Genomic DNA, 72,089 nt, shown 5'->3' on the forward strand with positions numbered 1-72,089 from the left:
TTACATTTTCATCTCCCCACTACCCTCTATTTTAAAATTGCTATTCATCTTTCCCTTCATTTTTCATTATTTGTCTCTTCTTATCACTTTCCTCTTACTATAAATTTGTCATTCTTTTCCATTCTTTACATAGTTTTCTCTCACAAAGGTTTTTTTTTTCCTCTCTCTCTCTCTCAATGTTTTGGTGGATTTTTATTTTTGATTGCATCTCCGCTTTAGGTTGATAAATTTTTGTGTTTTTAAGAACTCTAATTTAGGTTGATACGATTTAGTTTTGTGTTTTAAGTTATTATTATTATTATTTTGCTCTTTGATTGTTAAATTTTATCCGATTACATAGCATAATTTGGATAATTTAGTTTTTATTGTTATATCTTTTAATTTTTTTTTAAGTATATACTACCGTATATACTTAAAAAAATAATTTATATATTACTAAAAACTGAAATGTGGCATTTATTACTGCTGAGCTTCTGTTGTGCCACCTCATCGCTATGTCATTCGCCATATAATTATATTTATTATTTATTCCTATTTTTTTTTACAAATATATATATATATATATATATATATATATATATATAAATAGATTATTGACTTTACATATTCATTTTTGTCAGTTTTAACATCTATATATATTTTTTTACATTCACTTATTTTTTAAATATTTACACTTTCTTCAACCTTTCTTCTTCTCTTACATTTTCATCTCCCCAATACCCTTTACTTTAATATTGTTATTCATCTTTCCCTTCATCTTACATTATTTGTCTCTTCTTATTACTTCCATTTTACTATAAATTTGTCATTCTTTTCCATTCTTTGCATAATTTTCTCTTACAAAAAGGTCTCTCTCTCTCTCTCAATGTTTTGCTAGATTTTTTTTTATTGCATCTCCGCTTTAGGTTGATAAATTTTTGTGTTTTTAAGAACTCTAATTTGGGTTGATACGATTTAGTTTTGTATTTTAAGTTATTATTATTATTATTTTGCTCTTTGATAGTTAAATTTTATCCGATTACATTATAAAAAATTAAAGATAGTAGATAAAAATAAAATAGTATTTCATTACATAGCATAATTTGGATAATTTAGTCTTTATTGTTATATCTTTTAATTTTTCTTATTTTTTTCTTCTCTTCTATTTTACTCAATATTGAAATTCAACCAAATCCTCCTTATCATTAAATTATTTATATCTTCTCTCTCCTTTTGTTTTAAAAAATAAAAAATGTAATATTTTACTTAAATTCAAATAAAAGAAAATTTTGCTCATCAAATTGTACTCTTTAAAAAAAAAAAAAAACATTTACACTTTCTCCAACCTTTTCCATTCTCTTTACCTTTTTATCTCCCAAACATTCTACCTTGGTATCACTCTTTCTCTTTCCTTTTATCTTCCTTTATTTTGTTTCTTTTTATTATCATCCTCTTAATATAAATTTGTCATTCACTCTTCCATTTTTTACATAATTTTCTCCCACAAAAAAGTGGTTATTTCACACTCTTTCTCCCTTAATTTTTTGGTGGACTTTTATTTTTATTTTTCTTGTGTCTCTATTTTAGCTTGATAAAGTTTTGTATTCTTTAGAACTCTATTTTGGTTGATGGGATTTAGTTTTGTGTTTTAAGTTTTTATTTTTATTTTTATTTTTTATTTTTATGACTTTGATTGTTAAATATTATCATATTGCATTATAAATAATTAAAAACAGTACATAAGAATGTATTATTATTATATTACATAGAATTATTTGGATAAGTTAGTGTTTATTGTTATGTATTTTATTTTTATTTTTTTTCCTCATATCATTTTATTTAACATTTAAATTCAGCCACATCCCCCATATATATCATTAAATTATTTATATTTCCACTTTTTTTTTTTAATTTTAAAATATAATATTTTTCATTTTAAAATATAATATTTTTCCTAAGTTAAATAAATAAAATTGTCCACATTAAGTGGAATAATGTTAGGGAAACACTCATTCTCACTCCCAATGTATCAAAGGAGGAATGAAATACAAAACAAATCAAGTTAGAAACACTAAATTAAAAAGAAAAACTAATAATGCATATTTAATGTCATAGAATCATCATTAAATTTTGGAAAACGATAGGTTGCCAATGTAGAGAGAGAGGGAGATGGTATAGAAAAAAACCAATACAAAGTAATAAAGAGTAGATAAAGAAAAAAAAACCAAACGTCAATTAGTAATCATTGATTGGAAAACAAAGAGGTTGTAAGGAGAAGTAAAAAATAAAATAGAGATTATCGTGTGGAGAACATTAAAAACTTTACAGTGTAATAACATAAACTGTTAAATTCACTTAAAAAAATTAAATCAACAATTAACAATTAAATACAATCATAATACTAAATTTAAATTTGAAACTAATCAAACTCTAACTATGGAAACCAAATTAATCATAACTAAAAAAGAGAGTAGAAATTACATAAGAAATAAAGTTAGAAAATTTAAAAATCCATTTTTTGACATTTCGTTTAACCTTATTTATAATTTATATATATATATATATATATATATATATATATATATATAATCTTCATACATTATTACTTTCGAAAATCTAACGAACAATGCTACCTCTCATTTATCGTCTTTGTTATGCAAATCATCAGTTAGTAAATATATGATAATAGTAAGAAGGATCACTAAAAATATATATAAAATTTATTAGCCATTATCATTATAGAGTAGTAATCTATAATTTTACGCATCCAAAAAAGTGGAATATATAGAGTTTTCTTAAAGGTATGTGTAAAGATTCATTATATATATATGTGTGTATAAAAACTAATGAAAAACCAATGGTTAATAACTAAAATTATAGTATTAATTGTGAAATGATGAAATCATGCGAAACGTGCGGGTATGCGACTAGTTTTAATAATAATTGTGAAATGATGAAATCATGTTTTGAAAACATAATTTCACAATTATAACTAAAATTGTGTTTTCAAAACACAATTTTAGCTGTCCTGTACAAGTGTTGTATAACTATCTTCACTTTATTTAGGACATGTAACTATATTTTTGTTGAGTTATTTGCTGTGTTATACTTATACCGTCTTCTATTGTACTGCTGACAAAATACTCAGAATGGACTCCTGTATATGGAATATGAAAGTTGTAGTTTCAATAGTGGAGGGATATATGGAGGTTGAAGAAATCTTATCTTTCTGCATGCTTATTTAGCATGCGTGTTGAGCTGGGTGGTCTTCTTTTGATGTTTTTTTGTTTTTTTTTGTTAGGGAAATCAGAAATGGGTTCAAGGTTATCATGACTTATGAAAGCGGGGAGTTGCCAGCTTGTGCAGATTATAAGCTTGGACTACTTGGAGAATGTGCTGGATGGGGGGTGGTCTGCTTGGTACATTTCTGTGATTGCAAGTAACACGCTTCTGTGATTGCAAGTAAGACGCCAATTTTAAAGTAGAGAGATAAGAGTGTTGAAAATGAAAGAATATATTATGTTTTGAGTAATTCTACGTACCATGTATAGAGGGACCTATAGATCTGAGTCTAGAACTAGTAGTACATAAGTATAGAATTACAATAGCACAAAGTGGATAATAGGAAACTAACTTGAGTTTTGGAGGCTATCAATAAAGCACCCTTGTGGATGAGACTTGGTAAAAATGTCAACAAATTGGTGCCGAGATTACATGAAGCGAAGCTATATTATAGCTTGAAGAAGATGACAGGAGATAGAATGGCAGTCAATCTTGATATGTATAGTCCATCCATGAAAATTGTCATTATGGAAATTTGAATCGTGCTACGAATGTTGCAATATATAATTGCAACCAAAATAGCTCAAAAGTGGTGTCAGGTCAGCCAAGGCTCAAGCCTTTGTGCTAGAACTAGCAATTGCAATTTATTTCTTACTGTGCCATGAAATGAGGGAATTACCAAGAAAAAAATGTTAGTTTTCAGACCCCTTAAAACCACAATCAGATTAACCTAGGTAAAGTCAAGTGATTACTTAGTCCAAATTACAAGTCTAGGTTATTACAATCAAACAATCATATCATGCATAGTAGCGGAAAGATAAATAACACAACGATATAATAACCCAGGAAAACCAAACCGGTAAAAAATCTGGGGATGATTTAACCTAGCTATCCTCAAGGTAAAAAACAAATCCACTAGAAAGAATCGAAATTCATATAATAAGACTTACAAGCCTCTACGCTCGACTTCTTATTGCTACCCACCAGTAGAACTTACTGACACGACCACGTGCAAGTTCCGAATCCACGGACTCCTTCTTTCTTTGGCCTTTGCAAAACACAAACACCCCAGTTTGTGACTTTGAGATCCCACTCAAAGGTTTAGCAACACAAACTCTCCTGTTTGTGACTCCAAGACCACTCTTGAAGGTTTAGATTATCAACACCTTTGATGACAAGAGAAGGCAGCAACTTCTACAACATCGGATCTTGAGATTCTTCAAGTAATAACACCAGTAAAAGACATAAAAGAGCTTTTGGGTACAAAACCCTAGATCTACAAAAGAGGCACAAGATGCACTCTAATCTCTCTAAAAAACTCTCAAAACCCCACATAGGGTTAGCTTATAATGTCTTTTAAATACTGGAAAAAACGGCTCACGATTTGGGTTTCAAATGAATAAGTTATGGCCTTTTTACGTTTGCTGATTTTGCTGATATGCGATTTTGGATCAATCGAATCTGTCTTTTGATTGATCGAACCAACCAGGTTGTAACTCATTTGTTTTTATCCCAAACTTGAGCTTTGTAAGGTTGAATTTAGTCAACCATGTGTTGGCTTTATTCCATGACAAATTTGCTTGTAATATAGCACTTAGAAACCTTGTATTTAGGTGGGAATCATGTAAGGGTAGTGTGTGAGAGAATGTGAAGAAATGCTCAAGACAGTGCAGTGAAGCAGAGACTCGCGGCTAGGACTCGCGGGTGGCTCGCGGCTTGCAAGCCGCCAAAAGTTGCTCACGTGCAGAGCATGCAGGGGAGCTGAACAGTCATGCCACCTGGAGCACTACATGACAAAAATCCAGACTGGCCATTAAGTTAGCTTGCGACTTAAACTCGTGACTCAGTCAAGTCGCGAGGTCAAGTCGCCAGCCAGCCCTGTTTTTGGAAAAACTGACTCTTCGTATTCCATTCTCACACCAGTATAAATACCCCTCATTCCCACAAAATATGTGTGGCTATTCAGAAAGAAAAACCCTAAGAGAGGTTTCTTCAAAACACCCATCCAATTAGAGAGAGCTACTCATTCTTAGAGAGAAATCTTTGTAGTCTCTTCTCATTCCCTCTCTCATTGTCATACCTATTGAGAGGAGATTTCTATCCAAACACTATCCACACCCATTTAGAGTGTTGAGTGTCTTTGGAGCTTTGGGAAGCATTGGAAGATGCCAAAGATGGCGGATGCTACGGTCTAGTAGCGGAATCCGGTAAGCTAGAAAAGAAAAAGGTTCGGCGCAACCTCGTTGGAGCAAGAAGCTTGGAGGGCTTAGGTACATCGGGTAGATTAGGCTTGGAGGGTCTATTGCTGTTCATGTATCCCAACTACATTTTCTAGTGGATTATTGACCGCTTGGAGGGCGGCGGAGAGGTTTTACGTCGAGGGTTTCGGTTTCCTCTTCGATAACACATCGTGTGTTGTCCTTGTGTTTGAATCTCTCTTCCCTTTATCTTTGCCTTTTATTTTCTATTATGGATGTGATTTATAATTGGCTTAGATTGATTTCCAATTCTGTTTATAACTTATGTTAAGTTTCCGCACACTAGTTGTTTGACATAAAGCTTGAATTGGTTAAGTTTTAATTTGGGGGTCTAAACGTTCAAAGGTGTTTATACACGTTTTTGAACTTTCAATTGGTATCAGAGCGGGTACACTTGTTTTGGTTTTATTACCTAAGTGTGATCCTTGACCTCTTGTGTGTTTTGCCATGGATAATGCTTTGTATGCTTCTATGGATATTGTTGATTGTAACATGCCATGTGTTTGTGAAAATGCCTCTATGAGTGTTAATCCTCATAATTGTGATGACATGTTACTTGAATCTATGGGTGTTGTTGACAAACTCTTGAAGAAAGGAGCTAAGAAGTTTCAAAAGAATTTGAGCAAGTTAGTTTGTGAAAAGGATGATTTGATTGCTAAACTCAATGAATCCAACAAATTGGTTGAGAAATATAAGAATCTTGCTGAAATTTCTCTTGAAAAGCTGAAAGAGTTTGAATGTTTAAATAAAGACTTGGATGCTAAACTTGTTTTGTCTAACAAACTTGTTGATGATCTTAAATCTGAAAATGAATCTCTTAAGATGCATGCCAAGTGTTTGATTGCTGAACCTGTTGCTAAAATGGAAGAAAATATATGTTGCAATCATGTTGTGGTACCCGATTTTGTGCCTATTGTGTGTTCCACCTCAAAGGACAAATCAGTGTACATTCCTCCACACAAAAGAAATCAAAAAGTAGAGAGAAAGGCTCTTAAGCCTAAGCCTCTATTTAGGTCCCAATCTAGGGAATTGAGTGGATCTAAGTTTGTTCCTACTTGCCACCATTGCGGTGTGATCGGTCACATAAGACCCCAATGCCCCAATTTAAAAAGAGAACAAACCTTTGTTGTTAGATCCCTTCCTAAAAAGCCTAATGGACCTAAATACATTGTTTGTCACCATTGTGGTGCCTTTGGTCATCTAAGACCCCATTGCTCTAAGTTTCAAGCTCTTAAAAGAATTAAAAGAAAAGAGAAACTTGAGCTTTTTGGAAGTTGTGTTTTGAAAGCTAAACCGAATTGGATGGAAAATGGTAAGTTGTTGAAGAAAGTGGTTAATGCTCTTACCTCCTTGTCTATGTGCATCTCCGGTTCTCATTCTTCCAACCCTCGTCTCACTTCCAATGAGACATTCATTCCAAACAATCATTCCGTTTGGATGAGGAAGGGTTCCTATGGTTGAGCTTTTGCTCTTTTGGTCCTTGATCTAATTCTTTCGATCTTTGTAGGACCCTTCATGCATTAAATGTCATATTTTCATGCATTTTGTGCATCTTGCATTTATTTGTATGCATTGTTTCATTTTTTATCTTACTTTTATGTTTCTGTTTTGTGTGAGTAAAAATCCAAAACCACATAAAAAGTGAAAAATTCAAAAAGTTTGATCATATTTGTTTGAGCACATATCACATGTGAGTTTGGCCTTGTACCTTTGTACAAATGGCTTTGTGCATTTACGAGCTTAGCTTGTTATTTTTGCACTTATATCTTTGTGGGAAAAATCTTGACATCTTTGTGTGATTGTTGTAAATCGATCTTCAAGCTTGTCATGAATGATTTGTCAATAGTCACGTTGGTTTTGATACATGCGTAGACTTGTGCTTATATCTCTTCCCACTCTTTTATTTTTATTGCTTAAAGAGCTCAATAAATGTAAATCTCAAAATGAAAAGAGATAATGAGCTGCAAAAGCCGTTGCACATACTAGTATTCGACTAGGAAAAAGGGAAAGCGACTTATATGAAAATGTATGATGCCCAAAAAACCAAAGGCTTGTTCACCAAATTGAAATATCAAAAATTTCATGCATCAATCTAAAAAATGAGATGTATTGCTCAAAATGAGTTGTATTGATTCAAAATGATCAAATGATATGAATTGTAAGAAGCCAAATGAAAAGCTTCAATCTTATGTAATCATTTTCTTGTGGGAGGTCATATATGTTCACTTCTATAATTGAGATAGACCACTTGACTTAGTACTAGTTGTGTATGACTTGATTGAATTGATCATTGAAGCTTCACTCTAGACTAAGGACTATTCCACATTTGATACACACACATAACACACTTGCCTTATGTTCAATGAATGTCTTATTCATTTGTTAGATTGTACTTGTCTAAATGTGATGTGTGTGTGCTCAATCTTATATGGATTAATCCAAAAATATTTTTGATCATTTTATATGTTTTTGGAAGTGATTTTTATCACTTTTTGTGTTTATGTTTAGTGCTTACTTTGTTTTTCAATGTTTAAACATGTTCTGGTTTGAAAAACAAGTGTCAGAATTTTTGGCCACTCATTTTGGCTACTTGCGTGAGCTGCCAGCAAGCTGCCAGTTTTGGCTACCCGGTTTGGCGGCTTGTAAGCCGCGAGTTTAAGCTGCGAGTTCATACAGAGAGGTTTCGCGGCTCACTCGCGACTTGGCTCGCGACTCGCTAGTCGCGAGTCGCCCAGAATCAGCTTTTTAAAGAGCTTTTTCGTGGGAAACTTGTTTTAAACCTCTCCCATCCTCTCTAAAACCCCTCTTTCAATATTTTTACATCAAAATCCAACCAATTTGAATGGTTTTTCAATCCATTAACATCTCTAAGGTAATTATAAACTCTTTTCATTGATTTTGATCCTTAGATTATGTTTTGGAGAGTTTTGTGCTCTTGGTTGGGATTTTCATCATAGGGGTTGGGAAAACTTATTTTTTTGTCAATTTTCTTCATGGGATTGGTTTCTTTTGTTGATATGCATTGGTTGTTGGCCCCTTGTGGCAGAAAGAACATGTATTAAGGGTGATTTTCATGATGTTCATGCATTGTTTCACATTATTGTTCATAGTGTGCATGCTAGGTGTTTGATAAAATGCCTCTTAGACATTTTCTCGCTTGTTTGGACTCCGATGAGTACTAAACTTTGGGGTTTCTCATGTTTCCTCATTAGGAACATGTTTGGTTCGTTGGTTGTGTATTTAGTACACTTTTTCCCACATGTGCATTTTTCATGCATTGGTCATGCATTGCACTTAGCCACCTCTTGCACACACCTTTGCTACCTTTGTCATGCATTGGTCTTTACCTTATTTCTTCATCCTAGCATGTCATGCTTACCTTATGCTTTGTAGCATGTTACTTTGTCTTAGATTTGAGCTTCATTTTCTCATTCATCTTGCACCCCTCATGCATCATTATCATTGTTCGTTCATTCATCTCTTGCCCTCTTTTCTCCTTGACCCTTTGTCTATTTCTGACAAAAAGGGGGAGAGTATACTCTAGAGAGTATACCGAAGTGTTTTGTCATTTCTATATGATTCTTGTTATGACTCTTGTGCACATCCTTAGGGGAGAAATTCTATTTATCGTGCACATATGTAGGGGGAGAGATTTTCCATAGTGGAGATGCATATACCAAGGGGGAGAAGATATTGTGTTAACTAGAAAACTTTGTTATGTTTGTTTTCTTGTTGGCTTTATGGTGCTTTGAGTTATGCTTTGTTGTTCTCATTGCATCATGTTTGTGCTTTGGACATGCATACTTCCTTATGCTATTGTGCTTCATTGAATGCATGTTCGGATGATCAATTGCTTTGCTATGTGTTCATTGTAGTCATTTCTATATGACTGTTTTGGTGTTTGATCAAGTTGCTCATATGTTTTACATCATGTTTACTTGATCGCAATTTGCTTGTTACATTATACTTGTCCTTTTATTACTTGCTTTACCTTGAGGGTCTAATGTGTTTTGTGCAAGTGTTTCAGGTTACAAGTATATATGTTCCAAGTGCATCACAGCTTCTCATCACTTTGAAGGGGAGAAACTTTATGCACTTTTAGTTTATATTGTTTAAATTTTTATTCAATATAATGTGTTTGTACCCATGTGCTTTTGTAAGCTTTTAGGGTTAATGTTTTATGCATAGTTTGTAGGCTTTATGGTATGTACCTTGCTTAATGCAGCCTTTATGCTATGTTGAAATCAGTACTTTAATCTAAATGTCTTGCATTTTGATTTATGTACTGTCACCCTTGTGCCCTTGTAGGATTGTTCCTAGATGCATATACCTTATGTGTTATGCATTGGTTGAGTGTTGAGCATACAAGTGTCTTGCCTTATGCTTGTTAACTTGTATGTCCTTGTGTTCATTCCAAGTGTGAATGAGCACTATGATCACTACCTTGTGGTGTTCACTTGGTTGATCAAGCCATGGTTTGTTTCTTAACTCCATCTTTGCTTGATCACATATTGCCTGTTTCATATGCATTTATAATTTTCTGCTTACAATGATCATGGTGTATTGTTGTGTTTCAGGAGTATTATGTTCATATGATTCAAGTGCTTCACAGCTTCTAGAGTTAGGTGTGAGTGAGTTTTGCCATTGTTCCCAAACTCACGTTTAAGTCTAGAGTCTGTTTTAGGGTGTTTTGTCATGGAATAGCCAAAGGGGGAGATTGTAAGGTTGAATTTAGTCAACCATGTGTTGGCTTTATTCCATGACAAATTTGCTTGTAATATAGCACTTAGAAACCTTGTATTTAGGTGGGAATCATGTAAGGGTAGTGTGTGAGAGAGTGTGAAGAAATGCTCAAGACAGTGCAGTGAAGCAGAGACTCGCGGCTAGGACTCGCGGGTGGCTCGCGGCTTGCAAGCCGCCAAAAGTTGCTCACGTGCAGAGCATGCAGAGGAGCTGAACAGTCATGCCACCTGGAGCACTACACGACAAAAATCCAGACTGGCCATTAAGTTAGCTCGCGACTTAAACTCGCGACTCAGTCAAGTCGCGAGGTCAAGTCGCCAGCCAGCCCTGTTTTTGGAAAAACTAACTTTTCGTATTCCATTCTCACACCAGTATAAATACCCCTCATTCCCACAAAATATGTGTGGCTATTCAGAAAGAAAAACCCTAAGAGAGGTTTCTTCAAAACACCCACCCAATTAGAGAGAGCTACTCATTCTTAGAGAGAAATCTTTGTAGTCTCTTCTCATTCCCTCTCTCATTGTCATACCTATTGAGAGGAGATTTCTATCCAAACACTACCCACACCCATTTAGAGTGTTGAGTGTCTTTGGAGCTTTGGGAAGTATTGGAAGATGCCAAGGATGGCGGATGCTACGGTCTAGTAGCGGAATCCGGTAAGTTAGAAAAGAAAAAGGTTCGGCGCAACCTCGTTAGAGCAAGAAGCTTGGAGGGCTTAGGTACATCGGGTAGATTAGGCTTGGAGGGTCTATTGCTGTTCATGTATCCCAACTACATTTTCTAGTGGATTATTGACCGCTTGGAGGGCGGCGGAGAGGTTTTACGCCGAGGGCTTCGGTTTCCTCTTCGATAACACATCGTGTGTTGTCCTTGTGTTTGAATCTCTCTTCCCTTTATCTTTGCCTTTTATTTTCTGCTATGGATGTGATTTATAATTGGCTTAGATTGATTTCCAATTCTGTTTATAACTTATGTTAAGTTTCCGCACACTAGTTGTTTGACATAAAGTTTGAATTGGTTAAGTTGTAATTTGGGGGTCTAAACGTTCAAAGGTGTTTATACACGTTTTTGAACTTTCAAGCTTTTTGTCTTGGGCTTCAATGTAAACCATTCTAAATTAATAAGACTTAGTTTTTGTCATGTTTTGTTATGGTTTGCCAACATTACAAACTCAAAACCTAACAAAAAGCAAAAACTTGTGGTGGAGCAACGATCAATAGGGTCTCCTACCCAATCAACATCAATGTAGGAACAAAGTTGAAGGGATGAGTGTGAAGAGCAGTGGAGACCATGTCATAGAGTGCTTTGGAGATGGCAAAGAATTGTTGCAAAGTAATCGGATAGGTGACAGTTATGTAAAAATGATTCACAACTGATTGTTTGTGAGGGTGGGTATCACAAAGGGACTCACCATCTTAGGGAGTGAGACGAGCATTGGACTCTAGTAAAGTGTCATCAATTTTGCTGTCAGTAAGTTCAACGTGAGAGAAAAGGTCTGAGGCTTATATGGTCTGTGTGAGATGGTAACCATATGAAGAGGAGATCTCAAGCCCAAGAAAATAACTAAGCACGCCAAGATCCTGCATCTCAAAAGTTCTAATTGAGAAATTGCTTTACCTCCTGGATGCCATCTAAGTTATCTCTTGTGATGATCATGTTAAAAGACAAGAATCATAGGAATTTTCAATGTGCCCAAGGTGAGAGGCTATGGAGCTGAATTTCACAAACAATGCCTAAGGTGCCTGCTCGAGTCCATATAATAAAACTCGATGAAGACATCATACATTGTGGGGGAGGATGTGAGAGACCAAGAGGAGGCTGCATGTAGGCTTCTTCATTTAATTACCGTTGAAGAAAACATTTTGGACTTTCATTTGGAAAAATGCCTATGTCGAGAGGCAGCAACTACAATAAGTATGTGTATAGAGGGGAGATGAGCAACAGAAGTAAAAGTCTCCTTATTATCAACCCCATATTTTTGTGTGAACCATTTGCCCACAGGATGTTCCTCATACAACTCAAATAACAATTTGAGTGAGTCTTGATCTTGTAGACTCATTCATACCCAATAACAAACTTCGTTAAAGGTAGATCAACCAAATCCCATGTACGTGTCATGGCAATGTTGTTGTGTTAAGGCTAACATGGCAGCATCCACTTTTGACACGTGTCACATGTGTGTGGTGTTGCATGTTGATGCGTGGCAGTGGCGACGCCACGTTAAGCTCAGGGTGTTCCCAGGAACACCCTGAACTGAAAAAAAAAAAAAAAAATTATATATAATAATTAATTTTTTTATTTGTTTATCCTCTAAAAAAAATTAGGAACACCCTCAAGAAAAATTACAAACAACCTCAAATAAAAAAAAAAAATTTTATTTGTTCTACTTTCAAGCAAAAAAAAAAAAAAAAAAAGAATTTATGAATCTAATCTATAAAAGAAAATTTAGCAAGCCCAAAAAATTTAGCACAACAACATAAATCACAAAAATAGTAAAGCTAAAGAAAATTTAACCCAATCAACCAAATTTTATAAAAAACAAATAGCCCGGCCTTACAAAATTTTAAAACAAAACTAATCTGTCATTCCATCAAAGATTAAAAAAAAAAAACACAAACAAACAAATAAAACCCTAAGCCTAACCAAGAGACTTAGCGGCTGATGGTTGAAGTAAAGCAGTGAAAGGAGAGGCAGCAGCAGCATGGTAGCAGCAGAGCCGCCAGCCCCGCCCCTAGCCCAAACTCACCGGATCTGGTATCTCTCCCTCATGAGCAAGTGAGCAACGAGCACAGAAAAAAAATCTCTTAAACTGTCTGATACAAAAGACAGAGAGTGAGAGAGTATTGAGTTGAATTTGGTGTCTTGAGAGAGTCTAGTGGTGGATTGATATAAGTCTAGGGGCAAGGCTGGTGAGTTTAAGTCATTGTTTAAGTCTCTAGTGAGTTTGAGCACAACACGTGGTAGAAGTGTCTAGAGTCTAGTGGTGGATTGATATCCTCCATTCCTCCCACGTGTTGTGCTCTATTAGTTGAATTTTGTATTTTTTTTTTTTTTGGTCTTTTTGTGCTTATATGAATAGCAGATTTTTTAATGGTAAATAGTTATGTTTGTCTGTTAGTGTTTTTTTTTTTTTTAAAGTAAAAATTGAGTTTGTTTGAAACTCTGAAATTAATTGGGAGTTGAGATATAATAAAGTTAGTGAATTGTAGTGTTGTGTTGTGTACATAGTGCAACAATGATTTTTTTTTTTTTTTTTTCCCTTGTATGTGCATTTATTTTTTTGGTTCAATTCTTGTTGACGGTTTATTACAACTTATTTAGTTAAAATTGAAAACTTTTTATTAGAGGCATGAGACTTGTCTGTTGAGTGGCGTGGGGTGGATGGACACATGGGGCCAGTGGAATATTTGAATTAGGGGAAGTAAATGCACATAGGATGTGTACTAATGCAACTAATAAACAATAATTTAATTAACTAATAATTAATTAAGGGAAGCAACTAATAAATAATAATTAATAATTTAATTAACCAATATATTATAAATAAAAGACAAACAAATTAAATTATGTTAGACTAAACAACAATTAATAATTTTATATTAATGAAACAACAATATAACAAATTATTAAATTGTGTAATTTATGCTTCTTAAGGAACACCCTGAAAAAATTTCCTAGAGTCGCCACTGATGCGTGGGGTACGTGAGCTCATGATGGTGTGCGAGGGATTTGATGATTGTGTGTGTGGGCATGTGAGGCACGTGTGCTGCAAGGTACTTCTACCAGTGTGTGTAGGTGTGTGCAAAAGAGTTTTGGGGTGTTTTTGGCAACGTTGATTTCTTCATTCTTCAATCTTTTGATTTGAGTGCGTTCTTACTCAAATCGATATGGTAGAGGGTGAAACAGCAACAAAAACACCGTTTGTGGCAATGCAGATGTGGAACGAATTTAGAAAGGAAGAAATTTTTCTAGAGCCTAAGCTCTGGTACCATGTTGAAACTGAATGTTATTGTTGGGAGAGAGCACATTAAGGAAATTCCAGTTAGGAGATTAATATAACATATAGAGACACTACTTGACCCAAAAGCTTAAGACAATGGGTATGAGCCCAATTATGTCATATTAACCACTCATTTTTCATATTAGTATCCAATGTGAGACTTCACTAACCAACTAACAATTCTACATGTGAATATTTCAACATATATATATATATATATATATATATATTAAGTGCCAAATGAAAGGCATATGAGCACACAGAATTCATTAATCGCCCAGCTAAAAACTTCAATAAGTTTACTGAGTCAATATCCATTTCATATAACTATGAATATTTGAAACAAGCTTTTGTTCTTTTTCTTTATCATTTTACAGTAAAATATTTCTTGCTTCCTTGCAAATTTTCATTCATGTGAAAACGTGGAAGCTTTAGGTTGAACCTTGTTGATCAGAAAAACAAAAACTATGTACAGAACAGTGTGTATAACTAATAAGAAAGAACATAATCTAGAATTTCAATGCTTTTTCTGCCACACCTGAATGGCAGAACGAAGAGCATGGTTGGGTAAAAGATTGAAGTGTTCAAGCTTAAGATTTGTCATTGGTGAAGTATCATGACCACTTTCCAGCCATTCTCTCAAAGCCTCTGCTTCATAAGTATAACCATCCGCTGCCACTTGTAGATCTTGCATGACTTCCTGCAAGTTTGCAAATAAAAGAAAGAGTAAAATGGCCTTATACCCCCTGTGGTTTGATGTAGTTTTGTTGAAACCTCTTGGATTTCCAATTCTTTCTATTCACTCTTTGTGGAACTTAATTGTCTACTTCACTTTTTGTTTGAATCATCAACTGAAGTTAGTCATATTAGATGCAACGGACCCGTACACTCACACATATTTCTCTCTAATTAAGTCCCTAGTGGGCCAGTGGTATCTAATTACTATCACATGACTAATTTTTATTATTGATCTTAACAGGAAGTGAACAGAATTAATTGATTAGAACAATTAGATACTATAGGATTTGTGATTAGACCACAGGGTCAGATATGTTTTATCCTAAAATAAATGACTTTTTTAAAAAGAAATAAATATTCCAATTAAATAGGCTTTTAGCATAAAGACTTTCCAAGAAGAAAAAGAGATTTCCAATCAAAGCTATACTCCTAATAGATGGGGACAGGCACATGCAGAAAAACCTTTTGCCAACGAGATAGTAACTACTTGAGAAACTTGTAAGTAATCATATTACAGGTAATAAGAAAGGGTTTCGGATGCTTAAAGAGTTGTATTGATTAGTGATTTATTATAGAATTAGTAGAAAATTATTACTATAGTGGGATGGAGGGAGATTAATTTATCAATTGAAAAACCAAAAAACTTACATGAGAGATGGGGCACACAAGATATGCAGGAGGTTTGAAATTCTCTTCAGATCCCAGGAAGGTTGAGGATGAGACTCCACATGTAGTGCTCATTGATTCAAGTACAGTCAAGACCTCTAACCCAAGGTCTGGACGGTTCTTTTGCTTTGGATTACAACACCTCAAAGCCAAGTAAGCCAACTGTTCAGCCTGCTTAAATGGCCAATCTCCAGCCAAAGGATCTAGGAGCTCTTTCAACTTACCAACATCTAATGCATATAGCACATCCTTTGTAATTCTTATGGCGGGCCTTCCAGTCAATAACTGCAATAATATGATTCCAAATGAATAAACATTTGACTTTAAAGTAAACTCCTGTTGAAAGGAACTTGGGATCCATGTATGCAAAAGTGCCTAGTGCTGTGTTCCTTGAACTTTGATCATGAGGTAAAAGATGACAAATACCAAAGTCACTTAGTTTGCTAACGAAGTTGGCATCAAGGAGGATATTGGCAGGAGTCAAATCACCGTGCATTATGCTGATAGGTTTGGAGGAATGAAGAAAGATGAGTACACGGCACAACACAGTGGCTATGCTTATTCGAGTTTTCCATGATAATTGGGCCATCTTGTCCTTGCATCTAAGTTGATCTCCAAGGCTTCCATTGGGGAGATACTCATAGATGAGAGCACAAGCTTCTTGGCAGGATCCAATTAGTGTGACAAGATTGGGATGCCTCAATTTACTCAATATATCAACCTGAAATACACCCAACTAGCATGAGTCAATGTGGATATAACTAGTGTGCAGATTTGGATTTTTTTTTAATAAAAAAAAATGTCTTTTAAGTTGTGAAAAATATAAAAGAGTAAATTAATTACGGTAATGGTATTGACATATGGATAAATCATGAAACACATAATTTAAGCCAAAAATTTAGATCAAACAAAATGTATGTCAGTCATTCAATAATCAATAATATTTACATTTATTTTGGGCATAGCCATCAATTTGGATCATCAAACGATATGAAACCTATTAAATGTGCCACACACACCAATTTGACCCTAGTACTGGAGATGTAAGAAAACCTGCAAGTAATTTACATTACTAATCATTTAGATTTTCAAGTCCTAAATAGATATATAGTCAATGCTCCCAATGACATATGAGTTAGAACAATTAATTCAACCAGTTCACATATAAATATGCAGGGCAGGAACCATCCTACCTCACGTTGTAATCCGAAGGGTTCTTGCAAACTATGACGGTGTAGCATCTTTATAGCCACCTGCATGTGATGCCAGACGCCGTTATAAATGCTCCTATATCTTCCTTGCCTAATTTTCAGAGATGGATCAAAGTTTTGAGTTGCTACCTTGATCTCCATATAAGAGAACTCAGAGAGGAAGTAAGGCATGTGTTTGCTTGATACCACTCCTTGTTTGCTTCTCAGCTCTTGAACTTCTTTTAGTGCATTACAATACTCTGTCTGCAACTCATCCCATTCCTTTTTGTAATTTTGTAACTGTTCCACAGCTAAGGCAATCCTCTGCTCCAAACCCTTTACTATCTTATCAGATTCTGCAATTTGGTTCTCAAATAATGAGTTTTTATCCAAGACAATTTGGAGTTCTTCCATGAATTCATTTCTCTGTTTCTTCATCTTTATAAGTTTTTCCTTTTCTTTTGCTAGTGCTTCCTCAATTTCTTTTCTTTTTTTCAACTCTTCATCATATAAGCTTTCTGACACCTTAGCTTGCAAATAGGCAATTTATGTAAGAATATGGAATTTTTCAAGTTCGTAATAGAAGAAATTCCATGCATAGAGCATTGGGATCTTGACCATCATCTCATCCTAAATATGATATATGGTTCAAGTGATTTAATTGTTATGTACAAGATCTGTACAATGACGAGAAAAGAAAATATGAATTTCATCTCAATAATGCTATTTTCTTCCTGAACTCTCTCTCTCTCTCTCTCCATATGTATATAATCCAAATGCATGGAAAAAGTTAAAAATTATATGCTAGTAACAAGAAATTTAACCTTTGGGTAGCCTCAATGGCATTTTTTGCAGCTTTTCCAAGCCTGGCTGCCTCCTGCAATGCTTCACACCTAGCGTTTTCAGCCTCTGCCATGGCTTGTTCAAGTCGAGCATAAAGAATATCATCTATTCTCCCATCCTGCTAGAATAAGTCAAACAATTTAAGTTTTCAGAGCTTTCCATATGATTTGGTCATTGAATCAACCAAATTGATTAGTGCTAGAGACAAAGGTAACATGCTAATTGTTAAGACCTAAAACCTGAAGTCTCAACACAATAAACAGACATGCGACATTGCTTAGACGTATATGCCCAACATATGGAAGTTATGCACATATCAATACACTGAGAAGGGATGAATGATTGAGATTCTCTTTGGACTCAGGAAGTGGCCCTAACTTTAATACATTCTCACCCAGCTCAGTCCTCACAGATGGAATCTGACCTATATCAACAACTTGATGTGATGGACATGCTGAATAATTTGAACCTGGTGGATAACTCCTTGAAAACTGAACCCATTCATTAGAACTTGCCAATACCACCGAGGGAGAAAACCTCAGTTCTGCTTCCTCCAAACGTTTCATTGCAGAAGGAATATGGGCTGGATTGATGGGTATTTGCCCATCATTTTGCCTCAAATATGATAATCTCAAGTCGGTTGATGCTCCAGCTCTAGTATTTCGACTTTCTTGCAACAATGAGGATCTAACATCTGCGACAGCTCCATTTAAGCTACCTTCCCTATATTGATATGGTACTCACATTAGCAATTATCTTTGCTTTAAGGCTTAGTTGAGTCAAATTAACTTGTGCTAGTAGCCATGCTTGTTGATATCATGGAAAATTTTCAAGAATTTTTAAAATATCAACAAGAAAAGAATCTCAAGCATATTGAAAAGAACTTTTTCAGTATAGCATTTCCCTCATTAATATCAATTCGGCATCTTGTAATCATAGATACCAATCATAAAGTTGTTAAAAAGTGTAAAAGTTTCTCTTTGTATTTCACCTATGTTTCCAATAATTAGCATGCACTAGCATAAAAAAAGAAAGAACAACAAAAATATCAATAAACCTGGTGTGGATGAGATGCCCCTTGCGGATGAACTTAATGTGACAGAAAATAGGTGCTTTTAGGCAGACATAGATGGCTTTCCTGGACTTAAGGTCCATCAATTTCTTGCAATGTTAATTAGCATGCACTTATGTTTCAATCATGTAATAATGAAGTGAGATTGACTTTTTTTTTTTTTGATAGGGAAAGAGTTGTAAATTTTCATTCAACGTGGGTAAGACCCAAGGAAATTACATTAGATTGAATCTGAGATACAATGGGAGGGGAAGTATCTTCCACCCATATTAAACAGTCCACAATGTCTTTAATGTGCCTAGCCATTAAATGAGCTGCTTTATTACGATCTCGTTGAGCAAAATTGCTTTCCATGATCTGAAGTTTGGCAGCCAGGTCTGAGCACCTGAGATGATTTGCTGGATTGGCAGGGGGTAGTGGTCCCTCGGTTGAGTGCATGGATTACCACCTGTGAGTCCTCTTCCACGATGACTTATCTGAGTCCTAGCTCCCATGCGAAGATGATCCCACATTCCAAAGCCTTGGCCTCTGCTTCCATTGCTCCAAGCGGATACGAAAGCATTTTAGAAAGCGCTCCCATGAGTTGCCTCTGTCATTACGGATCACGACCCCAAGGCCACACTGTCCTGCTTCGACGAACACCGTGGCATCAACATTTATTTTGTACCAGTCTGGGGGCGGAGGTTTCCAAAATTTGGGAGAGGTTATGGCTTGCCTGGGCATGGGGTGGCTTGCTACTTTCCAATACTCAGTCATGTATCGGTGGGCATCATTAATGATTCCCGAAGCAGTTTTTGAAGTGGCTCCCTGCCTAATATTGTTCCTATTGTTCCAAATGCCCCATGCCGTGGTAATGAGGATTTCCATGTCAGCATGGGAGTGATTTTCCTGGAATAGCCAGAGTATATCTATGAAATCACGAGGTTCCCATGACTGATTGGGTAGGTGAATCTTGAGGGTAGTCCATACCTCTTTGGCTAAGTTGCATTTCCACAAGACATGCCCTGTGGTTTCAACCTTCTCACACAGATCATAGTCCACCTCAATTGGAATGTGGCGGTCTCGAAGTCGGGTCTTCGTTGGAAGTATGTTCTTGCAAGCTTGCCAGGCGAAGTTTAGGATTTTGCTCGAGCATTTCAGTCCCCATGTCAACTTCCATAAGGCTTTCATTGCTGAGTTGTCTAAGCACTGTCCTTCAGCTTGGCTGTCAAGAAGCTTTTTGGACACGTGGTAAGCACAACGAACAGAGAAGGCCCTATTGGTGTTACGGCCCAGACTAGACGGCCCTAAGTGGGGAGGGAGCTAAGTGGGATGCCTAATATTACTTGGGCTTCATGTGGTAGGAAGGTACGGTGTATAGCATCCGCTTTCCACGCATGCAGCTCTTGGTCAATTAGGCATGAAACATAATCTCCATTACTCAGGGTCATTTGAGGGCTCACCACTTTGTAGGATGACGGGGTTGGCATCCATTTGTCTTCCTAGATTCGGACTTTCGCGCCATTGCCAATGTTCCATCGAGTGCCTTCAAGAATAACATCTTTCGCAGCCATAATACTCCGCCATAAAAAGGAGGGCCGTTTGCCAAGTTGCGCATCCAAAAATGTATCATTTGCAAAGTACTTGGCCTTGAAGACTTGGTGGAACAAGGAGTTTTGGTTCTGCATGAGGCGCCAGCCTTGTTTTGCCAAGAGAGCTAGGTTGAAAGCCTTTAAATCCCTAAAGCCCATGCCCCCTTCAACCTTCAGCTTGCAAAGCTTATCCCAAGCAATCCAAGGTATTTTCCTCTTTTCATTTTTCCCCCCCCACCAAAATCTACTAATCATGGAGCCAAGTTCTCTACATAGTGATTCTAGCAATTTGAAACAACTCATCGTATAGGTTGGAGCTGCTTGGGCGACGACTTTAATGAGTGTTTCTCGACCTGCATTTGAGAGAAGCTTCCCTTTCCATCCCGCTATCTTTTTCCCCACCTAGTCTTTTAGTTTGTTGAAAGCTTTATTTTTACCTTTGTCGATTAGAGAGGGGAGTCTTAAGTATTGGTCATGCTGCTTGATAATTTGGGCTCTAAAGGGGCTTTTGATGGAGTTTTAGATTTCCATGCTTGTGTTTTTGTTGAAAAATAGCGAAGTTTTTTCTCTGTTCATCTGCTGACCCGAGGCTGCCTCATAGTCTCTCAACACCTTCCAAACTTTGTTACACTCATTCATATTGGCCTTGCAGAATATTAAGCTGTTGTTCGCGAATAGGAGGTGCGAGATGGGTGGCGCTCCGCGGTAGACCGAGACACCTTTGATGTGACCTTGAAGTTCTTCCTTTTTAAGCATGGCCGAGAGTCCCTTGACACATAATAAAAATAGGTAGGGGGATATTGGATCGCCTCGCCAGATCCCCCTAGTTGGCCTGATCATTCCTCGTGGTTCACCATTTAGTAAAATCGAGTATGATATGGTTGTGACACACATCATTATCAAAGAAATCCAACGGTCATGGAAGCCAAGTTTCCTCATGATCCTTTCCAAGCATGGCCACTTAACTCTGTCAAAAGCCTTACTCATGTCGAGTTTGATGGCCATGAGACCATCCTTCCCCTTTCGCCTTTGGTTGATATGATGCATTGTTTCAAATGCCACCAATATGTTGTCTATGATCAACCTGTCAGAGAGAAAAGCACTTTGGGAGGTGGTAATGACATCAGGCAGAATTTGTTTTAAGCGGCTAGCGAAGACTTTTGAGATGATGCGGGAAAGAACATTACTGAGGCTAATGGGACGGTAGTCTGTGATTTTTTGTGGATTAAATTTTTTTGATATTAAGCATATGTGTGTGGCATTTATATTAGAGGGCATGATACCAGAGTTTAAAGTACTAAGAACACATTCTGTAACATTTGATTTGACAATATTCCAAAATTTCTGATAAAAGACAGGTGGCATACCGTTGGGTTTGGATTTGAGCGGGTGCATTTGTTGGAGAGCATCTCTGACTTCATCAGGGTGGAACTCACTGAGCAAAGCAGCATTCATTTCTGGTGTTACCTTTGGTTCAAGAGCTTCCTCTACTGCTGCGAAAGTGGATGGCATGCCTGATTGGAAAATGGATGTGTAATAGTCCAACACAATAGTCTCTATGTCCTCTACATTGTCTCTCCAGCAACCAAAGTCATCTTGTAGTCCCAAGATAGTGTTTTTTTGACGCCTCTAAGTTGCTATAGAGTGGAAAAACTTGGTGTTGTGGTCTCCTTCCTGCATCCATAGAACTCATGATCTCTAGTGCCACATGTCATTTTCCTTATCCATTAGCTCATTAATTTCTTTCCAAAGACGTTAAATATCCTTGGCATATTCATGTAGCATGTTGAGGGACTCAAGTTGTTGAAGTTTTTCCTGCCGATCCTTTAGTTGCTTATCAATGTGCCCAAAAACGTTTTTGTTCCACCATTGGAGCTGGTCCTAACAATTCTTTATTTTAGCTTGGATGGTGTGGTTCTCACTAGTAGTGCTAATCCCATTCCAAGCTAATTCCACAACTTCCTTGCATGCTGGGTCCCGTAGCCACATCGTTTCAAAACGAAACTGACACTTTCATTTCCAAGCTTTGCATCCATGGGTTAAGTGCAGCAGTAGGGAACAGTGGTCAGTGGTCGCCATGGATTGATGTTGCACCTTTGCTCACAAAATATGGCTCGCCATGCGGAGTTTGCCACCATTCTATCAAGGCAAATTAACGTACGTTGCTGCCTAAGTCTTTCGTTGCACCATGTGTAATTTGGGCCACCGAAGCCCAAGTCTTGGAGGTCACAAAAGTTAAGGACATCTTTGAATGCTATCATTTGATCAACACTCCTCTCTGCCCATCCACATTTTTCATCAGTGTGAGTAATCTCATTAAAGTCCCAAAAAACAACCCAAGGGAGTTCAAGTTGTGCATGTATATATTCTAGGAGCTTTTAGGATGTATGTCTCTTCTGCTAATCAAGGTGGCCATAGAAACCTGTGACCCTCCAATGTTGGCCGGTTACAGAATCAGGAATGATGACGTCAATGTGGGAGTTTGAATACTTATTGGTCTAAACAGTTGTGCCTTCTTTCCATAGGAGGGCGAGACCTCCACTCTTCCCATCACTCGGGACTATTATTCCTTGTGTGTAGTCTCGCTTTGTCTGAATCTTTGACATATATGCTATGTTGGCTTTTGTCTCCATAAGGAAGATCAAAAGGGGAGCTTTAACTTTCACCATTTTGGTGAGTGCAAGAACTGATTGAGAGTTCCCAGACCCTTAGCAGTTCCAGGATAAGATACTTATTGGGTTGGGCGGGGCTGCACCGTAGCCTTCGCCATATCACCAACCATGTTGTGTTTGTTTTCCCATGCAGTCTCAGTTGACTTCTTTCCTTTCTTTCGCTTTAAGGGGATGGTGTTTGGGTCAAGTTCCTGTAAGGGAGTTGGGCCATCTCTCTTTTGGGATCCTTTGTTAGTGGTAGGTGTTGAGCTTTGTATTTCACCACTTCTAGTAATACGCTTCCAAAATCTTCTCGTGGGCCCAGCCGAGTCATCAATCCAGCCCACTTCATCTTCAAATATCATAGGCGTAGGCCTAGTATTAATATCCCATTATAATCTTTGACTTTTTTCAGCTTTTTCTATTGCTTGCAGAATGTCATTTTCCATATCCTCGATTGCTGCCAATTTGTCTCTTGTCACTATCATTTAGCGTACTTCACTTGCTTCCAAGGTGCTTGACTTAGCTGGGTTTGAGGAGACATTACCTCCGGAGTTTACTTGCTTTTGGGAGAGTTCAGCTCTGGTAACATAACCTTCTCTAGGGTTTGGCTCATTGCTCCAAGCTAAGCTTTTAGCAGGTTCTAAAATGGGTAGCTTTGGCGTGACTTTTGGGTGGGACACAGGTGTGTTAGATGCTCCCCTGGGACTACCAACCATGCCACTCATGTGTGGTTCACCTACTCCAGTTGTCATGTGGGAGAGAGGGAGGCCATGGCTATCGTTCTGCTTGTAACGTTGCTGGTCTTCCGGCGTACGACTACTCTGGCCTTGTGCATCGTTGCTCCAGGAATCACCATATTGGTAAGCACCTTCGTTTATGGGAGTTGTTGTTCTCGTCGGAGGTGTGGGAGTTGGTTTGGGAGTACAGGGAGGGGCAGAGTGAGGGATAGTAGAGGAGTGTACAACTTATGGTTGTTGGAGGTTGCATATGGCGGCCCTAAGCCATGCGTCGTATTGTTGCTCGTCCTTTGATAGTGTGCTGCCACTTTCTGTCCAGAGCTTGCAACCCCTCTCATCGTGGTTTAGGGTGTCGCACCAATAATAGAATATTGGTAGGCGTTCATACTAAAAGGATATCCAGAGTGGTTCGGTCTCGCCCATGTTTACAAACCTACCTTGGTAGAGAGGTTGATCGATGTCAATGCGAACTCGGACCCGTATATAGCAACCATGACATTCACCATTCGCGGACACATTGACTTGTTCCACAGTGCCCAGTGTATTCCCTATGACCTCAGCGTTCTCTTTGGTCATTCATCGAAGAGGGAGGTTGTGGATTTGTACCCAGAAAGATGTATGAAGGAAGATTGCATCATTTGTGGATTCATCATCTTTTGGTTTGTACAACCTGATCAAGTATTTGTCAAAAGACTAGGGCCCTTGTGTGAGGATTTTCATCGGTGCGGTGTCATCGTCGAAGATGATCAGGATTGTGTTTGAGCCAAGGTCGCGAACCTTGAAGTTTTGAATAGAGTGCCACATGCTTTTAAGGGTTCGCACTAAGGCTTCCACATTAACATGACATTTTGTGAAGAGTTGAGCAACAAGGATCCTGCTATTGTTCACAATGTCAGGGGCAAGATTGACTGTTTGGGCTTCTTTCGTGTTCAGTGATAAGCTCGCACACTTCCCTGTGATGTCATCCATGTGAGGATATGGGTGAAAAGGAAGAAAAAGGAGGGAGGAGTGTTCCACCGATGTGGGGAAAGGGAGGCTACCTATACGAGATAGGTGCAAAGGTTTTCACCTTTGTAGGTTTCTCAGGAAGAGAGAGCCAACATGGGAAAAATTGGAGGACAGTGAGATTGACTTAAGAGATAGTATTTTAAGGTTTAGAAAAACTATCATAGAATCTGGTGAATGTCATACCATAGGGTACTTAATTGTCTTAAATAAAATGAAATAGAAAAAAAAAAAAGTTTCTAAAAAAGCAGTACTACCAATTTTTTATTTTGACTAAACTAGAAAGGGGCTTGGAAACACAATATTCACAAAATAAACATAACAACAATGATATAAATCTTTTATTGCAAAGGAAGTTAATCAACTATTGAATAAGACCAATTGACCAATTCTACCACTTACGAAGGATATCCTAAGGCCAGAACAAACTAGAGTATCTCTAGTTGCCTGGTACATTGTCTTATTCCTGACCATATTCTTAATTATCTCATTAAAGATTTAATTTCTCAGTCAAATATTTTAGTCGGTTACTATGATGGTCCTTTATATCTCCATGGTCAAATAATTTTCCTTAATATAACAATTCAGCCCGCAGCTTATCTGGTCAAGACTCATCACCTATGTATGATGAATGAACAAAACTTTGCACTATACAAAGCACATCTACCAGAATCATTCAATTTCTCTATTTCCCATGGTGAATGCCAATGGTACTAAAAGGGAATAAGATGTTTAGTACATTAAAAGAAAATTTCTTATTGATTTTTACTTTGAATAGTGCTTTTCGGCTGCTGCCCCCATACCAAGCTCCCTCATCCCATGCTGGAAGATGATTTCCACAATTCCCTCTTCAATGTTGTCCGTTTCAGTGTATAGTATATCTGCTCGCACCTACATTAGAAAGTCATCAATGCCAGAATAAATGAGAAAGTCCAGAAGATGTTCCAATTATCCAGTTTTGAAGGAGCTCTACAGATTTTAATACCATCACTGATCACCCCAATGTACTAACCAAATTTTAATACTTTATCTCTTATTATCTATAAGCATTGTAAACTGACCCCATTTTTGTTGACTTAGGCATAATATGCTACAGCTATAGAGCAGATGTCATGAGTTCAAATCATATCATATGATAAAAACAATGTTCTAAAGGATTTCCATGCTAAACATGTAGCTTTAGTTGTCTTATCTACTTTTTGAAAATCTTAGAAACAACTCAAAGACAAGTAATTGCTTATATGCTGGGGAGGAGGCAGAAGAAGGTACACTACCCCCATTTGGCGACAGATAGAAAGGTAATCAATTAGGGCCTTATTCATATTTTGTCTCTCAATTTCCCTGTATGCCCTCAATTCCTGTTCCTGCAGTGAGTTTGCTGGCCATCTTCCACCCACTGCAAACCAAGAAACAATAATAATAAATTCACCCAACTATATACTAAAAGGCATGTAAGAAATCTAGAAACAGTAAAGACAGAAAAGGAGTTTCCCATATATACCAAAACAAAACATCAGTCAACTTGGTAGATGTCAATAAATTGTTCAACCAAATTCATCATAAAATTAAATTGTGGGTTCAAGAATCAAAACTGCTTCCAAATCAATATAAAGTTCAGACGGACCAACCTCTTATAAGTTTTAACCAAATTTAATTCATCTTAACTATGGCCAACTTTTTCATCCACTTTTAGTTTTCATTGATAGCTCTAATCTGATTTTTCCTTCCCTTTCTCTCTCAAAACAATTACAAATACATGGAAAATCATAAAATGATGATCACAGAAAAAATCAACATCCATGTTTAATTTCCAATTAAAATATTACAAGATATTCATATACATGCACATTTATAGGCACTTTCTAAGGGGCGTGTTACACATGTCCTGATAATGGAGCATCTATATTATTGAGTACAAATATTTTTGCAAAATTTAATTGTAATATAAGTATGTGATGCCAACTTACTAAAGGGGATCATCTGTGCAGGTCGATGAACATGAATAATGCATTTATTTTTTCCTCCAGAGTTGTGTATTGCCTATAACAGGAGTGATTTGTGCTCTTTCACATTTTCTCCCACTGCAACATATAATATACCTTCCATCATGCAAAGTTATTAGAGGCAGAGAACTCTATCACTACCAAAGTCAATCTTGTTTCACTTTCCAAAGGGCACTTTAAAGTCTCTTTGAAATTCTCTCTCTTTCTCTACTGGTTTAGCTTAATCTCCCAATACCCGATTCAACTTTTAGTTTTTAAACAACATTACACATATTTTCACACACTTTTTCACCCACATGTATTTCCAAAAAATACAAACAACGTTACTAGAACAACATTACCAAACGGGCCCTTAACGGCAGATAGTTTTTCTCACAAGATACTATGAAACGATATTTCAAAGGAAAGTGAGGACCTTTAAAGTTGAAACCATGAAATGAGGAAGGTTTGCGTAAATCGATATCTTTACATGTATATGTAACACTAATGACTTTTTACTTTGTACAAGGTGGTCCCCAATTCATCAACTTTCTCTCTCATACAAAAAGTCTACTGCCATTTTTGGGTAAAGAAATTTTCAATAATTTTTTCTTTCAGTAAATTTAAGGGTATGTTTGATAACTGTTTTCTCCCATTATTTTCTGTTTCCAAAAACAATTTTCTATTTTTGAGACTAAAAAACTTGTTTGGCAACCCAAAATAGACAAAAAACAAAAACTGTTCTTAAAACTCAATTTGTGAAGGAAACTGAAAACATGCAAAAGATTGTTTTTAGTTTCTAATTTTCAAAAGTCAATGAAAACACCTATTAAATTTAATGAATTTGTCTCATTTAATGAGTTAGCATTAGAGTTTAAATTCTAGTCATAACATATTTTAGTATTTTATATTTTTTTCTTCAAAAAACTATCTTTTTAATTTAACTAACCAAACATGTTTTTGATTTTAAAAATACAAGAAAATTGTTTTTTCTTTATATTCCTAAAAATAAGTTTTTGAAAATAGAAAACAAAAACTGTTACCAAACATAACCTAAACTTCCACTTTTTTCTTGAAAGTGACAATTTTGATGTGACAAGAATGATAGAGACTGAAGCTTGTTAATTTTTTTATTTTTTATTTTTTGTTGGGAGAGTTTTTGCGTCTGCTCTTGATGATAGCTTTTTATCATCAGACCAAGACATTAATCAGTTTTTGGTGTAAGTGAGGATTGAATCCCAGGTATTTTATACAACCATTAGAGATTTTACTAATTGAGTTAACTGGAACCCACACTAAAACTTGTTAATTGATTGTGAAACAAAAGTGTATAAAAAAATAGATTACTCAGTTGGTGCAGATTGAAGAATGAGAATAAACACTTTCTTTATTGGAAGAAAATGAATATTGGTCCCATGAAGAAGCAGTGCGGTACTCTTAATTGTATGTCTTTGGTTGTAAATGTCAACCCTTTTATACCAAAAAAAAAAAAAAAGAGACTATCAATGTCAACCCAAATCTAAGCCTGGTTTCCTCAGAAAAAAAAGAAAGTCTGTGAAGTATGGACAAATTGGACACAAAACAATTCGCAACAAATTTTACACATTTCCTATATGTCCTGCCACTTCACGCATATGACCCTCCAAAAATAAAAGAAGGTTAAAAAATTCTTAGAGTAAAAATATTAATACCTACACAATAAGTTTTGCAATATTTTCATTAAGCTGTGATATATTTCAGTTTTTCAAAAAATAAATTGTATGCATCATGCATTGTGTGTGCACTGGGCAATAAGATGTGTACATTAACAATTTCCCGGACTAGTTATTGCATTGATGTGACAGAATATAACTCTTCCATATTTAGTGGTTGAGGTAGAAGTTTTGGCAGCAATAAGAGCTTTAGAATATTCTGTTGACATTGGAATTGATTCAATGGTCCTGGAGAGGGAGATTCGGAGATTGTTATTAATTCCCTAAGAGATGAGTCTACTTCAATGGCATCCTTTGGCTATATGATACAAGAAGCAAAAGTAAAAGCTTCGTCATAAAGGGAGATTCAGAGATTGTAATTAATTCCCTAAGAGATGAGTTTACTTCAATTTAGATTCAGACACTACAAAAAAAGGTTCTATAGCTGCGTTTTAAAAACACAGCTATAGCTCCTGAAAATGTGGCTATAGCATAATTCGGCCTATAGCCGCATTTTTAGCCGTGGCCTAAAACCTATAACTATAGGCTTGAGGGATTTATAGCCACGTTTTTACAAATGCGGCTATAGGCTAGAACCAATGGTGCAATCACAGTGCCTAAACTCAACTTTTATTATATATAAGATGATTTTATACATAAATATTTTATAAATAGTAATATTTTATATTTTATAAACTTAGCCCATAGCTGCGTTTTTTAAACGCGGCTATGGGTCCTCCTTTAAAATATATATATATATATATATATATATTTGGTTGGACCTATAGCCACGTTTATGAATGTGGCTATAGACTTAACCTATAGTCGCGTTTTAAAAATGCGGCTAAAATCACTTATAGCCGCATTTTGTAAAAACACGGCTATAGGTTAGCTATAGCCGCGTTTTTTCAAACGTGGCTATAGACTCGAGTGTTTTGTAGTGAGCGTTTGTTATTAATTCCCTAATAGATGAGTCTACTTCAATGGCATCTGTTGTTCATATGATACAAGAAAGCAAAAGTAAAAGCATAAGCTTTTAAGAATACTAGTCCAATTTTAAGAATACTAGTCTGATTTGAAAGGGGATATCCAATAGGATCCTACCCAAAATTTTCTTTTAGTTAAGTCGGCAATAAGAAGACCATTGTTAACACAGTTTTATTTGGCCCTTCATTGTTGTGGAAATTCTTGACGTTGATATGAAACATATTGATAATGAAATTTTTTGTGTTTATTAATTTGTAGAGTATCAGAAAAAAAAAAAAAATTCAGGGTAGTAATTTTTTAATTGTTGTATCCCATGTGATTGGTAAAATTCCTTTTTGAAATCTTATGTGTTATTTCAAATCTGTTTGTTATTTTTGTTTTGGTCATTCTATTACAAATAATTGGCATCTCTACCACCAGATTTTTAGCTAATCTAAGCTTTCTTAGTAAGCTTTTACTTTACTTAGTTGATCATTTTTAAGGAAAACAATACAATATTTCTTAGGAATTCAAAAGGTAAGTTAGCAAAAATATTCATTTTTAATCAAATTTATTTATATTATTTTGTTTATCATTAAAAGTAAATAAATTTTAGAAAATATTCTTTTAGTTTTGAACAAATTTTCTTAAACCCAATTTGTTTTTTCTACCTTATAATCCAAAATACTGAAAAACATATCCAAAAAATTAATAAAACTCAACAAAACTACTATTCAAAATTAAAAATAAAGGGGAAAAAAACTCATATCAAAGTCAAACACCTTCTAAATATGTAAAACATATAAAACGTGATATGAACAAGCCAAATATTCAATGCATAATCAAATTCAAAATTTTTAATAAGACTTTAAAGTCATTCAATATTTTAAAACATACAAATAAATGTGAAGTCAAATTCAAAATGTGATGCGATCACTGTCATTTCATATACACTATGAAATCAATTGTTACAACATACAAATAAATGTTTAATAAAATTTTTAAAAATTACAAATTACAAATAAATGGGAAATCAAAATTAAAGTCTAACTCTTTAAAAATGAAGGGATAGTGATAGATGAATGGTGATTATAATCAATTTCTCTTTAAGAAGAAATTATATGAGTCATGGTAGAAGTGATTATAGTAATATTTTCTTCTCTTTTTTAAAAAAATGAAAAATTGTCATAGTAGAAGTGATTATAGTAATATTTTCTTTTCCTTTAAAAAAAAAATGAAAATTCAAGTTAACTTATGGTATTAGCACAAAAGACCACCTTGTATCCCATGCTATTCATATTAAAATTGAAATTTAATGTTGAAAGGAGCTTTCAATATAAACAATAGACAATTAGAGTTTATGGTGGAGTGTAGTGCATCACCGCATCATATTGGCCAAAAATAATTAATTTTGCAATAGAACTTACATATTGACTTTTGTTTCTTAATAAAACTTACAACTTTCTTCTTAAAAAAAAAAAAAAAAAAAAATTCTTATTGGTTCTTATAACTAGTAATTATAAGATGTACTAGATAAAAATATCTAATATCTAATAGTCTCAAGCATCATAAATAAAGATGAATTCATTATATATATATATATATATATATATATATATATATATATATATATATATTTATTTATTTATTTCTTAAAAAAGAGAGATATAGATTTGATATTTAGATTTTTTTATCCATCCAATTATAGCTTCAAGTTCTTTGAGATTTCGAGTTATTTCCCATTGGAATGTTGAGAAGAGAAAGCGGCTGGAACAACCTAATTTTCAAGATGAATTCTAGGTTATGAACAACCTAACACTCGTTCATAGGCCAATTAAAGGCTGTTTGATTAGGACAAGAAATTTAAGAGGACCTGAGCTTGACAAGTGGTATCCATAAGGATAAAAGATTATAAGTACTCAAGACATTGTATATGATTGAATTATAATCCAAAACAATAGAGTACGTGCTCCCTTTAATAAGTCATAATATTACAGGATATATACATAGGAGGATGTGATCACCATAGATAAGCCAGGCTAAGCCGAAATCCTTTGCATTTTTTTGGGGTCTACAATACAATAGTATGAAGGTGTCTGATAATGTTTTTAAGAATTCAAGCTGATTAAGGATGAGCCTCCACAAGAAGTAGCCCTCATTGTCTGAATCTGAAGTACCTGCCAGACTTCTGACCCAAGGTCTGGCCTGCATTTCCTGTACGTGTCACAACACTTCAATGCCAAGCGACCCAACTGTTCAGCCTGCACCAATGGTCAGTCTCCAGCCAAAGGATCCAAGAGAGCTTTCAAATTTCCTGTGTTTATGGCATATTCCACTTCCGTTGTTATCCCAAGGGCTGATCTCCCAGTCAACAGTTGTAACAATATGATCCCAAAAGAATAAACATCTGATTTTATAGTGAGCTCTCCTGTGTGAACGAAATCAGGATCCATATAAGGAATAGTGCCATTCTGGATGGTCCTATGACACAATGTTGTGTCGCTAGAACTTTCACGTAGTATACGACAGATTCCGAAGTCACTAAGCTTGCTAATGAAGGAAGCATCAAGGAGGATATTGGAGGGTTTCAGATCAGCATGTACTATGTTGTGGGAATGAAGAAAGACGAGGGCAGAGCACAATTCAGTGGCAAGGCGTATCCGAGTTTGCCATGATATGGGGGGAGTATTGTTTCTACAGCGGAGTCGATCTTCAAGGCTTCCATTGGAAAGAAGCTCATAGATGAGAGCGTAAACTTCTGGGCAAGATCCAATGAGTTTTACTAGATTGGGATGCTTCAACTTACTCAACACATTAACCTGGTTATATACAATGTGAAACTTGTAAGCAAATCTATGTATGTATTAGTAGCCAAAACTCAGAGAAAATTTAATTAGATTTTAATTAGAATTTTAATTTTATGCCAAGTGAATTATTGAGTGAAAAAAATTTAAAAATCCAAATCCAATTAGATTTTAAATTGGATTTCAATTGGAGTCCAATTTTCCTCCACATGTTCATCTAAGTTTTTAATTTTTTTGGGAAGTGAATTATTAGGTGCAAAAATCGAAGAGTTTACAACGAATTAAATTCTAAATCATATATATATATATATATATATATATATATAATGAGAAACCATTACATATTTTAAAAATATATGATTTTAAAAAATGTGTAAGTTAATACCATATATAATTTGAACATCCTCTAAAAAAATATATAATTTGAACTGTATAATTGTTATTTTTTAAAATTGTACCGGTGCATATATACGGGGTTACACATTAGTTGTTATAATGAAAAAAAAATATTGTGAATTAGTACTATTATAATGAAAAGAAAAAAAATATATATATACTGTTGCAAGAATGAAATTAGTTATACCTATTTCTCGTGAAATATTTTGACCCAAAAAAAAAAAAAAGAAGCTTTATGTTCAAGTACACAAAAATAGATAAATGCAACATATATCCTGATCCCATAGTCAATTTCATTATCCTTCAGTATTTGCTAGAGCCATGAAAGTGAGAACTACTAACTAAATATTGAAGATTAGAGACTATTAGGTTTTGGTTTTAGGTTGGCAAATTGTGAGCAAAATTGTCTTATATTGAGACTTAGAGCATTCCCATCAAAGATCTTAAAAGCTAAAAATGCTATCTTTTAGCATCTTATTCCAAAAAAACACACTACAACAAAGGTTCTATTGTTAAAAATTTTAGACACTAAGCTACAGTGGACTGCTATTTATGACAATCCACTGTAGCTCAAATCTTATAAAAATAATATTTTTTTAATACATTTTCAATTAAAATATTCTCACACACACACACACACACACACACACACACTATTCTTTCTTTTTCTTCTTACTCTGGACTCTCTTTTCTCTCTTCTTTCTCATTTTCTTCTCTCTTTCACTGGTTTCTATCTTCTCTATCTTTTTTCTGTCTTTCTCACTGGTTCTACTTCTCTCTATTTCTTCCTCTCTCCAACCCTCTCACCCTTGCCTTCTCTTGCTCGTCCCTCTCTCTCTCTCACCGATTTCCCATGGGTGCGAGTCACAGTGCTTTGGTAGTCATTGTGGGTCACTTGGTCATGTTGGGTTTGGGTCATGGGTCACGGGTCACAGTTTGGAGGTGGATCGGATTTGGTGGTGGGTGAAATTTTGTGATGGTTGGATTTTGTATTTGTGATGGTGGTTGTTTTGTGATTTGTGATTTGGTGGCTGGGTTTTTGTTTTGTGATTGGTGATTTGGTGATTTGTAATGGCTGGGTTTTGGTGGTTGTTTTGTAATTGGTGATTTATGATGGCTGGGTTTTGGTGGTTGTTTTGTGATTAGTTGTTTGATGGCTGGGTTTTGTGATTTGGTGTTTGTTTTGTAATGGTGGTGGCTAGTGGTGGGTTGATTTTGGGTTGGGGTTTATGGTGGTGGCAGGTGGGTGGGTGATGGTGGCTAGTGGTGACTGTGGGCTTGCTGGGTTTATAGTGGTTTGCTTTTGTTTGTGATTTTGGTATGTGGTTGGGGGTTGGGTGGTGGTGGTGGTGGTGGCTATGGCTGTGGGTGGTCGTGGCTGTGGCTGTGGCTGTGGTTGTGGCTGTGGGTTTGGGTTTCGGTTTGTGGGTAGTGGAAGAGATGAGATTGAGAATAAAAAATAATATTTTAATAAAATAATAAAAAATATAAAATCTTTAATGCTGGGTGTATTGTAAAATGAGTTGTTAAAATAGATAAAATAGGTTTTTGAGATGCTAAATGCTAAAATTTTTGAGATCTTTGATGGGAATGCTCTAAAAGTGTGTATCCATAAACAAGGCTTCTACCCAAATGCTAGAATTCACTTTTAGAAAACCACAATACACGTGTGAAAGACTTTTGGAGTTCTAATAATGGTGGTGATTGAAGTTGCTGCAATTCTAATTTTCTCAAGTGCTAGACCAAAATCTTCAAATGGGTACTTGAAATTGTGTATGAGAGATTCATGTGCACCATCTCATAACTGAATAAGTCTTTGGATTTGGAGTTGCGTTGAGTAACGCTACTAAATTTTTTACTAGGAATATGGTTATTCATTTGTAAAACTTAGTAGATATGTTTTTGCCTTAGGGTTGCTAGGTGAAACACTTTAGGAGTTTTTACTTTAGAATTTCTATTCCATTAATTTTTTTTTGCATGACTATATTGTTGTCTTTTATATTTTTTATTGTTTTTATTCTTGCACAATATTAATGGTGATTTTTTGACACTATTTAAGGACATACATAATTGGACTAGGGAAATATATGGCTTTAAAACTTGGCTAACAGGGTCTAAAACCAACAAAGATAGTAACCAACTAGACTCAACGTATGCATATATAAAAATCAAGATGGGCCTGTTGGTTAGGGATTTCAAACAACAATTTTCAATGTTTAAATATGGAAAACTATAGGCCTAAAAAAACGTGTTTAGTAGAAAATTTCATTCAGGAGTGTTTGAGTTACATTTCTCATTTTAGAGTGTTTGAACACTGTATTTAGAGAACTCATCTATACAAGCTTTTAGTTTTCACATAACATTGCTTAATAACACTTTTGTAAATATGTTGAAAACGGTTGGCCTTGATCGATCACTTGATAAGACTACAAATACACATACCAAATTGTAGGCCTCACCTAATGAGAAAATTTTCTCTCTTTTCAAATAAAATAATAATCCTTTTACTATACTCATTGGTTAAAAAAAAAAAAGAAATACACATACCAAACACATAATTATGATTTTTCACATTTTAAAATATGTTATTTGAAACATGGTACCAAACACATTTTTTGCATTATAAATACTTTAAACACGAGTTTTCATAATATTTTTTAAACTATAATTTTCACATCATTTTGAACATAACTTAAAATTTGCTACCAAACAGGCCACATAATACATTTGGGCATCTATTCTTATATAACTGAAATGCACCAAATATGCAAATTGCACTCAGGCAAACAGTGGTTAGTGATTTAAGTATTTAACATTTATTTAATTGAGACATTTAACTAAATACTATTATGAACAACACTAACCATAGCTCTAAAATTTTTAGAGTCAGATTATGAATCCTCAAGAAACTAAATGGTACATGTATACTTTTCCACCATTCTATAAAATTTGAAGTCATACTAATTTATGTTACTTTTTTTCTTATGAGAAATATTATGTCTATAATATTTTCACAACAAATCTTATGTGGCAGGTTGTTACAGGTTGTTATTGGTAGAGTAGAAAAGTAATTTTAGTGATAGGTTCAAATTAGAACTAATAACAACTAATCACCTATGATTTGTTGTGAAAATGTTGTGCATGCAACATTTTTTTTATTATTGATATGTTATTTTTGGATTGAGATCTTCTAAAGTTCTTAGGGTACTCTATCATGTAGAGTTCTTTTAAATATGATATTATTGTTAGTAGAATACTGACATGTTAAATATAATATCATAGAAGAGTGGTTAAGATTTAGAGAAATCTACTGGTGGAGTACCATAGGAAATCTAGAGGATCCGAATCCATATATATAATATATAAATGGTAGAGACTCTTGGGTTTTCATTCCCATTTTTTTAGTCTTCTATTAATTTTATTAAAATTAAGCATATACATGTTTTTTTTTTACATGGTTGGCACTTAGGATCATAAAATATGATTTTTATATGTTCCATTTCAGTCCAACTTATGCTTTGAAATTAACAACCAAAACAATTTGTGGAACAAATTAATTGAAAAATGAAGAGGGGAAGGAGAAGATGATTTCATGTTTTCTTAGAAGGGTAATTATTGGGTACTCTCAAAGTGCCATAAATGCATATTCCCCTTTCACATAACTGTGAGTTTCACTAATTAAATCTATGATGGGATCCACAATTCATGTGAGAGAGGGGAATACGGATTTATGGTACTCCCAGAATATTTAATAATTTTCCTTCTTTAGAAACCTATTTAGGTAAAAGAGGTGAGACAATAATTATCATTTATGAGTAGTTATTTTTTAAACCATTATTTTAGGGGATTTGTTAGTGGATTAATGATATGAAAAAATCTGGACCTTTTATTGTAAATAAATAGTTAAGATTAATAAAACTCTATATAGTAGAGGTAGAGTATCTTAAGAACTCTAGAAGATCTCAATTCATTATTTCCTACTACCTATAAAATGTACCAAAATAGAAAACCTTCTACTATTAAATGGTTAATGTTTAAACTATCATACCTCCTGATGAAATTCTGAGGGCCCTTGCGAACTTCCGGGTTGTAAGATTTTTATAGCTACCTGGGTGCAACGCAGGAAACCTTTAAAGATGTTCCCATATCCTCCTTTTCCAATTTTCAGAGATGGATCAAAGTTTCGAGTAGCTTCTTTTATCTCTGAGAACGAGAACTCACTGAAGAATTGAGGCATACCTGTGCATGAGGCCACTACTCCTTGCTTTCTTCTCAGCTCTTCAGCTTCTTTCAGTGCAGTGTCATACTTAATTTGCATCTCATCCCGTTCTCTTTTATAAACTTGCGATAGTTCCAAAACATTCATAATTCTCAGCTCCAACCCCCTTACAGATTGATGAGATTCTTCCACTTGACTCTCCAATAGTGATATCTGATTTTGGTAAATCTGGAGTTCTCTCATGACTTGGTCTCGCTCATGCTTCACCTTTTCAGGTTCTTCTCTCTCTTTTGCTCGTACTTTCTCTATTTCTTTTTTGCATTTCAAGTCCTCAGCATATAAACTCTCTGATGCTTTAGCCTGTAAATTGAATTAATTATTCACCTTTTAATGTTTTGGGTTTTCACTTGTTAATCTGTCTACAATATATAGAACTACTTTAAAAGTTACGTTTAAAATACCAGAAAAATCACTATAAGGTTTAGAGAAAATCACTAAATATATGTGGCGATTGATTAAAACACTTCAATCACAGGAAAAATCAACTATCTAATTGAGAAAATGTTAGCAAATGGTTATTTGCAAGTGTTTAGGTGGTCATTTTTTTGCCAAAATTAAAATGGGACACACTTGCCACTTGTGGTGGATCCGATTTGGGAAATGTTCTTCTTCATAATGAGATTAACGAGATTAACGTCATGTGGTCAGTTGTAAAAAAGAAAAAGAGAAAAAGAAGCGACTAAAAAAAATAACTCCCAAAGTGCCCTCTTGAACATGGTTTAAAGCAATAAAATCTTTGAGACTCACATAAGAAAGAAAATTAGACATTTTATGAGTTTATATACTCGTGGGCATGAGTCCATGTGGGCTATCCAATATTAAATAATTTTTTATTATTTTATTTAAGTGTCAATTTATTGCATAGTATTTTTTTTTTATTCTTAAACATTATGTATGTTCATGTTGCACCTTTTTCTAAAATGGTGCAAGTTTGTTTATAAAATAATGAGTCCGTCATTCTATTTTGGTTCTTTTTTACCTGCAATTAATTTTCATGCATAGAGTTTAAGAGAGAGAAAGTGACAGTTTTGTTCGTTGAGCATTCAGATTATTTGTGCTTCTCTCCCTTATTTGGTGTGATCATTGTATCTTGGGAGATAGATGCCTGAGAGACTCAATTTAAAGCATCACTGAAGAAATAATGTGAGGGCTAAATCTATGTTAAGGAGATAATGTTAAACACTAGACTTGTTCAAATTTACATTTATCATTTTGCTTTCATCCAACCCATGAGTATATTTAATTGTTCTTAATTATTTTATGCATCACAAGATTTACTTTGTTTGTTTGTTTTTGGTTAGAGAATCTGCATGTTGTTATTGTTTATTGCAGATTGGCGGATTTGGGTTTTGTGTGATATTCTTTCACTTGGAATAACAAAAGACCGGGGTTGGAAAACACTAAGGAGAGGTTGGATAGAGTGGTGGCTAATACGGGGTGGAAGGAAAAATTCCAAGAAAGCTTGGTCACTCATCTATTTTCTCATGCTTCTGATCATAGACCAGTTTTGCTACATGCTCGGTCTGTACTGAGATACCGGGGGAGAAACACAAGAGCATTCCGGTTTGAAGAGGCTTGGTTGACCCAGGATGGTTGTGAGATGGTCATTAGGGAGGCTTGGAGGCTAGCAGGAAACACAGAATCGGGGTTGCTGGGAGTTAAAGAGAAAATTAGCAAGTGTGGTTCAGATTTGCAGGTTTGGGGTGCTTCTAAAACTCACCCAGATGAGGTGGAAATTAAGAGAATCCAAAAAAGGGTTGAGGAGTTGAGCATGGCTGACCCAACAGTGGAGAATAGAGATGAGTTCCTGGCTGCAAGTAAGAGTCTTGATGATCTGCTACTTAAACAGGAAATTTACTGGGCACAAAGGTCAAGGGTCTCTTGGTTGAAGCATGGAGACAGAAATACTAAATATTTTCACTCCAAAGCCTCTCAAAGGCGGAGGAGAAATTTTATCCATAGGGTTAGAGATCAGAATAATGACTGGGTGGAGGAACCAGAAAGGGTGGTAGGTGTGGCAATTAAGTATTTTGAGAATATTTTCCGATCAGGTACATGCCAAAGAATGGAGGAATGTCTCAATGCAGTGCAACAAAAGGTGACCTCTGATATGCAAGAAGCCTTGTCCAGGGAATATAGTGCAGAGGAAGTGAAAGCGGCATTGTTCTAGATGGGACCAACAAAGGCGCCTGGACCAGATGGTATGAATGCTCTTTTTTACCAGAAATATTGGCATATAGTGGGTGATGATGTGACTGCAGCTGTTTTAGATTTCTTGAATTCTGGTTCTATGCTTCCTGATATTAATTTTACTCATATCATTCTTATCCCTAAAGTGAAATCTCCTGAAAGAATGTCTGATTTTAGGCCTATTAGCCTTTGTAACGTTATTTATAAAATTATATCTAAAGTTATGGCTAACAGATTGAAACAGATTCTTCCTCAGTTGATTACTCCCTCTCAAAGTGCTTTTGTACCAGGCAGACTGATTACTGACAATGTCCTTGTTGCATATGAGACCTTGCATGCCATGCATTGCAGGAGAACAGGCAAGAAAGGTTCTTTAGCTATGAAGCTGGATATAAGCAAGGCGTATGATCGAGTTGAATGAGATTTTTTGAAGGGCATAATGATCAGGCTGGGCTTCCCCCAAGTATGGATTGAGAGGGTGATGTGCTGTGTTTCTACACCTTCTTTCTCAGTGTGTATCAATGGCAAAGCCTATGGAAGAATTTCACCATCCAGGGGTCTTCGTCAAGGTGACCCATTGTCTCCCTATTTATTCCTGTTGTGTGCAGAGGGGTTTTCAGCTTTGCTGGCCAGATCAGAAGAGGAGGGGCGGCTTACTGGAGTGGCAGTTTGTAGAAGTGCACCCCGGATTTCCCATCTCCTTTTTGCAGATGACTCTCTACTCTTCTGCCAAGCTTCTCAGGAGGAAGTGTAGTGTGTGACAGATATTCTTCAGCTTTATGCAGATTTTTCTGGCCAATGTATAAATTTTGAAAAATCTTCTATTTATTTTAGTAGTAATACAGATGGTGACCGGAGAGATTTCATAAAAAATATGTTGGGGGTCAAGGAGGTGAACAGGTTCGAATCATATTTGGGGTTGCCTACTCTTATTGGTAGATCAAAGTATCAAGCCTTTTCTTTTTTGAAGGATAGAGTCTGGAAGAAGATGCAAGGTTGGAAAGGGAAGATGTTCTCGAGAGCAGGCAAAGAAGTTCTGATTAAAGCTGTAGCTCAATCCATCCCCACATACATTATGGGAGTGTTTCTTTTGCCGGCTAAACTTTGCAATGAGCTTAATGCCCTATGTGCAAGGTTTTGGTGGGGTCAAACTGGGGAGGAAAGGAAAATTCACTGGAAAAATTGGGGGGTGCTAACTCGATCAAAAAAGGAAGGAGGAATGGCTTCCGTGATTTGAAGGATTTTAACTTGGCTATGCTTGCCAAGCAAGGGTGGAGATTGATTCAAGATAAAGACTCTTTGCTTTACAAGTGTTTTAAGGCACGGTATTTCCCTCGATGCACCTTCTTAGAGGCTACGGATGTGCCTAATAGCTCCTATGTGTGGAAGAGTTTAAGGGCAGCCCAACCAATTCTTAAAAAAGGTTGTTGTTGGAGAGTGGGAGATGGGGCTGCAATTAAGGTTATGGCGGACAAATGGATTCCGAATCAAGTCACAAATCGGGTGCTTCATACACCGGTAGAGGAGGAATGGGAGTGGAGAGTTTCTAACCTTATAGATTGGAGGATGAACACTTGGGATCGTGCGATGATAGAGGCTAATTTTCATAGCTCTGATGCAGAGGCTATTCTCCGTATTCCATTAAGTCGTAGATATGTGTCTGATATGGTTTTTTGGTTGCATACCAAAGATGGGGACTACTCGGTCAAATCAGGATACCACATTGCAAGACTATTAGCCAAGCAGGAAGCTGATTTGGGTGAAAGCTCAAGGGAGGTGATGGGAAGTTCTATATGGGTGAAGCTGTGGAAGCTTAAGATCCCAAATAAAATTAGAGTTTTTGGTTGGAGAGCTTGCCTGGACGTACTGCCTACCCGAGCTAATTTAGCTCGTCGAAAAATTCTTGCTGATGACAGATGTGGTGTGTGCCTTCAGGCCAAGGAATCCGGGTATCATGTCTTGTGGGAGTGTGGGTTAGCCCAAGATATCTAGGCTGGTAGTTCGCGCCGACTGCAAAAAGGAGTGCCTGGCTTTGATGACATGGTGCAGCTGGTTGAGCATATGCAGAACCATTTAACAAATGAAGAGCTGGAATTTTTTTGGGTTCAATGCTGGTTTATTTGGAACCAACGTAATGCAGTCGTACATGGAGGAGTTATTCAAGAACCTGGACGTCTAAATCAGCGAGCCAAAGATTTCTTATAGGAGTTCCGGGCTGCCCAGCTTCGCCTATCTGTTTCGGGCACACATACTTTTGCGCAGAAATGGCGTCCTCCAACTGGATCCTCATACAAATTGAACTTTGACGCGGCTATGTTCTCTGATACAAGCTCATCTAGATTTGGTGCTGTGATCCGTAACAACCTGGGGGAAGTTATGGCTACTACGTCAGCCAAAGGACCGAGTGTGGTTAACAGCGAGGAGGCAGAGGTACTTGCTTGCCGGAGAGTGTTGGAGTTTGCTGTTGATGCCGGGTTCGAGGAGCTGATGGTTGAAGGTGACAACTCCACGGTCATAAGGTGCATATCTTCTATACGGGCTTTTCGGTCTAGGCTGGGAAATGTTTATGCAGACATCCATGTCTTGGTTGCTGGTTCCAGATGCAAGTCTTTTACCTGTGTTAAACGTGAAGCCAATTCAGCTGCTCATTCCTTAGCTAGATATGCTAGGTATATTGATGGGGACATTTTTTGGATGGAGGAAACTCCACCCCCTGCCCTTGAGGCCGTGTATTTGGACTTTGTTTCTCTGAATGAATGAAATTCTGTTGGTTCGGTTTCAAAAAAAAAAAATTACATAAATAAATTAATTTTTGCCATATATCCAATAGAAAAGGGGAAAGAAGTTGCACTTGCACTAATAAGTAATTAGGACTTGACCGTGCTTATAGCCTTAGTTGCATCTCTTTCTGCTTTCCTATATTTGAGTGTCACTTGGAATGCTTCTCTCTTAGCACTTTCAGCCTCCGCCATCACTTGTTGAGGTTGATTATAAAGAGTATAATATATACCTCCATCCTGAATCCACTAAGACAATTAGTGTTGGGTTATAGATTGATACTAGTTAATTAATTTAATTGTCTAAGTTGATTAATCAGGTCAAATTATATGCAATATTGTGAAAGCACGAACAAATCACCAAATAATCTAGAGTGAAGTGGAAAATAAATTGACATGAAAATTTGTTGACTAACAGGAAAAACCTCTCACAAAACAAAAACCTCACATGGTAAATTTTAGGTCACTAATCTCAAGAATCACTAATCAAAATCAAGAGATTACAAGTATAAATAATTTTACCCCAAATCTGGCTTACCCCAAATCTAGATTCTCAATTGGTCTTGATTTTGTAGAGACTTCTTCCCTTTGCATGCATGGATTCTAGTACGTGACTAACTCCCAACAACTTGAAGCTTGTTGTTTGATGCAAAGATTTTCAATACACTTGAAGAAAAGGAAGCACTTGGTCACAATACCCTAATGCATATAAGAATGCAGTAGCTTCATGATAAGTGTATTGATTTTCTATATGTGATGACGGCTATAAAATAATCATTTTATATCATGTAGTAGTTTAGAGAATGACACCCTAGATAGCCAAGTCATCATGGACCAAAAATCAGATCTGGAATTTCTGGATCTATGGAGCTTGATAGACTAAGTAGTATCGAGAGATATCAAGGTTTATTAAGTCTCGATAGCAGTTGTATCGAGCTTGTGTCGAGGTTCACAATTTTTAGCTTTTCTCATTTGTTTTTTTGTGCAGTCTTCATGTTTTCAATAATACCAATTGTCTATCACCGCGCACTCTTGGAGCAGTGGTCACTCTACAAATATAAGTGCTTATGGGGCGTGAGGGGTAAGGATTGGTATTCAAGTCTTCAAGAGAGAGTTTCACACAAATACATTTAGATTGGATTAGAGTAGAATTTTTATCTTGTATATATATATATATATATATATATATATATATATATATATATAAATAATAATACCAATTGTCTAGTTTATAAAATATACTTCATGATATTCTAAAATTCACTTAAAACTACCCAAATACAAGTAAAATGCATTTTGTCAAAGAAAATACTAACTACTAAAAAATATGACTCTAACAAGTGCTCTAAACACAACTTTCAAAAATCTGAACTCAAAAATCCAAGTCTTCGGGAGGGAGTTTCAGACACATACATTTAGATTAGGCTAGAGTAGAATTTCTATCTTATATAAAAAAATAAATTAATAATACCAATTGTCTAGTTTATAAAATATACTTCATGATATTCTAGAATTCACTTAAAACTACCCAAATACAAGTAAAATGCATTTTGTCAAAAAAAAATACTAACTACTAAAAAATATGACTCTAACAAGTGCTCTAAACACAACTTTCAAAAATCTGAACTCAAAAATCCATACTTCTGCATTATCTATGGCATACATACGAAAGTTTTGAACGTACCACTGTAATATGAGCTCCACTAATACTCCCATCAGTAATCATGTTTGGTTTGGGTTGCAGTGATAAAGGTGAGACTCCTACAGTAGAAGAAAGAGTCAAAGGACTCCTTATCCTTAGTGACCCATTGCACTCATAAGCACACCCGTCTTCATCCAACTCGTTTATTGCAGCAACAGAAATCTCTTCATTGTTACCACTTCCTTGCATATAGTCACTAGCGTCTGGAGTTCTTTCTTGTAACAATGAAGATTCAGCCTCTACATCAGCTCCATTTAATAAGCTACCCTCCCTATTCCTATTTTGATACGATGCTTGCATCAATGATATTGTTGGATTTCAAGGTTACTTGAGCGAAGAAAAAACAAGGCAGATTATAGTTGAGTTTACTTGCATTAGTAGTAATTAATGATTTTCAAAATCTAGCACTTCAACTTTTTCTTTTCTTAAACAGTTTTCCAGGATTTTAAATCTCTTAGATTAAAAAATGTGTGTAAGATAATCAAATATTAATATCTATCTTATTTATTAAATGTTAAAATTTTAAGGTTTTTTTTTTTTAAATTTTATTTAAAAATGTACAAAAAAATGAGAATATGGCTTTTTTTTTGGCTGCTAATTAATGATGATTTCTGGTTTTCCAAATTCTATGTGTAGTATGTTCAATTTCTTGAATTTTTGTGAAAAATTATTTGTGTACATATAGGTATTGTAAAAAAAAAAAAAATATATATATATATATATATATATATAGAGAGAGAGAGAGAGAGAGAGAGATAGAGAGAGAATTAAAGAAAAATTATAGAAATTGTTTAATTTTTTTAAAGAAACTAGAAAGATTAATCTTTCTAGTTTTTCAAACATTTCGCTTTTGTATATACATATATAAACAATATTGTTTATATATCTATATATAAAAGTGAGACTTTTGACTTTTTGTTAATCACTCCTTACTATACCATATAGCTACATAAATTAATGCCACGTCTACGAGTAAAAACACAGAAAAATGTACATTTTCTTTTGGCGCTTAAGCAAACCGTTTTAGTACTATTTTTGGGCTACCGTTGGTGTTCAGTTGTACCATACCAGTAGGTGGTTATGAAAATGAAATATTCACCTTAAAAATTTAAAAAAAAAAAAAAAAAAACTACCTATGCTCTTCTTTCCCCTCTCTTGGGGGCAGTAGTTATAAATAAAATATCACTTCGATTTTATATCTTTCTCACTGTATGCTCTCCTTTCCCCTCTCTCTCCCTCTTTCCAAAATTTACCATTTGTAGGTGGACTTTTCTTTTTGGTAACTCCAGCTAGCAAAGCTCCAAAACATGTTCAAAGGTCAAATACCTTTTCTCAAATGTATGGCAAAAAAAAAAAAAAAAAAACAATTGGGTACAAATTAATGTAGTACAGTATTTGTATTATAAACTCAAAAGAGTAAGTTAAAAATCACTTAAAAAAATCAATTGATTCTATTTTCTAAAGTAGGGAAAAAACTCGACTAAAAGAAATTGCCAAATTACACCCATCCTAAACCCAAAACGATAGATGCATTGAAATTTTTTTAAAAGACCTGAAAGATTGTTTTTGCCCCTGAAATGTCCACTATGTTGATACTTAGATTATTGTAGAAAAGAGTAGTTCTATAAGAGAAGGATCAGATGGTGGGGAAAATAAAAAGTGAAAAAAAGGGGAAAAAAGAGAGCAGTTCTATGAAAAAAAAGTCATGTTAACAGATGCCCTTAGAGCATTAGCATCCGGGGATGCAAAAAAAAAAGAAAAAGAAAAAAAAGAAGCCTATTGAGAATCCTTAAACACTACTTTATCTATTTTACCAATCCATTTTACAACTCGCCCTACATCCTAATTTTTATTTTTACATACAACCCAATAAAATAATATAAACTACCTAATAAAATGATAATAAAGTATTATTCTCTCTCTCTTTTTTCCCACTCACTTTTTCTCTTCACACACTTTACAACCTATGAACAGTAAGATTGCATATATGCAACCTTACTATTCATAGGTTGCAAATTTTTTATTTTAATTTTACAAACTAGAATGGAGTAGGTTTTGGGTGGCTTAGATTGTAAAATAGCAACTAGGGGGTGTTTACACCTCCCAATTCTAGTGCTTTTAGGACAATTGTTAATAAATAATAATAAGAAAGTTTTGACACCACTTTCATGGAAACTATAAAAAATTATCAACAACATTTATTGTTTCATCATTTTCCCAATAAAATGTTTCTAAAAATAGTTCTTTAGGACATTGGTTAAAATTTCCTAAAACAAAGGAAGGTTCTTTATTTTATAAAAAATAAGTATTTTACAGGCTCATAGCACCTTGTCACCATTGTTCAAGCTTCAATCACCATTTGTCAAAAGTTGAGATGAATGCTTTTGCAAAATCTTTTGACAAAAAAAGAAGAAGAAGAAAGGAGTGCAAGATTTATTTATTTTTATTTGTAAAAAAAAAAAAAAAAACATTTTTATTGTTTTTGTGAGTGAGACTGAGAAGAGGGAGAGAAATAGATTTGTGAGGAGGAGAGATAAGGGAGAAGATGTAGCCCTATAGCTAGGATTGGGAAAATAAAAGATAAGGCACTAGGAAAGTAAAAAAAAAGAATGGATATGAGAACAATTCAAGATAAGAGTTAAATAAATAAATAAATAAATAACAAAGAGATAAAGATGAGAGAATTTAAAAACTTTAGGGAAGGAAAAAAATAGAAGAAAAAAAAAGGGAAAAAATGGAAGGGAGTTGGGAAATTTGAAAAGGAAAATTTAAAACTTTTTTTATCAACTACTTACCCACCCTAACGTCTCTTCAGAGGTTTTGATTTTTTATTTAAAAATTATAAATTAGGTTGAGTCATATTGGATTATCTACATTATTTTCTTTACATATTAATAACTTAAAAATACTTATTTTTACAGGTCTTGCTCTCATTTTTAGATAAACAACTGCAAACTTAATTACTACTACTCTAGGTTAATTTGTTAACAATTTCTTTAATTTTTTTTAATATTGTTTCTATTGCATGTGATTTTTAGGTATTGGGAATTATTATTAATGTCATCTTTAGCATAAATATTAGCTACACCAAATGGTTACTGACAGGAAAAAAAATACCAAATTATTATTCGTATTGGACTTATCATTATTGGTATTAGTATTTTTTTTTTCCATCTTAAATTGTAACTTTTATTTTCAAGTGCTTATTATTTTAAGTAAAGTGATAATTTAAAATTTTTGATTGACTTTTTCGTACATTGCATGGGTTAATGACTAGGTTGAGTCATATTGGATTATCTACATTATTTTCTTTACATATTAATAACTTAAAAATACTTATTTTTGCAGGTCTTGCTCTCATTTTTAGATAAACAACTGCAAACTTAATTACTACTACTCTAGGTTAATTTGTTAACAATTTCTTTAATTTTTTTTTAATATTGTTTCTATTGCATATGATTTTTAGGTATTGGGAATTATTATTAATGTCATCTTTAGCATAAATATTAGCTACACCAAATGGTTACTGACAGGAAAAAAAATACCAAATTATTATTTGTATTGGACTTATTATTATTGGTATTATTTTTTTTTTCCATCTTAAATTGTAACTTTTATTTTCAAGTGTTTATTATTTTAAGTAAAGTGATAATTTAAAATTTTTGATTGACTTTTTCGTACATTGCATGGGTTAATGACTAGTATATATATATATATATATATATAGTTGCAAAACTATCTCATTAAAAAAAGCTTCTTCTTCTTCTTCCTTTTTTTTTTTTTTTTTTTTTTTTTAAATTTTTTAAATTTTTTGTGGTTATAACTTTCTTTTGTTAGGGTTATTTTTTTTTAAATGATCAATTTTATAATATTTTAATAATAAATTATTATTAGATGAAAAAAAAGTCAAAAACACATAACCAAACACAATTTTAATAATAAATGTCATGCAAACCTTGTGTGGATTAGATGCCCTTTACAAATGAACTGTATGTGACATGACGCAGGTGCTTCTTGGCGTACATATATGGCTTTCTTAGATTCGAGGTCCATCATTTTTCTGTAAGTTAAGCTGTAGGGTAAGCAGTCTCCTTATATAGATACATATACAAGTTTCAATAAGTAGACCATTTTGCAAGATTGACTTATTTTAATGAAAAACATTTAAACTAAATTGGGGAATAATAAACCACACCGGGATCCAGGAAGACTTTGAATTATTCAAAAAAAAAAAAAATACACACACAAATAATGGAGCCATATTTTCCTACAAATCACAATGTGGATTTGAAAAGATATTAATTTACTTGTTATCAGAATATTCCAATAGAAAGATGCCACCATGTAATTAGAAGAAAATTTTAAATTCATAAAGATTAAATTCTACAAAAATATTCGGTGTAAAATCCCTATTTGTATATTCCAGCAATAAATTATAGACACTTTTTTAGATAGAAGAATAGATCAGTATTACGGTACAAACATCAATTTTAATAGAACATTTTTTTTTCTTTGGTGTTTTTCTTCTTCATAGATATTTTTCAAACTGATAATACCTTGAATAGTTCTTGTCGGCTGCTGCTCCCATAACAAGCTTCTTGATTCCATGCTGCGAGATCAGTTCCACAATTCCTTTTTCAATGCAATCCATTACAGTATGTACTTGCACCACTTGTACCTAAATTTAATGCCATCGTCCCCAAAATAAATCAAAAAAATTCAATCAGTCATTTTAAAAAGGAATTTTTTGGATTTTTAAATCATCAATCCCAAAAGTTGGAAGTAAACTATAATAACGTATCAAGCACAATATATCACATGACTGGTCATAACAATACATGGCATCCTTTAGAAATGAAAAAAAAAAAAAAAAAAAATCATTTCATAAAAACCATTTAGCTTCATATATAATTCTCGATTCCAGAAATATTTTTTTATTTAATAAAAAAAGGAAATACAACAATAATAATTAGCTGCAGAAATATAGCAAAAAGGAACATAAGAAGTCGTACACCTATTTGGCGGCAGATAAGAAGGTACTCATCCAGGATCTTTAGCATATTTTCCCTTTCCGTTTTCCAGTAAGCCTCGACTTGATATTCGTCCAGTGAGCTTGCTGGAAATCTCATACCCACTGCAAACCAAGTTAAAACATTAATCTCAATGATTAGAAATCAAATACAAAACCATTTTACACATTCCCAATATATCTCAAATTGTATTCATGAAAACAGAAAATTTTCTAGATGGGATTGTTTGTGCAAGATTATATGGCTAAATTTAGGTGCGGCCTGACTTACTCGTTGGGATTGTTTGTGCTGGCTGATGAACGTGAAGGAGGCAAATCTTCTTCCCTCTTGAGTTGCGCAATGCCCATTTTAGGGTCAATATGCTTTCCTTCATGATATCTCCCACAGCAACATATATTTTATCTTCGGTTATACGTGGCGCCACCGGTTCCTCTATTATCTCTTGGCTATATGCCTCAACCATTGGAGCCCTGAAGTGATGAAACCCAATTTGGGTGCTTGCAGGGCATAGGACTCACCACAGGTCCACAGCCATGGCAAGAAATATTGTTGGAAAAGTCTATGATTATTGTACGGAAACTAGCCACGGCTTCTTCCCATAGACACATTACTATTATTCATTTTCTCTAAAACTCTCTATTTCCAATACCCAATCCACCTTCTTTCCCCTCTCTCTTTATCAAAATCACAAACAACCCAGTCCAACTTTCTATCCTTAGATTCAAAAATAAAAACGTTCTATCTTTAGAAAACAAACCTTTTCAAAGAACTTGCATAGTTACAAACAATCTAAAAAAAAAAAAAAAACCCTTTATTGCTTCAAGAATTGAAAAACCTGACGGCTTTTAGGAACTTCAGAAATTTAAAGGATGCCCACAATTAAAATAAGGACATTCAAAGGAATCACGAAATGGTGAGCTAGAAAAGCCTTTAGGCTACGAAATATCTGATTGACAATGCAAGAGAATGCTTGTCTTAAAGCTAGAATGAGTTTACCATATATATATACACACATAGAGCGCTTCTTTCAGTAAGCCGATAATTTATTTATTTATTTATTTATTCTTTAAAAAAAAAAAAAGAAAAAAAGAAAAAAAGAAACTTCAACTTCTATCCTAAAGAAGAAAGAAAGTTTTCATTTGGAATTTGAAGCTTGAAAGTGTATACATGAGATTAGAATTCGGTGCAATACTTAGGGTGCAATTCACCAACTTTGTATCACAAAGTTTTTTTGCTTTTTACTTTTTCAATTTTTACTTTTTACTTCTCATAAATTTTTTCTAAACTTTTTTTAACCAATGGTTGAGATTAAAAGTTACTTTTTGCAACTATCAATTTCAACTATTTATGGTAATTGCATTAGGATTGAAAATTACTTTTTACAATTATCAATTTCAACTATTCATAGTAATTGCATTATGAGAAATACCTTACATTGTCAAATCTATCATGCTCTAAGAGAAGATTGTACGTGTCACTCTCTCTCTCTCTCTCTCTCTCTCTCTCTCTCTCTCTCTCTCTCTCTCTCTCTCTCTCTCTCTCTCTCTCTCTCTCTCAAATCAAATCAAATCAAATCAAATCAAATGTATAGAAATGATGGATCTTCGTGAAAGTTAAGACCGGCTCAAATTTGAGTGAAAGTATATATCATTAATTGGATGACATATGCATGACCACTATTTTTAGACTCTCAAATTTATGTAGAGCGTGCCCTATTATATTTATATATTTTGCATGTATCATTAAATAATTTGTTATTGCTATCATTACTCATACGCTTTTTTTTTTTTTTTTTTAGAAACAAACACACATATTCAAGGAAGATGGAAAAAAGTTATAACACAAAGGCATATCATAAACTTTGCTAAAATACTATGTTAACTTTTAAAAAAGGGTGAGACAAGTTATATTATATGCAACATACACCCTTAAGCAATGTTGGAGACACTGTTTGTCCTTAATTTCATGTGTGGCATGCACTTTCCCTCCTTTTCATTCTACACCTACCAACTTGTGTCCTCCTAAGTGGTGATTGGTGAAATTATGTTTACTAATTGTCACTTTCTACTAGTTTGAAACTTTGTAGTCACTTAACCATTAGTTTTTCTTCTAGGTAGTGTTGCACACAAGTGTGTAATAACACTAAGAAATTTAAAAACATGAGTTAAAATTATTATTTTAGTATATATTTAATATTTGTGTATACACACTAGTATGTAATAAGTTTTACCATTTCTTCTATGATGAAGGAACAATGCTAGAGATGCAAGAAAAAGAATGTTATACACACACACACACACATGTGTGTGTGTGTGTATGTGCATGTTTTAAAATCCATGGAGGTGATAAATTACAATCAGTAAAATATCACTTTTATATGTGTAAGGGGCAAAAACTAGTAATCAAGCCCAATCAAATGGGGGATGGGCTGAAAAGCAAGCCCGATGCAATTAATTTGTAGAAGTGGATTACTAAGGCCAACCATTTGAGCCTTAATAGCTGCACTTGGTGATTTAAAGAAAGGAAAATTTATATGACAACAATTTAAGAAGAGAATGATAGAGAGAAAAGCAAGGATTCTTATCAAAGTTCATCCTTAAGTTGGTCGAGGAGTAATGGTTCTTTGGATTATACACGTCTCGATTATATAATTCTTAATCTCTCTCTCTCTCTCTCTCTCTGTCTTTGTCTCTCTGTCTCTGTCTCTATCTCTCTCTCTCTCACAAGGATTCTTATTAAAGTTCTTCCTCAGGTTGGTCAAGGGGCAATGGTTCTTTGGATTATACACGTCTCGATTATATAATTCTGAATCTCTCTCTCTCTTCTTCCTTTTGATCCCCTTTTAGGAGGATCTTCCTTACTATAAATAGTTACTGGGATTGCATCCTAACCTTTCACTTGGATGGTTGTTGATTCTTCTTTGGATATTTGTCCCATCGTTACTTTGCTGGTGGTGGTAGAATAGGATGCAGGCTATGGGGGGCATTATTCAGGGGTCATTCTGCCATTGATATAGCAGGCTGAGTTGGTACAATGCATTAAATGTGAAGGTGATGGATGCTTTATCTAGAAGCTTCCTCCTCTCAGTTGCTTGCACGTCTCTACTTCCTTCCTTGTATTTTAGTCTTATGGCCTTGGTGATTTGTCTAAAGTCTATTGAGAAGTATGCTCCTTGGGCTTGTCGGGCAGGCAACCTTCCTTGGTTTCAATATCTAGATTATCTTGATTGCATTGGGCCTGAGTTGATGAATAGTTGGTCCCAATTGCTCCTTGGGTTGTACCTATTTGATGATCTTCCTTCTTCGGTCTTCCCCCTTCCACAATATGATTATATAGCATTTTGTTGCATCATCTACATTTAAAATAAAAAAAAAAAAAAAAAAAAAAGAAAAAAAAAAAAGAGATTCCTATTACAATCTTGATGCCTATTTATTGAAGATGTGACAACTACATCTAAGCTACTTAAGCTTAATTGTCACTAGGTCCATTTATAGATAGAATATCATTAAAGTTTGAAGTTGAACATCAAACATGTAATTTTTTGCATCTCTTTATTCTCATCCATCTTCTAATCTATTTTCATTTTTATCATATGATATACAAGTTATATTTAAGTTAATTTGGTGTGTGTTACATCAGTTAAGAATTGTTTATCAAATTATTATTTTTAAGACCATATCAATAGTATTATATGTTCTTTTTATTCTTAACATGTATGACATATTTATATCAATCAAATTTTATTTATCATATAATGTATCATGTTCTCTGTGTAATTTAATAATACAAAAAAACTTGATATTTAAACATTTTATAGGTGAAATGCTTATTAATCTTTGATTATTTTGATATTTTGTTAGTATAAAGTAGGGTATAATAAAAAGATGTAATCCCTATCTCTTTCTTGTTCGAGGCAAGAAAAGGAGTTAATATATTTGATGTTGAATTTGCAAAAGATGATAAGAAGGCGATGCTTGCTACTAGTAGATCAAGGGTTTTGAACTCCTTATACGATCGCCAGAGCATGTTAGAAAGAAAAATTGCACTGTTGCATGAAATGTCCCTCGCAGGCTTTAACATTTGAAGTTAGAGTCAACGTCGCGCTAGAAGCTATATTCATATTCACGTTCAACCCCTATAGAGTAAGGAGCCCAATCCAAACCCAAAGCAACAACCACCGAAGAAGGGAAAAATTATTAAGTCCACCAAGAGGACTACTGACGTGGTCCTCTCTAACCTCCCAACTAATAAATTTCATTATTTATGCAAATTAGACATCATCTAGTAATTTTTATTTTTTATTTCTTATGCTAATTAGGAAACTCACTCACATATTTGCATAAATGACATTGTCTCATTGGTTGGGAGGACCACGTCAACCGTCTTCTTGATGGACCTAATAATTTCTTCAAAGAAAGAGTGACCATGACTTTGAAGTGCTATTAACACTCTGTTTGTTTTGAAGTAAAATATTTTCAGGAAAATATTTTACGTATTTTACTGTGTTTGTTTTGATATAAAATATTGCCAACAGTAAAATATTTTCCAGTCAAAGTGGAAAATCAGGCCAACCAACTGTAAAATATTTTACACTTAAAACAAGTGTAAAATATTTTACAAAAGTGACTCAGTCATTGCTCCCTACTCTCTCGATACTATGCTTTCTCAAAATCAAAGTTTCCCTTCCACAAACCAGACCTCCAGCCTTCGATCCACTCCCAAATGCCACTCATCACCGGCCATCAATCCACTCATCGGCGCCACTTATCGCCGACTGCATATCTCCACCACCATCAACACCACCTACTGATTCACCTCCCTGAGTTTTTTTTTCTTTTTTCTTTTTTCTTTTCGTTATCCTCCATCGTCATCGGCCCCACTATTTCTTGGCCACCTCCACCGTCGTTGATTCGTTCTTTTAATCTCAATTCTGGTTTTTTATTTTTTAATTTTTTTCCTTTATTGCTGCGTGGCTTTACTGATTTGGGTTTTTGGATGGCTTATGGGTCATGGGTGGCTGGGTTTGTGGGTTGTGGTGGATGGCTAGGATGTTTTGTGGGTCCTGGTGGTGGCTGAGTTATTGGTAGCCGAAATGGATTGTGGTGGTGAATCTGTTGTGGGTTGCAGTGGGTGGTTGGCCAACTTTTTTATCTTTTTCCTCTCCAATAGGTGGTTAGGTGTTGGGTTTAAGCCACTACGGTGGAGGTTTCTTCTTGTGTGATTGAGTTTTGTTTCAAGGGTTTTTTGAATTTGGTGTGCCAGTGGTTTTTTTTATCTCATTATCTGTTCTTCCTGGTAGCTGAGAAGCAATTGTAGGCCATCTGCAAGTGACAATGAAGAAGTGTGGGATAGTCCATGTAATTTTAAAAATTTGAGGGAGTACCAAGTCGATGTACTGACTACTTACTAGTGGTTATAATGTCATCTTCATTATGCCTGATGTTTTGGTAAATTTGTTTACAAATTGAAAGTAATTAGAGTGTACCTATTCCCCAGTGATTCATGTATTGGTGGTGGGTTGGTTTTTACTGATTTGGTGGTGGTTGCTTAGATTTGATGGGTTGTGAGATTAAGAAATTTGTTTCATTTTACATTTCTTACCTTTTCATGTAGACAACCAAACACCGTAAAATGAAAATATTTTACTTCGAAACAAACGGAGCATAAAATTCATTAAATACGAAGTTATTAAATCATGTATAACTAAGAAAAGCTATACCAATTAGTGAAACTTGAACATAACTAATAATACACTATTATAATAACCTTGTAATTTAATCCACCAAGTAAATGAAAAATGTAATCTTTTAAGCTTTTCATAATATGGACGTAGGCTTTAATGGTTGAATTATTTCAATTTTTTGTGACATTAGTTCTCCTATTCTCTCTATCTCCCCCCATCATGTCATGTCCCCCTCCCCCTTTTTCTTCTTCACTCCCTTTCTTTTCAACTTTATTTTTTTCCCTATATTTTTCTTTTCTAGATTGGAGTATGGTTTGTTTTTTCTCTCTTTTTAACTCTGCTACAAACACAAAAAGTTCACACATTTTCTCTCATAGAAGTTACTCATCTCATTTGGGCACACAACGTACACTAAGAAAATATTTTATGAAATATTTTTGAAACTTGTTCTTTTAATTTTATTAGAATTATTTTTTCCCTCTAGGTGAGAAGGTTGTGAGATGGTTGGTTGGTTCTTGGTATTTTCATTTTTCTTTTTCTTCTCCTATCACTTGTACATGAAGTCTTCTTTCTTTTTTTCTTTTATGTATTTATTAATTTATTTTATAGTTAGATAACTAGTAATTTTTTCTGAATAAAAAGAATTAAAGAGCAGAGGTTACAAACTATCTTGAGATGCTTCCTTCAAGATTAATTCAATAAAACTAGGAGGGCTAAAACCCAAATCAAAACTACCATATACAAAATTGCCAAGAAACCATTTGCTTAATACATGAGTAGCATTGTTAGCTTCCTTTTGAATCCAATTAAAAGACATCCCAAAGCTAGATTCAGTTACAGGCCCAACTGACTTTACAAAATTAATAAGCCTCAACGTGATTGATTTGCTCCAAATTTGATGGCCTCAATGTATCTTTTAGAATCACTCTCTATGATAAACAGAGAAGTTGACAAGTTGGAAGATAATTGTATAGCCTACATAATAGCATTAACCCTTTCTTGAGCAGAGATGTCGGTGCCCACTCGATCGCTTTGTACAAGAAAACTTCAAATTCCCTCTCAAATCTCTGGCAACTACTCCTATACAACATGAATACTGTAAGGTTGAATTTAATCAACCATCTTGTTGGCTTTATTCCGTGCCAAATTTGCTTGTATTTCAGCAATTAGTAACCTTGTATTTAGGTGGGATTCTTGTAAGGGTAGTGAGTGAGATAGTGTGAAGAAATGCTTAAGAGTGTGCAAGAAAAACAGGGACTCGCGATTGGATCTCGCGGGTGGCTCACGGCTGCAAGCTACCAGAAGCTGCACATGTGCCAGGCATGCCAGAAGTTGAAGCGTCATGCCAGCTAGAGCATTACAGGACAAAATAGGACAACTGACCGTTCAGTTATCTCGCGGCTGGAACCCTCGACTCAGTCAAACCGCGAGCCAGCCTTGTTTTGAAAAACCTATCTCTTCACATTCCATTCTCACCCTAGTATAAATACCCCTTATACCCACGAAAGAAAGAGAGCTTCTAGAGAGAATTTTGAGAGAGAAATCCTAAAGAAAAACAAGATTGATTCATCCACAATCTTCACATAAGAGACTCTTCAAATTCCTTTACTCTCTTCCTCTCTATTGTTAAATCCTTGAGAGGCTTATTACCAAAACATTTTCTCACCATATCCATTTCTGTGAGAGGGCTGTTTGGTGCTTTAGGAAGCAGTTAGGAAGGAACCAATTTCACATTGGTTGATGCTATGGTCAAGTAGCGGAATTCGGGAAGTTAGAAAAAAAATAGGTTCGGCGCAACCTCGTTGGAGTAAGAAACTTGGAGGGCTTAGGTACACTGGGTAAATTAGTCTTGGAGGGTCTATTGCTGTTCATGTATCCCAACTACATTTTCTAATGGATTACTTACCACTTAGAGGGCGGCGGAGAGGTTTTACGCCGAGGGTTTCGGTTTCCTCTTCGATAACACATCGTGTGTTGTCCTTGTGTTTGCACCTCTCTTCCCTTAATCTTTGCCTTTTATTTTCTGCTGTGGATGTGATTTTAATTGGCTTAAATTGTTTACCAATTCTGTTTATAGCTTGTGTTCATTTTTCGCACACTTATTGTTTGTCATAAAGCTTGAATTGGTAATTTTGTTATTGGGGGTCTAAACGTTCATAGTGTTTTATACACTAATTGAACTTTCAATTGGTATCAGAGCGGGTATATTGTTATTGGTTTCATTACCATAATGTGATCCTTGACCTCATATTGAGATGGACCGGTCTCAATCTCTAAATGCACCTCCATATTTTGATGGTAGTAATTATGCATTTTGGAAGGTTCGCATGAGAGCATTTTTATGCTCCATTGATGAATAAGTTTGGGATGCTGTTGATATAGGTTGGACTAGGCCTGAGGCAGCCAAATCCACATGGGATAAGGCAGCACTCGCTGCATCTAATGCTAACAATAAAGCACTTAATGCGATTTTCTGTGGTGTGTCTCCAGATGAGTTTCATAGGATTTCTCACATTACCATTGCCAAAGAAGCATGGGAGATATTGGAGACCACCTACGAAGGCACGAAGAAAGTGAAAGACACCAAGTTGCAGATGCTGACCACTTGGTTTGAGGAACTCAAAATGAGTGAGGATGAGTCCTTTGACTCTTTCTATAACAAGCTGAATGAGATGGTTGTCAGCAAGTTCAATTTGGGGGAGAAAACGGAGGATTCTAAAATAGTAAGGAAGATCCTTCGGTCATTGCCGGAAAGCTTTCGTGCTAAAGTAACAACGATTAAAGAGAGTAAGGACCTTGATGACATCAAAGTCCAAGAGCTGATTGGTTCTCTTTAGACTTATGAATTGTCGCTGCCTACTCAATGGAAGAGCAAATCTCTTGCTTTTAAGACCATTAATGAAAGGTTAGAAGTCCATGACTCATCGGATGAGCATGTGGTTGACAAAGATGTTGTATACCTTATGAAAAATTTCCGAAAATTCTTGAAATTCAAGAATAAAGGTAAATTTGATGATAAAGGGAAATTCCAAAGTTTAGGAAGGGAGAAAAAGGAATTCAAAAAGAAAGATGGAAAAGAATCCCAATCTGCACAAGGTGTCACTTGTTTTAAATGCAACGGGTATGGACACTTTAAGAAAGAATGTCCGAATTATTTGAAATCGAAAGGCAAAGTGTAAGCCACGACACTGAGTGACTTGGATTCATCCAACTCTGATTCTGAGGAAAGCTGTGACAAAGAAGGGAATTATTATGCTTTTATGACTATTGCCCATGTTGAGTCTTCAGATGAGTTGAATTTGCTTGTACAAGAGAATGGAGAGCATAGTGATGAAGAATCATTGGGAGTTGTTGAAGAATTAGATACAGAAGAAGATGAAAGTACAACCAATCTTCAAGAGAATTATTACTCACTCCTGGAGAAGTCGGGTGAGTACACAAGGGTGGCCAAGACAGCTATGAAAAAGATGAAGAAGGCAGAGGTGGACTATAAAAGTCTCCTAATTCGCTATAAGGAGGCCAAATGTGAGATAGAGACACTGAATGGTGAGCTGTCAGAAGCCTACACAAAAGTGAGATTTCTTGAGTAAGAGGTTGTGCAAGCAAATATCAAGATAGAGAGGGTCTCCACCAAGAAGCTAGATGATGTTATTTCATCTCAAAAGCAATTTTCAGAAAAATCCGGGTTGGGATATACTGGAGGGAGTAGCTCATCGGGCAATATCACCAAAGAAGTGAAGTTTATAAAGGCCAAAGAGCAATTTGAAGTTGGCCTTGTTGCTGAGAAGCTCAAGATGGAAGAGAAGAGGAATGTGGAGGACCAATGGATGTTGAACAACTCCTGTAATCAATCTGTGGGCAGGTCTGAATCCCGAGCCAAGTCTCGTCCACGACCACAAAGAGGTCCTAGATCGAACTATGTGTGTCATCACTGCGGACTTGAAGGGCATACTCGACCAAATTGTCAAAAGTTGAGAGCAATGAATAGTGCAACTACTCTAAGGTCACGAGGACCTAGAAATGACAGGAGAAATTGGGCTGGTGAACCATTAAGAGATTGAAATGGTGATCCCGGAATGATGGACGTGATGAAGATGATTGGTGCTTTCACCAACTGCTTGGAAAGCTTCACATGAAGGTTTGAAAGCCCTAACTCTTGTACCCAATCCTATAAGGAAATCACCCCAAATGCAAGTGACGTGTGGGTGAAAAAGGGTACTCATGCATAAACATTATAACATGTCCATGCATCAATACTTCCTATACTTTGTAACTTTGTTTGGTTGTTTGATTATTGATTGTGTGGGTTGAAATTTGTTTGTCTGTTTTTGCATATTTTCATTCAAATTTTTTTTAATGTTGCTTTTGATCAATCTTTTCCTTCTTATGTGTCAAAAATCCAAAAATCACATAAAAAGTAGAAAATCAAAAAGTTTGATTGACATTGTTGAGTTTTGTCTCAAAACCTGTTTTGCCTTGTTCCTTTGTGCTAATGGCTTTGTGCAATTATGAGCGTAGCTTGTTCCTTTGCACTCTTATCACTGTGGAAGAAATCTTGAAATTTATGTGACTGTTGTAAATAGATCTTCAAACTTGTCATAATGATTAGTGAATGGTTATGTTGATCTTGAGACATGCATAGACTTGTGTCTATATATCTTCCCACTCTTTACTTTTTTGTTTTTGCTAAAAAAGAGCTCACCAAATGTAAATCTCAAAATGTAAAGAGATATTAAGCTGCAAAAGCCTGTCGCACATACTAGTATTCGATTGGGAAAAAGGGAAAGCGATAAAAAATAAAGTGTATGTTTTTTCAAAAGTCAAAGGCTATCTCATCAAGGTGAAATATCAAACATCATTCTCGCAATGAGATGTGATTGTTTCAAAAGGATCAAAAAGATCAAATGTTATGATTGAAATTGGAGCCAAATGTAAAGCTCTAAGTTATGTAATCAAGTTTTGTGGGAGGTCATATATGCATACTTCTATAATTGAGATGGGTCACATGATCTAGTGCTAATTGTGTATGCCTTGATTGAATTGATCATTGAAACTTCACATTAGACTAAGGACTATCTCATTGTTGATATCCACACATAACACACAAGTTTATGTTCAATGAATGCCATATTCATTTGTGTGATTGTACTTGATAAAATGTGTTTTCACATGCTCAATATTTGTTGATTCAAACACAAAAAGATTTTTGAGTGTTTTAGTTGTTTTTGGAAAGTATTTTGTTTTTACAAAAACTGAAAATTTCAAAAACAGTGTTGCCCAATTTTGGCAACTCAGTTGCGGGTCAGACAAGTCGCATGTCACAGTCGCGATCTCGCGGGTCGGTTTTGGCGACTTGTTCGTGAATGGAAGGTCCAGTCGCGAGGGGTACATAGAGATTTTCACGGCTCAGCTTGCGACTCCCTCGCGAGTGAGACTTCCAGTCGCGAAAAACACTTAGCAAATTTTTTAAAACTTTTGGCTTGAAGTGTTCTGGCGGCTAGCCTTGGTGACTTGCATGCGATTTGACTCAGTCGCGAAAAACGTGTGTTTTGCACAGTAAGGGCAGTTTTTAAAACCTTTTTCAGTTTTCCCCCGAACTTTTTATGACTATTCACTTTCTCTCTTAACTGATTCTAACCCAAACACTCCGTGTCACTCTCTACAAACTCCATTTTTGCTTCATTTCTTCTCAAAATCCTCAAGAAAAAGGTATGGGTTCTCACTTTCTCACTCAGTATTTGTTGTTTTTGAGCATTTCCCTCTTGATTCTATAAGTTGATATTCCGATTTGCGATGGGTTGGTGGTTCGGTGTTGAGTTTTGTCCATATATGGCTTGTTGAGGCTCTTGGTTTATGTGAACTTGTTTAGGTTGCTAGATTTGTTCCTTATCATTTGTCTTACTCTATGCTTAGGGTTTGTTAATTGACTTATACCCTTTTTTTTGAACTCACTTTGTTTAGTTGATTCAAAATGTTTTAGTTTTGTTTGTTGGGATATATTGATTTGATTCTGTGTTAGTATATCTTGTGTGTGCTTCTGTCTTGAGTATTTTGAGTCATTTCATACTCATCAAGATATGTCTAATTGACATATATTTGCCCTTTGGGTGATGTTATACTATGCAACATTAGAACTTTTCTACAAAATATTGTCTGTTCTTGAGTTTCTACCAATGGGTACACTCATTTGAGTTGTTGGTTTATAATTTGAGCCATTTCCTCTATACCTGACTTTAAGCCATCTTCGGTCTTGTTGCTCTACGCTTATTTCTTTATGACACTAACAGAGTACTGATTTTTTTATATATATGTACTGTGCTTTGTTGTTGTGGCCTTTTCTGCTTGTCTACAGATGGCTCCTTCATCCCCAAAGAAGAAAACACTTGCCAAGAAAGCAGATAAGAGAATGAAAATGGACCATAATCTATTTAGGTCTGTTCCCCATTTTGAGAGATACAAGAATTTTTTCTTAAGGACAGGCATCATACAAGAAAGGTATGTGGATTTGGAGGATTTGAGAGACACCTTTATCCCAAATTGTTTTAAGGGGAGAGGATGGGAAAAGCTGCTAAGTGATTTACCAGCTGTGTGTGAACCCTTGATTAGGGAGTTTTACTCCAATGCTGTGATAAGGGAAGATGAGTTGAGCTGCTGGGTTAGAGGAACATAATTCACCTTAGATGCACATGACATTTATGATGTGCTAGGTCTTAAGGGGTTAGAAGATCATGATTTCATCAACTATAAGGATAGGATGCTTTCTATAGAAACTATACAGCAAAGGATTGGTGGATAGAGAGAGGGGAGATGCCTAAATACCACAACCTTTCCAGTGGACATGAGGTGTCTCACTATTATCATGATGTTTAACTTGTATCCTATAAAGAAGTTGACTACAATTAATAATGCTAGAGCAATTTTTCTGATGGAGCTCAAGGAAAAGACATTCATTGATATCAGCTCCCACATATTTGATACTATTGTGGATGAGACTAGAACCACTTCTAGGCCTAAGCTGATTTTCCCTATCCTACTCATGAGGATTTTCAGAAAGAAGGGTGTTGCAATCCCTCGAGACATCAGTCCCATGTCTACACCTTCAGCCATTAACAAGCAAACCTTCAAGATGATAAGTGTTCGTCTTCCAGGTGAAGAAGATGAAGGTGATGAAGGAGAGGGTGACCCAATGGAGACTGAGGCAGAGGCAGCAGGCCAGACATCAACTTCAACACCCAGAAGGAAAGGCAAGAGGACTAGAGCATCAACTTCTTCAGATATACCTTCAGATGTATTTCAGGTCATCCTGGAAAGACTTGATGGACTCAGAGAGGTCCAGACCGAGCAGTCTGAGAGGATGGCAGCCATGTAGAACTAGCTTGACGTTCTTTTAGCAAAATTTGACAGCATCACCACACATCATGAGCAGTGACCCTTTGGCCATTCCGGTCAAAAAGGGGGAGAAGTTTTTGAGAAGCAGCTTTTGAGGGGGAGTACTAATTTGAGGGGGAGCAGTCAAAAACAGTGTTTATCTTGTTTACTTTGTTTATGTCTATGGTTATAGTATTATGTTTTGGATAATTGTTGTTATTATGGGTTTGATACATTCTGGTTATGGTTAATGTTTGGTTTAAACTCATAACTCATGGATGGTTTTGAAACTTTGGTATTTTTTATATATTGATGATGTTTTTTAGTATATAATGTGGTTTGTACCCATGTTGTTTTTGTAACCTTTTAGGGTTTGTTTTCATAATTTGTAGGCTTTATGGTTTGTACCATGCTTTATACAGCCTTTATACTTTGTTAAATCAGTACTTCTAACTAAATGTCATGCATTTTCCTTTTAAGTACTGTCACTCTTGTGCCCTTGTAGGATTGTTCCTAGATGCATATACTTAGTGTATTATGCATTGGTTGAGTGTTGGGCATGCAAGTGATTTGCATTGATCTTATTAGCTTGTATGTCCAAGTGTTCATTCCAAGTGTGAATGAGCATTGTGGTCACTACCTTGTAGTGATTGCTTTTTTGATCAAATCATGGTTTGTTTCTTAACTCCATCTTTGCTTGATCACATCATGTCTGCTTCATATGCATTTCATGCTTTTTTGCATACAATGATCATGGTGTATTGTTGTGTTTCAGGAGATTCATGTTCATATGATTCAAGAGCTTCATAGTTTCTAGAGTTAGGTGTGAGTGAGTTATGTTCAACTATTCCAAACTCACATGTTAAGTCTAGAGTTTATTTTAGGGTTTTGTCACGGAATAGCCAAAGGGGGAGATTGTAAGGTTGAATATAATCAACCATCTTGTTGGTTTTATTCCGTGCCAAATTTGCTTGTATTTCAACAATTAGTAACCCTGTATTTAGGTGGGATTCTTGTAAGGGTAATGAGTGAGATAGTGTGAAGAAATGCTCAAGAGTGTGCAAGAAAAACAGGGACTTGCGACTGGATCTCGAGGGTGACTCGCGGCTGCAAGCCGCCAGAAGCTGCACACGTGCCAGGCATGCCAGAAGTTGAAGCATCATGCCAGCTAGAGCACTACAGGACAAAATAGGACAACTGGCCATTCAGTTATCTCGTGGCTGGAACTCGCGACTCAGTCAAGCCGCTAGGCCAAGCTGCTAGCCAGCCCTGTTTTGAAAAACCTGTCTCTTCACATTCCATTCTCACCCTAGTATAAATACCCCTTATACCCACGAAAGAAAGAGAGCTTCCAGAGAGAATTTTGAGAGAGAAACCTTAAAGAAAAACAAGATTGATTCATCCACAATCTTCACATAAGAGACTCTTCAAATTCCTCTACTCTCTTCCTCTCTATTGTTAAATCTTTGAGAGGCTTATTACCAAAATCTTTTCTCACCATATCCATTTCTATGAGAGGGCTGTTTGGTGCTTTGGGAAGCAGTTAGGAAGGAACCAATTTCACATTGGTTGATGCTATGGTCAAGTAGTGGAATCCGGGAAGCTAGAAAAGAAATAGGTTCGGTGCAATCTCGTTGGAGCAAGAAGTTTGGAGGGCTTAGGTACACTGGGTAGATTAGGCTTAGAGGGTCTATTGTTGTTCATGTATCCCAACTACATTTTCTAGTGGATTACTTACCGCTTAGAGGGCGGCGGAGAGGTTTTATGCCGAGGGTTTCGGTTTCCTCTTCAATAACACATCGTGTGTTGTTCTTGTATTTGCATCTCTCTTCCCTTAATCTTTGCCTTTTATTTTCTGCTGTGGATGTGATTTTAATTGGCTTAGATTGTTTACTAATTCTCTTTATAACTTGTGTTCATTTTCCGCACACTTATTGTTTGTCATAAAGCTTGAATTGGTAATTTGTTATTGGGGGTCTAAACGTTCATAGTGTTTTATACACTAATTGAACTTTCAAATACTCTCCAATTGCAGCATTACAGTTCAATTTTAGATAAACTTGGATTGGGCTTAACCATTTGTTGATACTTTTGTCTAAATTGTAGGCTTGGCTTAACTCAACTAATCGGTAGGGATATGAGTTTACTTTTTTAATTAAAGAATCTTAATCTATACTATATATAAGAGGATTCTCTGTTTGGTTTTTAACATTTTGCGTACTAAAATACCCTTGCACAAATTTCTAAACTCTCTAAAATACTCCTATCTTTTAGTTAAATAATTTTAAATTAAAAAATATAAATCGGTTAAAAGAGTAATTTACTGTTCCTTAGTTTTAGGAATTTTCTTTTATTTTCTCCATTCAGTCTAAAACTTAGGACACTATTTTAATCTCATTTTTAAATATTATTTCACGTTACCTTACCTTTTACTTTAAACAAAAAATTACACACGGTTATTTATATATCATTTTTAAATATTATAACACTAAACCAAAAATAAATAAATAAATAAAAAGAGCATTATTGCACGCAGTGAAATATGAATTTAATGAAATCTGTTTATTAATATCATACACACTGCATTGAGATATGAATTTAATATGTTTTTTTCAATATTGATGACGGATGCTTGATTGGATTGTTTTTATTCTATAAAAAAAGAAAAGTTTTTACTAGTGAAAGAGTAAATAATTTAATCTCAAAATTTTATAATTTTTAATGGTTGCAAGTGGAGGATTGTCTCAACACCATTGATCCAAAGATTACTCCTGAAATGCAGCATATGTTATCCGGTGCTTTTAGTGCTGAAGAGGTCAAAATATCATTATTCCAAATGGGACTGACGAAGGCTCCAGGACCCGAGGTATGAATGCTCTTTTTTACCAAAAGTTTTGGCATGTTGTAGGTGACTCGGTCACTAATGCAGTGTTAGATTTTTTAAACTCTGGTTATATGGTGCCTGAAATAAATTACACTCATATTGTGCTTATCCCCAAAATAAAATCACCCGAGAAAATTTCTGACTTCCATCCTATTAGTTTATGTAATGTAATTTATAAAATCATATCTAAGGTCCTAGCCAATAGATTGAAGCAAATTCTCCCACAAATAATCTCCCCAACACAGAGTGCTTTTGTCCCGGGTCGTCTGATTACTGATAATGTGCTATTAGCATATGAAACACTGCATACCATGCATGGTAGGAAAAAAAGGAAAAAATGGGTCTCTTGCTCTTAAACTGGATGTTAGTAAAGCCTATGATCGTGTGGAGTGGAATTTTCTTCGTGGCATTATGATTAGAATGGGCTTTCCTGAAATATGGGTGGATAGAATTATGTGTTGTGTCACCACCCCAGCTTATTCAGTCTTGATAAATGGGAAACCTTATGGTACTATTGCACCATCCAGGGGACTCCGTCAAGGAGATCCTCTCTCACCTTACCTGTTTTTATTGTGTACAGAAGGTTTCACATCTTTGTTGCAGAAATCAGAGGCTGAGGGGCTTATACAAGGAGTCTCTATTTGTCGGAGAGCCCCAAGGATTACCAATATTTTGTTTGCAGATGATTCTTTAATTTTTTGTCAAGCAAAGCAGCAGGAGGTGTAGGTGATCACTGAAATCTTGCAAGTGTATGCGGGAGCCTCAGGACAATGCATAAACTTGGAGAAATCTTCAGTGTACTTCAGCAGGAACACACATGTAGAGCAAAGAAACCGGATCATAAATGCTTTGGGAGTGAAGGAGGTGGACCGGTTTGAGACCTATTTGGGACTACCCACATTGGTAGGCCGAGCAAAATATCACTCTTTCGCTTACCTTAAAGATAGGGTGTGGAAGAAGCTCCAAGGGTCGAAGGGCAAGTTGTTATCAAAAGCCGGGAAAGAGGTGTTGATTAAGGCAATTGCACAATCGATCCCCACATATACCATGGGGGTATTTCAATTACCCAAAAAGCTTTGTGATGAACTTGATGCAATCTGTGCAAGGTTTTGGTGGGGGCAAGAAGGAGAGGAGAGGAAGATCCACTAGACAAGTTGGAGTAAACTAACCGAGGCCAAAAAGAAGGGAGGTTTGGGGTTTAGGGATTTAAGAACATTCAATTTATCCATGCTGGCAAATCAGGGGTGGAGGCTAATACAGAAACAAGACTCCTTACTGTACCAGTGCTTCAAACCTAAATATTTCCCACGGTGTCACGTTTTAGAAGCAAAGGAAGTGCCAAACTGTTCATACATATGGAAGAGTATATTGGCAGCAATACCAATTCTGAAATCCGGTTGTTATTGGAGGATTGGGGATGGATCAGATGTGAAGGTATTAACAGATAAGTGGATTCCGAATCATCCAACAAATGGGGTGATTCATCCATCGGAGGAAGAGATGCAGGACTGGTACGTATCTGAGCTAATTAATCAAGACTTGAAAGAGTGGAAGAACGACTTAATTGTTGCAAAATTCCACAAAGAAGATGCTGATGCTATTCTGAGGATACCACTAAGCCACAGACAAGCCTCGGATGCAATAACATGGCTTCATACAAAAAAGGGAGATTATTCAATCCGATTGGGCTACCACGCTGCGAGAAAATTGAAAAAGAATGAAGAGATGGCTGAGACATCCACGGGTCCTTTTGGAGTGCAAGTTTGGTCCAAACTATGGAAGCTCAGAGTGCCCAACAAGGTTAAGGTTTTCGGCTGGAGGGCATGCCTAAACACTCTCCCTACCCGAGCAAACCTGGTGAAAAGGAAAATAATTCATGAGGATGTGTGCATGCTCTGCTCTAGGGAGTCCGAAACAGGGGTGCATGGATTGTGGACTTGTGCCGTGGCAAAGGACGTTTGGGTAGGGAGTTGTGGGAGATTGCAAAGAAGCCATCATGGTCAACAAGATGTGTTGCAATTGTTTATTGAAATGCTTAATCGCCTGACCAGTCCGGAGTTCGAACTGTTCATTGTGCAAGCTTGGTTAATATGGAACCAGAGGAATGCAGTTGTGCATGGGAAGAAGATTGTGGACCCGAGGTGGCTGAACAAGAGAGCATGCGATTACTTGAATGAATTCCAATGATCCCAGGAACAATTGGATATTCCAGCTCGAACGGATATAGGTGTAAGCAGATGGAAACCGCCACCGGACCCTGTTTTCAAGCTGAATTTTGATGCGGCCATATTCTCGGAACTGAACGTGTCTGGGGTTGGTGTTATAATCCGGAATTACAAGGGGGAGGTAATGGCAGCAATGACTGCAAAAGGTCCACCAGTTGGAGGCAGTGAAGAGGCAGAAATCTTAGCTTGTCGAAGAGCGCTGGAGTTCGCCATTGACGCTGGCTTTACAGACTTGATTGTTGAAGGGGATAATGCTGCTGTAATGTCTTCACTTTCATCATCTAGAGCTGATCTGTCTCGGCTTGGGCATATTATACAGGATATTCAATGGTTGGCCAACGGGATTAGATGGGTTTGTTTTAGTCATGTTAAGTGAGGTGCAAATTCGGTGGCACATGTATTAGCCAGACATGCGAAAGATGTAACTGAAGATATAGTCTGGTTGGAGGATACTCCCCCACTAGCTATTGAGGCATTGTACTATGATTCCTTATATTTGAATGAGTAACAGATTCGGTCCATTTTCAAAAAAAAAAAAAAAAAAATCACAGAGTCTTTAGCTTGTCAGACTAATTTTATGGCATGTGCATAATCATGCTTGTTCCCTTCTCTAAATCAATGCTTAATTTTCTTCATGGGTAGCCAATAGAAAGCTTCCTAAAATCATCAAATAATACAAAAAATTCATCAGCAGAAGACAGACTTCACTGCCACATTACAATGAATTTTCCTATTGACATGACAATCAGATTTCCTATGTACAAATTAAAGCATATGATTTAACTGTATTTTTAAAATCATTTAATAATAATAAAAAACTAAAAAACTCTTTTAAGGTTAAGAATCATCATTTTATTTGTAATTTGTGTATCATTCCTTAAAAAAAGGCAATTTCTTTAATAGTATGAAGATGTTTTTCAGTAAGCAATCACAAGAAAGTTAAATTTGGAATCTTCAATTAGATCTTGTCCATGGAAAATGGAAGTAAAACCTTTTTTATTTTTTAATACCAAAGTAAACAATTATTATTATTTTTTGACAAACCGAAGTAAACAATTTTGAGAAAAAGCAAGTTCTTTGTAAGTTCGACACTGGAATCTTTTGGCATACTTCATTAACCTGCAGAAAAGTCACTATAAGTCTTAGAGTTCATTTTGGAACAACTTATTTAGCTGAAACTAAAAACTATTTATTGAAAGTAATCTAAACAAAGTTAAAAGCTAGCTGAAATAATACAATGATAATTAAGAATAGTATCAAAAAGTGTAATGTGACTCATGAATAGTAGAAAAATAAGTTAAATAGTAAATAATAAAAAAAGCTATATTTTTTAGCCAATGCCAATTGCAACCTTAACGATTCAACATGAGAAGTCATGTTTGTAGTGTTGGCTTTATTTAGTAACAAAAGTTATTTGTATTGTTATTTTTCTTTATTGTTGATATGTACTGGTTCCTGGGTTCTTATGATAATTGGGGTAGAATGCCATAAGAGAGAGCCTTTTTTCCTTGAGAAAAACTATAACACTGATTCTCTTATTTCCATATCTTTCAAAGCTTTGATTGAGATTTCGTAACCACCATTCTCTCACCCATACACAAAACTAGTGAGTGAGTGAATGGCATTGGAAACTTGAGAAGCCATAAGCCAAAATCCAAATCCTTTGGTGGCTTTCCATTGGTGGCTCAACGGTGATGACTTCGGGAAGTTAAGTGAAGAAATGAATCGTGAAGTTAGTTGCTAACTGGAGTTTGGAGGGCTCAAGTACACAGGAAGATATAGGCTTGGAGGGTTTATAGTCATCCATGTATTGCAACTTCCGACAGGTGGTTAAGGGAGAGGGTTTTATGCGCGAGGCTTGGATTTTCCTCTTTCTAGACACTTTTTGGTGTTTAGTGTGGTTTGCATGCTTTTCTCTTTATTTCCTTTACATTGCTATATTGCCATGACTTGTATAGTGTAGTATGTTTGTTTGGAAATTTGCTAAGCCATTTACTCTTAGAATACATTAGATTAGTTTAGTGTTAATAGAAACTTAGCCATAAAAGCTTGTGTTAAGGGTTCTAAATATTTTGCTAAGATTAATATAAAATATTTCACAACAAATTAATTAAATTGTAACGTGAACCTACAAATACAACGCTTCCATAGATGAGAGGACAAAATTTTAGCACGACAAAACTTTATATAAATCAAAGAAAAGCACTGTATAATGACATATTTTTGTGGCTTAATTCATATTTATGGTTAAAACTTAAAACTTCAAAGTTCAAACATCAAACCTTACTTCTGTGTCCTGCTATCCAGCTATGACTCAAAAAGTCTACGGAATGCAAGACAGCATGTTCAATACCTTTTGGAAGGGTTAGGCTTACTTCCAGTTTTTTAACTGGAATTTTGTTTTGTTTTAATGAGAGATTTTACGTCACCCATTAATTAAATAAAAAGTGGAGATTAAAACTCACTACCACTTGTCATTTTATATTTAAAACAAAAGAAAATGTCCAATTAAAAAAGTACTTGAGGTAAACCTAAACTCTTTTGAAAATCCGGTTGGAATATTCCCACAATCCCACCATTAAGAAAAAAAAGAAAAGAAAAACAAAGTAAGAATAGTATTTAATATTCCGGCAACATTGCTTTCTATAGGATTGGTACATAAGATGAGGGATAAAATTAAGAACTTTGAATTTTTATTCTTCTAACATCTCTTTTATTTATTTATTTATTTTTATTTATGAATATTCTTCTAACATCTCTAGAAGATCCTAAAAGTATAATCTTATTAAATTATACAGTTTAAAGTAATGACGCAAATTATTATTTTTTTATTTAGGGAAAAGTTGACGGATATTTTAAAATTATAGATTTTAAGAAATGTTTTTCTAAACTTTTTTAAGAAAAAAATGACTTTCTTAAAAGCTTTTTATATTCTCAATATCAAAACTTTTTAAAAAATGCTCTAAAGGTACCTATTAAAAAGGACTCTTTTTATATATTATGAAAATTTTATTTAAACAAATATAAATGCAATGCATCATGAGCAACAAAACTCTCAATAATATATAATGTTTCCTCAATCCAAGTACCTAAAAAAAAAAAAAAAAAAAGACCTATGACATGTTGAGCTAATCCATGCATAACTTGTTGTATATATAGGTATATACATCGATAGATAGTAATAATGATGTTTAAGTTTGGAAAGTGTTGTTTTATAAAGTTGATAAAGTGAAAATTTAAGTTCTAGAATTTTCTATGTAAAAGTTTGAAATTCAGTATTTTCAATCGGTTGAAACTTTTACTCAATCGATCGAAATGGTAAGAAAATCTATCCTGGAGTCTCTGCTCTATCGAAAAGAGCAATCGATTGATTGAAAGGAACTCTTGATCGATTGAAACTCATAAAACTGAATTTTCTGTAAAATTTTCTGGTGAGTGTAGAAAGTTTGAAGAGGTTTCAAGCCTTCTGAATGGTTTTATGAAATATTTTAACTTTTCATACGTGCCTTTTGATGAAATATAACCATATGAGTATAAATAGAGAGAAATACAAGAAATCCTATAATTATTCTCCAGAATTACTGTAGAACCCCAACAACTTGGTTGTATCTTGAGGACAAATTTGCAATAACCCTTTAGCAACAAGTGTGGGATTTGGGGGGGGGGGGGGGGGTGCAAATATTGTCTAGAAATAGCAATTATGTGCCTCCAAGTTATCTATTTCTGTCTATTCTTTTGTGTTATTCTTGTTCTTCATTTATTACTTTGTTTACTATTCCCAACATAACCTTATAACTGTCGTGTATGTTATAATACATGGTGTTTCCTATATCATAATTGCTTAATTGATATATGTTATACATTGTAGAAAGGATATCACTTATAAAATGCTATCACTAATTTTAGGTGAATTATATGAAGTTTTTTAATTAAATTCAAACGTATTGTTGTATTAAATTGATTGTTTTTGAAAAATATAATTTTTTTTTATTATTATATATTTTATTGGTTATTACAACTATGTATTTGAACTTAATTAAGAAATCTATGGCATGCATCTAAAAAATTTGTCTTGTCGTTAATTGAAATCAATCCAACTAACTCTAAAAGTGTAGCCAAAAGTCTTGTGGATCAATGGGTTGTTGCATATTAGTGTTTACAACGGAAACATTTAAGGTTCAAAACGCCTCTCAATATTGACAAAAAAAAGGTTAAAATGTAAATTGTATTCTTTATGTTTGACTGAAATTTATTTTTAATTCTCTAGATTTTACTTTCATTTAATTGAGTTTTCCAAGTTTCCAATTTATTTAATTTAGGTATGCTGTTCAATTTACGTTAAAAATTTACAATTATTTTTTATTATTTTCACATGAAAAAACTATAAAATCAATTGAGTAAATTTGAAAATTGAGGATTTAATTGAATGAAAGTAAAATTAAAAAAAATAAAATAAATTTTAGTCAAATTTAAAGGGTAAAATTTACATTTTAGCCACAAAAAAAAAAAAAAAAAAATTTGCATATATTGGTAGCATTTATTCAACAGCCCACATATAAGTTCCCCACGCAATTAATGAGTTGATTAATGATTTTAACTCATCTTAGCTAAATATCTAATTCCATAAAATAATAATAATAATAATAATAATAATAATAATAAATCTCACCTCATCATTTTTCACTTAAAAAAAAAAAAAAATCTCACCTCATCATGCCCAACAATCTAACGGACTAGGAGCCTTTTGCCAACAAAGGCCCATTTACATCAACCTGAGCCCACATACTTGAGACCTCAAACAATCAAACCCATTGAGAAGTGCATGACAACCCACGACAAGTTCAAAAATCCAACCTAACGCCGAACCAGATTTCCCACCTTATGACCATACCTACCATTAAGCCCATCTCAAAACAGAACTCTTTAAAGAATGGGCTGTACTACAGTGTTTTTTATACACACACTATTACACACATTGTGTAAGAATGTGTATAATAGGATATGTATACTATTATTGCTATGAGTAAAAAACACAGAATTTCTCAACCTAGTCATCATTGAAGAGCACGCAGACCATAAAATTTGAACCAGAAGAGTGAATATTTTGTCACTTACCTATTTGAGACATTGAGATGAATAATGGTGATCAATTTATGGGAAGTTGGTATATCGTTTTACGATTGGCCATAGTTGAGATGAGTTAAATTTGGATAATTGATTAAAAATTATAAGAAGTTGGTCCATCTGAACTTTATATTGTTTGGGAAGCAATTTTGATTCTTGAACCCACAATCTAATTTCATGATGAATTTGGTTGAACAATTTATTGACATCTACCAAGTTGACTGATGTTTTGTTATGGTAAATATGGGAA

The 72,089-nt window shown here is 35.1% G+C and overlaps 2 pseudogenes; both read right to left on the bottom strand.

The window, feature by feature from the left end:
• Positions 1-14,779: 14,779 nt before the first annotated feature.
• LOC126696447 (U-box domain-containing protein 33-like) lies at positions 14,780-26,847 on the bottom strand (annotated as a pseudogene).
• Positions 26,848-31,314: 4,467 nt separating this feature from the next.
• LOC126696904 (U-box domain-containing protein 33-like) lies at positions 31,315-49,524 on the bottom strand (annotated as a pseudogene).
• Positions 49,525-72,089: the final 22,565 nt, after the last annotated feature.

This window comes from Quercus robur, chromosome 8, assembly GCF_932294415.1.
Source record: "Quercus robur chromosome 8, dhQueRobu3.1, whole genome shotgun sequence".
Taxonomy (NCBI): Eukaryota; Viridiplantae; Streptophyta; class Magnoliopsida; order Fagales; family Fagaceae; genus Quercus; species Quercus robur.